A 72,089-nucleotide genomic window follows, 5' to 3' on the forward strand; every position below is an offset into this window, starting at 1 on the left:
TGTGAGAGTCTAATAAAAAGGAGGTCTTATCACTTATGATAGCCATCTAAGTTATAACAAAGAGAATCAATCTTCAATATTTTCCTTCAGCATTGTGTTGCAGGAAAACAATGAAAATCTTCTACAGATTAGTGCCAGTAAGGCCAAAACAATGAGGAGTTCAGTGCCACACAAGAGAGTGCCCTTCAGATTAAATGACAATTTGGAAGTGTTTAACAACATATGGTCTCTTGTCTTTGACATATACGATTAAGAATATATATTTTTTATATCAAAATATAAAATACCATCTGTCATAAGTACAAACTATGATACTGCCTCTATATATCCAATTAATTCACTATACTTTCTAATGTAAATATTTCTCCTATTTTCTCTTTTTTCTTCTTCTGTAACTATATTTATTTATAAGATTTCAATAAATGTATATATTAAAAAAGTCAATAGTATGATTTGAAATGTAATTAGGAATAACAATGAAAGTCTGTTTCACTTTGTATTCCAAAGGAAAAGGGCCAAAACTTCATATGCTTTGAAATCACATGGCTCACTTAAGTCAGCATGTATAGGTAAATTACAAATGTCTAAGCATGAAGCTTTTCCTTACTATACACATCAAGCCACAGAAATATTCACTTATCAGAACTGATTTTGTTTCTTTCTTTTTTTCAGAAGTGCAGAGTTTCTTAAAGACACACGATTGCAGAGGAAAAATGGAAATATGACTATTTCTCATTAAGATGTCAGAATTACAGTTAAAAAGGAGGAATATGTTTTCTCTCAAAAACATGGTACAAACCCAGAAAATACACCATGCATCACTGACTAATACTTCACTTCATTGATATAATCTCAGAAGAATGCAAACTTTCAACTACATAACTATTTTAATGACTTTTGAGAACATTAAAATATGTAAAATTCTCAAAACACAGTCTCAAGACTGTAAGATCTAAGTTTTGCCAGGTTAAAACAGGAAAGGATGTTAACAGCCTCTTTGCAGCAGAGTGTAAGTTTACTTTTGTATGAGATGAACACTTATAAACACACACACAGACACACACATATTTAGTATTTTTTTCTGAATAATCTGCCTGTGGATGCATCAATAAGCTGCACTAATACATTTTGTATTAGTAACATGAAATTGACTGACCAATAATATAAACTACATTTTAAGCCTTCAGCTTTCTAAGGATCTTTTGGAAATTTTAACTCTTGTGATTCCTTCAGCCTAGTAAAGATCTGAAAAGGGATGGAAGAGACAATTATAGCAATATTGTTTTTAAAAAAGTTGAATAGCAGTTATCATGGTCATGAACTGTCTCTTTCTTTTGATTCATTTTACACATCATGGTATAAAACCTCAACACTTCCAAGCCTCCTAGGAAGGGTCTCTCTGAGGTTATTTCAGTATAGTTTATAACATAGTACCTTTTCATCTCCTTCCATGTAGTTGTCTGATCAGAAAATCACGGCCATCTTGGTCCTTAAAGGAGCTTTGAAAAACAAACCAGAATGCTCCTCTTGGTCATGCACAGCAGAAACTTTACAAACAGTCCTGATAAATTGCTTTTATAGGTTAAGTTGTTCAATACTTTCAAATATTTCAGTGACTAGATATATATGAACTTCTAGAAAGATATCATTTTAACCACAGTAGTTCCAGAGGCAGAGTTCTGCATGTTCAACATATTATCTGATTTTGTCATCCTTATATTTCCTTTTTAACTTACAAAGGAGTTTTTGTTAGAGAGAATAGAAATTCCCATTTTCTTCTCCTCATCTTTGATCAGCATGTATGCTTTTATCTCATCTCACATTTGTCTTCTTTGAATGGCAACAATTTGCAATCTTCTGTTTCTGCTTATGTTGGGTTTACACATATGACCACTCTTTAACTTCTTGTTTTCTGTAATACCATTTCTGAAAGGAGCACATGTGTTCCTCTTACAATGATCATTATTTCATTGACAACACATTTGTTGTTTCTTCTGCCACCCTAAAGTCTAGTTATTTGAGCACTGGTATCATTCAGCTGCAGTTCGATCCTACGCTATGGAGAAAATAAACTCAGGGCATTTTACAGCAATGCAGTTTAAGTGCTGCAGTTCAGCATGTGCCACTTTCCACTCAGCATCACACAGATACCATGTCCCTCTGAGAGCCTCTGCTCCCAAAATCTCCAAGTAACTGTAACAGCTACAGACTTGTTACTGCACAAGGCAACAAGCACAGTGAACAATGAATGCTAAAGTGACTGGAGCACCCCGGTTCCTCGAGTGCTTCTCAGGCCCCTTCTCGCTACTGCTGCCAGGCCCTCCGTGGCCTCAGGCCCAGGCCGGCCAGAATTCGCTCTCGAATCTTGCCGTGCCTCAGGCTGGCCTGCACGGGCCTGCCGGGGTCTACCAGAACTGGCTGCGGCCTACGCGAACCGCGACGGCGCCGAACGCCGTCCGCCCTTGCTCCGCCTCCCACAGGACGGCCGGCGGTGGCGGCAGCGTGGGGGGTTTCAGGGCCGCAGCCGCCCCCGGGCGCGCGCGCCGTTGCCAGGCGGGCCCCGTTGCCACGGCTCCCAGCCCACTCTGCCCCGCCCCCCAGGGCTGCCGGGCCGGAAGCCCTCGCCGTGTGCCTTTTGAACCCGGAAGTCCTGGCGGAGGCCTGGGCGGACTCGGTTTGAATGAAATCCGGCTGATTCACGGCGGCCCGGGCCGAGGCGGCGTGGCTGGGGGAGCTTCTCGCGGAGGTGAGGGCCCAGCGCCACGGGCAGCCTCCTTGCAGGGACCCTCGAGAGCCCGGCACGGCTCGTGGGGCGGCGTCTGTATGGCAGCTGTGGGAGTGGGGCCCGCGGCGAGCGGGCCTGAGCGCCGGGTGGGGAGGCGGGTAGTGGGGCCGGGAGCAGTGGGCAAAAGGGGACGGGGCAGGTCTGGTGGCCCTGGAGGGCCATTTTCTCCCCGTGGGATCGGCTCTGCCAGACCGTGTTTGTGCTGGTTGCGCCCGAAGTTTGAGCGCTTTCGGGCAGCAGTGGTGCCGGAACGGCGCGGCTGTAAACAGGCAGAGCCAGGCGAACGGTGAGCGGCGCGGGGGGCGGACCCCGCCGCTGGAGCGGCCGCCTGGGCCGCGGCGCCCCACGGGCCTGGGGCAGCCCTGCCTTCTTCCAGGCCCGCGGCAGCTGCCGTGTTTTGCTTCAGCGGCGCCCGCGTTTCAGGAACTGACGAGTGTTTCGGGGAGCTTCCGAGCGCGAGTTTATTCTGCGGGGAGCAGCAGCGATCTGCTTCGCATCAGAGGGACTTCACGCACTGAAGCGCGACAGCCTGTGTTGTGAAGCCTTGCGAGGATCGTTGGCAGTCCCGCGTTCTAGCGGGAGGGGGATGCGAGGGCAAAACGCTGGCTGGGGTACGTGAAGCAGAGTTCTCTAATCCATGTCAGGAAGGATTAGTCAGAATTAATTAGAAATGGTACAACAACAAAAAGCTAACAGTGCTGTTTCTAGTATGCAGTGGACTTAAGTAGTGTTTTCAGAACAAATTTATGTGATGTAGTTGGATACTTGTAAACAACTAGTTGATAAATCTGAATATATGCTGATGTCATCTCTTAAAGTTGTACTTGCATCCAGTACACTGTAGAAAACCAGAAAAACGACAAGGATTGAGATTGACTTTTTAAAAAAAGTTTTATGAAAGTGTAGTTAAAAGTTTTGTGTAACTGAAAAGTCACTCAGGGAGCTGAAAAGTCAGACAGGTTTTCATTGAACTCACTTGTTATGAGTCTAAGAAGTACTATGTGCCTCAGATACAGGAAGTACACTTGGAAGAAGATTCTGCTGAGGAGAGCACTGTTTGTGAGCTTGTGTTATGGAAACAAGGAAAAGATCTGTGTTTTTGAAGAAATCCAGAAACTGTCTCAAATTAATTGCTTCTGAATAATTTTGTGTAACTTTGGGTAACTAGGGTTTGCCCCTAGCTTAATGGGAAGTTTATGTTCCCTAAGACATTAAAGCATCCCCCATCAGGGATATTAATTTGATATCTATGATTGAGAAAACAAGAAGTTAAAGCATACTTCAAAATTAACACCAAAAATACAAATGAGTGTCTAAAACTTTCTTGAAAGTGGTTAAATTTTGACAGACGTTACAGTCTGTGTACCAACAGTAGCTACAATTATCTCCTAACATCTAGGATTATGGGAAAGAACAGGTAATTAGTATACTTTGGATAGTAGAAAACTAGAATGATGATTACTTGCTGGAGTTGCAGGGGGCGGGGTGGGGAGGGGTGATGTGTGCTGTTCCCCTACTATTGTTTGTCCTACTCCCCCCTTGTGCAGATTTCAGAGGAGCTCATTACTTTCTATATAGCAAAAAACGAAATTCAGTTTTGTGGGTTTCTGTGGTGGTGTGGTTTGTTAATGAATCCTCATTTCCCTGTTAGTTTGATGTGAATGTACTTAAGTAGCTTTAGAGTAGTCTAGTTGGGTCCAGGTTACTTTAGGAACTCCAGCTCAGCAATGAATGTAGTAGAACTAGGTTTGCTGTGCTCCCTGAAATCAGTCTGAGAAGCTAACCTGCATACCTTCTAGTCTAGCTCAGTCTACTGAGATTCAGGTTGATATGGTCCAGAAACTTTGGTTAACATGCTGAGAACATTACAAAATCAAAATACTCTTGTAACTCTGGACTACACTACTGAGACTGCATTCATTGATGTTGTGGTTAATCTTTAGCTTTAATGGACAGATTACTGAGAACTGGTGGTAATTTTTTTTTTCTTATTTAACATAAAATGTTTAGGAAAATAGACTTCTTCCCCAATCATTGCAATATGTGAATCTCTGTTCTGGTCTGTTTCCTTCATTCGATGTTTGATATTTTTACCTGCAGTAAGTTTGTGTTGTTCTCTCCATGAACTGACATTTCTCTGCAAGATGCAATCCCTCAATATTTTGCAGTCATAGCTGTTTATCACTCTTAGTACATTTGAAATTGTTATACTCATAGCAAAAACATTAAACCACCTTTTTAGTTGCTGCTAATGAAATTGTTAATCTATTTACTATGTGGAACTTCTCAACAGGAGATCTGGAAGTACTTAGACAAAGCTTAGCATGTAGCTTCAAATGGAGAAACTGAGTTACCAAAGTTGAAATGATTTGTATGAAGTCACCCAATACACAAATCTCTAAGGGTGGAGTAAATTGCCATTGTCTAGTCTGATACTTTGTCTAGTATTAGAGGAATTTAGTAACCAGTGTTTTCTCCTCCATGTATGTTGAAGGTAATTGTAACTTTTTTTTTTCTTACTAACTCAAAAGTTATAAACCCAGGAGAACATTCTTTCATTGAGGGATTACATCATGAAGTGTTAATGCTAGATAAAAACGGTGTACCATAGTGTTGAAAGTCAGATGTCTCATGCAAAGTGATACAGTAATTTAAGAGTGTTCCAAGTAGACCTCAAAATCTGTGCTGAAAACACGCCAAGTATAAGCACAATAGCTATTGGTTTATACCTATATGTGTATATATACATTCATTATATATAATTTCATCCCTATGTTAATAAGGAAAAATGCTTTCATTATTAGAAGTCGGCATTTAAGTCAACATTTAAATAACTTAAAGTAGTAACAACAAATGATTGATGAACCAGAGCTCTCCTAAAGGTACAGTCATTACAGTTACGTAACAGTAGTACTATGAACAAGTATTAGACGTGGATTTAAATAAAAAAAATCTGTTTTCTGATCAGTTTTTAGATGCTTTGTGTATGTTTCCACTGTATTATTAGCCACAGACTTTTCCCTTTTGAGGCAAGGAGAATTAAACAAAAATTGCAATAATGGAAATTTATTTTTTTAATACCATGCTATGACCAAGGTGTTGTAGCAGAGGTGTTTCAATCACAGACACACACAAGCAGAGGAGCTGCTTAACTTTTTTTTTTTTAAGCCAACAGTGACCACGTATGATGAATACATGTCATCTAAATCCTGCAGTACATGAAAATGCAAGTTTATTGTGATCATTACTGGCCTTCCGTAATTTCTGATATGAACTATTTGACGTGTACTCCATTCTTTAAAGCTTTGTTTCACACACAGACTGTTAACTCTTCCTTGTAGACAGGGAAATATTATCAAAATACTCTTTTCTAACTTTGGAAGACAAAATTTACTCTGAACAATGTGTTTACTGCTCTGTTTTATAGAAAAGATTATATATGTGTATCTATAGGAAAAAACAACAGGTAAGTATGTAATCTAAACTAGCCTTTTCTACTTCGCAGCAGTTCTCATCTAGAGTTTACTATGTTGTGTACACACCCCAGGGAACTGACCAAGCTCACAGAGATATGGTTTTTCCCATAACCTTGCAGAAATTGGGGAAGGGAATGTAAGACCCCTGAGTGGCTAGCTGAATAAAACTGAATTGAGTTCTCTGAATCCCACTTGTGAGCTGCTTGCAGTTCCTTTGCAGCCTGTGCTAGTATAACTGTAGGCTGTTGTGGTCCTGTCTCATTTGATCCGATTCATATCTGTGTGCAAAGCTTGCAGAAATGTAGCAAGTTTTGACTTGGTAGTGGGACTCTGCTGCAGCCTGTCAGCACTGAGAAACTCTGACTTGTTCTTTCTCATCTAACTTTCCAGGAAGATCGGCACATCTTCCTTTGCTCTTTACCTTTTTGAGATAAGGTTCAGAATAATGACTGTTAAATTACCTTGATTAATAAAAAAACCCCACAAAAACCCAAACCCAAATAACCCTCAAACCCAAAGACATTCTCCAGGCAGCTTTATCTTAAAGAATGATTTGACATAAATGTCTTCTGGATTAGCAATAGAAGCCATTGGCTCTTCCAAGAGCTCTTTTTCTGTTACGCCAAGAAAACTGTTCTGGGATGCAGTGTGAATCCTCTCAATAAGTGAACAGGTTTTTTGAAAGCCATTTCTGTTAGCCTATCAGTTTACTGTAAGGCTGCATAAGTGGAAGTCCTAGCAGTACTGAGAAAGCAGCATCAAGTTGGTAAGCAGCAGCTTCCCCACTGCTCCTTATGTTAACACTGACATTGGAAAAACAAGTATATCAAATCATGGCCACAGATCATTTCACTGATCTGTTTTAAAACACTGCAAAACAAATGATTGAGTGGATACAATTAGTGAGCACCACTCTCTGAGCGGAGAATAACATGACTGTTAACTCCTCAACTGAATGTGAAGTGGCATTTCTCAACCTGAATTCTAGCAAACCTAAAGGCCATTGTGACTTTCCCAGTCAGCTGCTCTTGTAAAAATAATAAGAAAACTGTCCATACCTGCATACTGCTCTTTACACTTAGGCCATTTTAGCTATGGCAACATCTCCTAGTAATAGTTACAAACACAGTTTAAGTTTTTAACAGCACTGTAAACGATTGATTAGCTTTAACTTGTTTAAATGGGTTATTAAAATTCTTGACTCTTCCATGTAATTTTGAGAAACTTGAAAACTTCTTCCAGTGTTATGGATACTTGGGCAAGACATGACATGGACTGCTTCCAGGGGTTATATGCTACAAGCAAAAAATAAGACATTCTCTGGGTTGTTTTTTGATGGTGTTTTGTCCTTTTGTATGTTATCAATGTAGTATTTCTCTTTATATGTGCTGCTGTTTCTAAATGTTACTGTTTTTCTGCCCTTCCCCACCTTTTTATTTCCTTCTATAGGAAAGAGACCTACTCGCATCATCTTTATAGTCAAAAAGTGAGAGCTGCTGCTGAGTTTATTCTGTGAGCGCTTCTTGTTGAGTACCAGGTTAGAAATGCATAACTGAATCATTTGTAAATGCTGAACTTACCTTAATTAAGGTTTATGAAAGCATTATTTCATAAACAGAGTTTATGATTGAAATAATACTTGAGCATAGTGGATTAACAAAAATTAAAATTTGTTCTGGATTGCTATATAGAGTAAACAAATATGTTTAAATATAGTATAACCTACTAAAACATCTCTTACAAGTAAGAAAGTGAAGTATTAGTTGCTAAATAACTAGAGTAAAGCCACAGAGACAGTGAAATAACTTGCAGTATCCAGAACTGATTTGTAGATATTTTCTCTCTGCGCTGTCTCAATCTGAATATCTTTGGTTTAGCAGCTACTTACTATATGATCGTTAGGTGGAAAATGTTGCATTCCTCAAGTTCTGTAAGGCAATGAGATGACTTTGTTCTAAAACCTGGAAAGTTAGGCTGATAAATAATCAGTTTGTGTAATTAGTCTAATTAATACATCAACATATGATGTGCTATTCTGTTGGGTTAGAAACTGGAATAAATTATGTAAGTAAAATATTGATGAACTAGAAATAATTTTCTTTTTACTTGCTAAAATGAAATGTCAATAGGTATAAGATTATTTAATATTAGTTCTTAAATGTATATAGGTAATACACTTCGTCAGCTTCTGGAAAGTGCTGTAGTTGTGGGAAAGACCAGTTTTATGGATATAAGTGATAGAAACTGAGAGTTTCTTAAAATAAATGTATAACCATGATTGATTAAAATCATAAGTTTAGTAGTTTAAATCTACTTCTCAGCTACTCAGCCCTCGTTAGTGTCATGAAAGATGAATCTGTGGGTTTCAATGGAGGAGTATCTACCACAGAGGGGTAAAATGAAATGTAGTTGGCGTAAATTTGTACTCATGACTATTTTATTGAAGCCATTTACCGTGTGCTTATATAACAGCTTTAAACAGCAACTTAACCTTTCCATGGAAATCCTACAGCTTAATTTGGAATTTATTGTAGTTCAGGATAGATACACACTTTGTGTGCAGCTTTTGCCTGTAATAAAGAAGCTTGATTTAATTGACTATCTGAAAATAGAAACATAATTATTGACCCTTTAATAACCTCCTTTTTAGTTCCTATAGTGCCATGGTAGCTTTAAGAAAGTACTTATTGTTGGTTGAGGCTGTTGGGTTTGAATGTTTTACAAAATCGGGGGAATGAATCAAATGAAGCTAATAGCTTGCTAGTCCATTAAGCCCGCAAAGGGAATTTAGCACATGGAGCGAGTGTTGTTATTGGCCCATGTGTCTTAGATACTGTTGCTTGAAATGGGTGAAATTCCATACATGATTAAAGTATGAGTTAAATAATCTTGTCTAGTGGTGGATTCAAATGGCTGCCTCTTGTGTAACAAGAATCTTAAAATAGTTTTACACTTAACCTGAAATAAAGCTTCTTAGTATTTAGTCAGTAAAAATAATAGCAAATTTCAGAAGGGATAAGGAGATTGTTTAATATCAACTTAAAGCCTTTTTTAGTATATAAAGCATATTTATTTTTTATGGTAAGTTCAAAGTTCCTGAATTAGTATTCCTAATGCATTGTGAAATTATCTACACAGTTCCCTTAATGTGTAATGTAACATCCATTTGAAGGAGGAATATATTTTGAAAATATTACTTGTTGTTCTTAATTGCTATTACATCACCTGAACAAGCTTTGTTGTGTTTTATTAAAACATGTGCAATTAAAATTAAGATCATATCTGATACTTTAATTTGCATGTTCTCTTTTGCAATTAAGTCACTAAATTTTTGTAAGCCTTGGAAATGGCTTGATTTGCTGAAAGGTGTTTAAAAAGTGTTTTTCATTAGTTTAATATATCACAGAGTTGTGTTGTATAAAACTAAAAAGTTCAAAAAGCCGAGTAAGCCAGATAAAGGTTTTAAAGGTGGGATAAACCCCTTACTTAGATATCCCAAATTAAATAATAGGTTGCTTTTCAACAACAGAAACTGAATAAACTGCAAAAAAGTAAACATCGGTGTAATTTTTGTAGATGAGCAGTGTAACAGTTCTTATTCCTTCAGATCACACTTTTGAAAGTTCCAAGATAAAGGAGCTTGCTTTTTTTTTCTCAAGTGGTGAGTTAGTTGCATTGATTGGAATAATATTGTACTAAAGCAATGGCACATGCAAGACTGGAAATGTATTAAATGACTGTACTGTCACGAGTGTTCTAACTATATATACATTAAATGTTTACTTTACTGTATTTCTTTTAGTATAATGAGTTCATTAGAAAAAATCTTTTAATGCTAATTCAGAGATCCATAATCTGCTCAGTGTCTTTCACATGTAGTTTTGATGATAACTGACAAGCTGCAAGTTAATTAGCGCAGAACTTACTAATGAGGATGCTAAAATCCTTACTTTCACATTTTTATTGATGCTTTCTGAAGAAATTGGAGTAAACTTTAATAAGTTTTAGGCACTTACTGGATGTAGGTGCTGTTCTTAAGCAACAAAAATCCCACAATTAATAGAATGATAGGAAAGTTTTGAAAAGTTTGACAAGTGTGCTCATCTTCAGAAATGGGGATAACCCAAAACCAAAGCAATAAAACAAGGTCTGTTAATTAGCATGGAAGACAGCTTCTTGAATTAATATGTGGTGTTAATTAACAGGAAGTCTGATGTTGTGTTGTAATTACCACCAATATTTTTGACATACTGAGTGACTGAAGGTGAATTATATAGATAGCAATTTAGTAAACACTTCAGAGCTTGGGAACATTTTTCCTTTGTTTCTGTTTTTCTAGAAATATGGATAGACTTCTGCGACTTGGAGGAGGTATGCCTGGACTGGGACAGGTTAGTATATAGCTTGTCAATATCTTCTCTTTAATATGAATGAGTTCTGGAATATTCCTTTTACTGTATTTAAAATCAACATTAAAAAACCCTCCAAATTAATATAATAATGTCTGACTTGAGAGATGTTGTATAAGTGTATGCAAATCATTGTTACAGTCTGACTGCTTTTTTTTTTTGTCAGTATGAACTCTTGTGTTGGCACTGAATTTACAGAATGCTTATAAACCTTTTATTTGGTGTCAGAACATTTGGATTGGAAAGCATTGGAAACACAGAATAAATTTAAATCAATTTCCAATAATAAATATTTTTAGAACATGAATCTTGTTACAAATGGCTGAGCATATTCACTTGCTCCTTCATAAATGATATATTTCAGTCCATGGATCATGTTGTGATGGGTGTTATAAGATGCTGAAAGATATGTAAATTTCAGGAGGGAATTTGAGTTGAATTTCACAGAATCTTAATTTATCACTTGCATGTAGTTGTAGACACCTATATGTGTGTCTCTTTTGTGCCTTTTCTTGTTTGCTGTTGTCCTCACTCCTGTAAATCTACTCACAGCAAAAAGGCCTCCCTGGCAGCTGTTCTTGTGGGAGACCTACACACACTCTATGGCTTCTTCTATTACTAGAGCAAATCCTTGTGCTTTTCTCCTTGACCAACTGGTGTGGCCAGCAGGCTTGACAAATAAAACCAAGCTGATCTTATTACATTGTGCTGACTGCTATAGCTATGGGGAGAGTGGGGGGTAGGGGGGAAGGAAACTTTGAGACTTGTAGGAGGAATTATTTCTGTAAGAAAGGGGCTCTGATATAATTTCCTTCATAGTCTTGGATGACCATAGTAGCTGGCCTTTCTCTGCTTTCCTCATCTGCATCCGGTGTTCTGTTCTAAATTGAGCATCCAAACTCTTGTTCTTGAGCAGTCAGTTTTTTTTTGTCTTGGGCTTCTTGATGTGTGTGTATAGTGTGTTTTACGTCCAGTGTAACTAGGGAAGGAGTGGTTTAATAAGGAAACATTTGGTGAAATGTTCTAAGCTGATTTACAGCCTCTAGGTGTTTTGCCAAATAAGCTGTAACTTTTTGTGCATTTTTTTCCTTTTTATAGATTAAATTCTATTCACGCTCCCTTAGTGACTCTTCAAGCAGCTCTGTTATTTTTAGTTTCACTTTCTTAAATGGTTATTTCTCTTGTTCCTCTGAGCTGCCAGCCTGCTTCATGACTCTTCATTTTTTCTTAACATCTGCGCAGTCTAATCACTCAAGCTTTCACTTCTTAATCCTCTCTGAACTTGATGCATATTAAAGCTGTCTTTCAGTTTTACAGTTAACTCTCTCTGCTTTCTGATTTCTCAACTTTAACTTAAAGCTTTCTATAAAATTGTGGCAAACAATAGAACATAACATTCAGAAACAGCTCGCTGAGCTGCTTTGGCCTGCAAAGCTGCTCTGTTTGCTTAAATATGGAATTGTCTCTTAAATGAATTGATGTGTATGTGTTAGATTAAAAAGAAGTGGAAAACTGAGTTGCTCTTTATGCAAGTTTCTGCTTGTACTGGATATCTCGACTGCTCTTTTAGTCTTCTCATTTACTGAATCATCAGGAGGGCTTTTCAAAAAAGAGAAGTTTTATGTCCTTAACTAGAGTGTTTCAATAGACCTTCAAAGATCACTTCTGTTCTATTTGATTGATAATTGAGAGATAATCCAGAGTGAATCAGCTGGCTTGGGAGAGAGAAGTTGGATATTTCTTGGACCTACTTTGTTATCTTAGACAGTAAATAAAGTTATCACCATTAGTTTGCACTAGAGTGCTTTAAAGAAAACTATACAAAACTCTTTAGTTTTCTTATTGCTGTGTCACAGTTCTGTCTTTGGAGGTTTTGCTTTTTAAGGTTGAACATAGTGAAAACATCTGTTGAGTTAGTCACTCTTGCTAACATAAGAATAATCTATGTATATAATCTCGTAGAAAAAGAGAAGCATTTCGGAAGTAATTTTATAACATAAATTTGGGTTGGTTTTTTTTTTCCTTGTAGCTGGGGGTTTGCTTAGCAGAGGGACAGCATCACATAAGGTGTGCTGATAGTAATTTGCTTTGTAACTAATGTTCAAGTAACAGCAAATGCTTAGTCAGCACAGTTTCTATTTGATTTCTGCCAAGGAATTCTTTCTCATTGACTTAGCTTCTTCAACAGCAGATACTGAGTTATTTCCCCTTGGTTAAACCACCTCTTCTGATTATTATCTTGATTGGGTCTGTTTGTTCTTCATTTTCAAACTCAAATATGTTGTCCCAAGTGCTCTTTGGATTCACGTTTTTGCAACTTTCTGTTCAAGTGTTTTAGTGTCTTCTGTTCCAATTAGAAAATACTTTCAGTGAATTCATGGTTCTTCTCTTTTACTACTTGGTCCTTCTGTATGCTGTTGAGTACCTGATCAGCCTTCAGTGTTGATTTGTCTGGAGGTGATTGATGATAAGTTACATTGACTCTAAGCCTATATTGGTATGGCTAATAAACAAATCTTTAAGGAAGTGATCATAAAGAGACTTAGTGACTTGTGACTTAAAAATTTTGAGCCATTCCTTCTCTTTTTGTCTACAGTGGACAAAGGAGTGTCTTTACGGGTTAGCAGGTAGGAGGAAGGAAGAGAATCTGGTAGCTTTTGGTATCACATAATCCATCCCGGTTTTTTTTCCTGGCAGTGAACTTTGTCATTAACTTGGTGTTCTTTGTATAGGAAGGTACCTGGTTTTAGCTGTAAATAAGACCACCTGTTCAACATGCAGAAATTTGTCTTAGATGGCTGGTATTGTAGGTATTTGAATTTCTGTTCTCACGATATGTGCATAAGAAGGAGTGACTGAAGCTTTTCAAAAAAGATATGGGAGAATGATTAAAGTTTTAATGTGTTGTGATATCCCAGGCAAAATGTTATTACTTAAATTTCACTTCTGTGGTTCATGGGAGTTGAGAGTTTGGCAATGCTCTCATTTCTCTTCTCTTGTATGGTTTCCTGTCTTCTTCCTTCTGCCCTTTGTCATGCTGGGTTTTTTTAGTCATCTTCCCTTTCCTGGGTGATTCTTTTCTGTCTCTCTGTTCATCCACCTGGAATACTGCGTACCACAGAATTTCACTAGTGATTTAATGCTTCATTTTGCATTGTACATTTGCTGCAGACAAATTAACAGGCTTTGTGGGGTATTGTAAAAGCATTCTACTTATGTAGCAGGCAGAAATTTGGAGCAGCACTCCTCTTCATTTTGTATGCTGAACTATCGTTTGCTAGTGAAGTCAGTTCCACATATGCCTCTAGTAGGCAATCCTACTGGATACCATTTAAGAGTGTGAGAAAATTAGGTGCATTTTTAGCAGATCTCTTTCTCCCTGACACTTTCAGAACAATAATTGAAGCTATACAAGTTCTTGTCCATGCTAACACACCCTGTCTGTTTTTCTGAATGCAGATGTGATAGGCAGCAGTGAAGTAACTAATGACACTTTAAAAAAATGCTGGTGAAATAATTTTTCATTACTTGGTGGATTTTTTTTGAAAACATTAATTTACATTGCTCTGGTGCAGACAACTGTTCTACTGCAATAAATGGAAAACTGATGCTGTATTTCTGAATTAACATATTTGATGACAGAGGGGAAGGGGAAAAATCCAAATGGGAAGGGAAGGAGAGACAGAGAAGTGACCTGTGTCTGATAAGGAGTGTTTACACCTTGACGTGGAATATAGAAAATAGAAGTACAGATAGCTATTTTATTTGAATAATGGATTTGCCAATTAGCCATCAAGTGCTTCCATCTGTGAAATAGTTGATCAGATGGGTTAGCTGGGATGTTTCCAGATTAGGGCATTGTAAATGGCACTTGAAAACTGTCACTTCGATTATGAGGTTTCAAGCATTGCACTGCTTGATGCTGTGGAACCTTTTTCCCTCATATTATCCTGAGTTTTTAGAACATGCTGATCTCATTTAGTAAATCTGTGGCACCATGGGAACTTGGGAGACCTGCCACTGATCTAAAGTTCTGTTTCATCTGCTGATCTAGCTAGGATGGTTATTAGAAAAGAGCACTACTGGCTCAGTGTTCTGTGTGGCTTCAGAACAAGAGTTGGTGATCTGGGAAGTAAAGGAGGGTTAGACTTAGTGTAGACCATTCCGATAAACAGTTAAATGCAGATTTCCTTGAGTCACTTCATTAAAGATGATGTATCTCTTAAAGTAAATGACTATTCTAGCTGGCTAATCTGCACCCTAAGGTTTCATATGTAAATAAAACCCAACAACAAAAAATACCTGAAAGCCAAAACAAACCCAAACATACCACTTATATTTCCCCAAACCAACCAAGCCCCAAAAACCCAATCCAAAAAAAACCCCCAACACTTCAACATCTTATTGAAAATTGCTTTGGTTAATTGATTCTTGAAACAGGTTGAGTTTTAGCTTGAAGGGTGCAAGTGTGTTGTCTTTAAAGTAATGAAGCCCTTTGTCCTTTGGAAAGCTGTAGAATGTTTTGGTATCTCAGTATCTGTTGCACGTGTATGACTCTTTCCTTCCTATGACCCTCAGGTATATATGTTTTATGTGGTTTCAGTTGTGGTGACACATTGCTTCTCACATGTATTTAAAGCTTCAGATACTTCTTTTGAGAATACTCTGCCAAGAGAATAAGTTTGAATTATAGCTTTTTAAATTGTGCATAATTTCTATGTCTTGCATCTGAGACACTTTACAGCAAAGTTCTCAAGCGCTTTAGAAATGTTAGTATTTCTCAAATTTTTAATATACCTCCCAGTAGATGAGACGGTATACAGTTTGAGTTTCTGTTATGCCAATTCTACCTTGTTTTCGCCAGAAGCTGCCAACCCATTTAAAAAATAGAAGAATTTTCTCAGTGGCAAACGTTTTTTCATCCATTAAAAATATCCAACATCAGATCCCATGAAAAGTTCAAATGACTTGATTGCCTGTGTTAACTGCTGTAGAAAGTCTTGGTGTCAGTTTACATAGCCACAGTATATGATTTTGTTTTAAGGAAAAAAGCACATTAGATATAATAAAATGTGCTGGTTTACTTTCATTGTGTTTTACGGCATTGGTAGTGTTTTAATACAGGGCTGTTCAACCAATAGCTCCTTATCAAATTTACGGTACTGGTGTGGCCTGTATCTGCTTACGCTGGAGAGGATGATAGCTCCATGAGTGGTGGAGTTCTTAAGTTGTTGGGGACTGCTAAAGACTGGGTACATCTGAAACACAGTTGAGTGATTGTAATGTGATTTATATCCAAAAGTAGTAATGGGAGAGGGAGCGAGAAACATGCTAGAATTGGTTTAGGAACAGTTACAGGATTGTACTTGAAACATAGTCTGTACTTTGTGTTATAAATACTGCCTTAAAGTATGATGGTCTGCACTACAGTCCTCCTTACCTTAATCGCAAATAAACATAAAACTAAAAATAGCAAAGCTAATGGGTTGTGCCTGAACACTATCAGTTTCCTCTGCTCTATGATTTTCCTATAAACTCCGGAGAACATTTTTAGCTGCCTCCGCTTGGCCTCAGATCTTAAACTTCCTTATTTCTAATAATTAGGCAATTAGCTTCTTTCTCTGCAATTTAATTGCTAGTGTAGTCCATCCGACTTTCCCCAGAAGAGACAAAGGAGCTTGGACAAGGAAATGAGTGTAGCCATAATGAGAAGGAACGGAGAAGCGGGGGGAAAGACTAAACAACAGTGGATGTTTTTTGTGCCATTTGCATTACACCTGTTCACTTGTAGTATTCCTTTCTGTAAGCAGGAAACAGCCCCATCAGAGTGAATGATTTAATTTATTTATCTTAGAAATAGTTTCTTCTTTCTGAAATCTCATGATATTGAATGTGAAGTTGCAGTACTACCATGCAGCACCTTCGTAAAAGGGCTTCTGTTTTCTTCCTGCAGTCTGGAAGTTCTTCAGTTTTTCATGGAAGTTTGAAATGCTATTCTTGTATTAATGATGGTGTGGGGGTGTGTTTTTTGTTTGTTTTTTTTTTAAAGTTACAGACAGATAGAAGACTCAGTGGCAATATGTAGGAAGGCTAATTCACGTGCTTGTGTCCAGAGGACCAGCTCTTCACAACGCAGAACCTCTAGCCTCATAGAACCAGTGTATTCTTTTGTGCATTGGGAAAATAGCTTTTAACTGCTCTGCTGTACACTTTAGGGTGACCTTAGACAGCAACTGCTGATGAGAACTTTGCCTTCTTGACAGAACTGTGTTTAGAAGAAGGTAATTATAAATCTGCATTATAGCAAGACTTCTGGAGGCAGACAAAAATCTGCAAATGCTGACTCATCTGCCTTGAGTCTTCTGTAATCATGATAAGAATAGATAACATGTTAGTCCTGATGTTGTTCTGTAGTGAAACTGACCTCTTTTTTTCCTCACTAGCTTGAGGTTGTGACAAACAGTAGTTCTCAAAAACATTTACAATGTTACTGAGTATTTAGTTTGGGTCCCTAATGTTAATGGTATTTCACTAACTGTAATGTCATCATAGAATGGTTTGGGTTAGAAAGAGCCTTTAAAGATCATCTAGTCCAAGTCATCCTTAAGCTTGATAATAAAGTATATTAATTGCAGCAATGCAGCATACTGTTTCTTGCTTTTTTTTTTTTTTTTGCAAGTCTTGATTGAATTTGGAGATTGTGTGGGGTAAAGGGAGAGGAACCACTAGAACTAGAAAAAAACTTACATTTAAATGGCCATTTCATCTAACACTTGTGTTGGCAACATTGCAGGAAGTATGACTTTTGTAAATTGCACCAAGGTGATATATGTAAAAAACTTTATATCACAAATACATGTTAATGTTGGAGAATAAATACTTCTTTCTTAAAAAAATTAGACTAAGTAGAATGACGTTGTAGTAAAATTAAGCTTATCTGACCTCAAAATAAATTGAACTAGCATCATTCAGTAGCAAATTCTAGTTTAGTTGGTTCTTTTTCGTAGTAAGCCTCAGTTTTCAAGAGTATTTTCAATAGTATTATTGGAAGGGTGCTGTGTTTTAGTAAAAGACCTTTTAGAATTTTGGCCATTTAGGGCAATTAGATGACCAAAACACATTACATTCTGCAGATATATGGGAAATCCTGTATTTGCTCATGTTGGTGGATTACTATACCTGTGATATGTCCCAGTGCACTAGAGATTATTTTTGTTTGAAGTTCTGACTAATTAAAAACCAAACAAAGCTCATAAAACCCCCCAAACAAACAAAAAAACCCCAAACAAAAAATAGAGAAACAAATATTCTGAATAGGTAAGGTGAGTAGTAAAGTTTTGGCTCTGTACTGAAGAGATGTTTGCAAACTAGTGATCCCAACCCATTTAACCAGCTGTTCAAAGCTATATGAATTCTGTGGTTTGTAATTCTGGTTTTTGAAGAGACAAGGACATGGAAAATGTTGTATATTTCAAGTCTGTCTATATTGCTGTTTATAGAATTCTGTTGTAAATGTGAACCTGGATAAACTTTTTTTAGGAGACAGGATTTTGTAAAACATACTGAGGTAGTTTTTCTGTCTAGCCTGTTACAGGGTTTTTTTTCAGACTTTTTAAAATAAAAGTAGCAATTGATGCCATAATATTTCCCTAGTGTCCCTACTCCATTTTGGAGTCTATGAGACTGTCTATGAGACTAAACATATTACTACCACTTTTATTTCATCTGACATATGGTGTAAAAAGACAATGTGATCCTTTCAGAAATCTAGACTGTTTGTTGAGACTTATGGTATTTTGTGGTCTGTTATGTATGCTTGATTATAATTGGTATAAAAATGGGCCTAAACATACAAACTGTTTAGACATAATGCTAGCTTCAAAATATAATCCTGTTGATGTGGAATGAACTGTAAAATTATGTGTGTGCTAGCTTGAAAACTGCAATAAAATTTCAAATTGCTACTAATTGGTGTGTGATTCACAGTGCAAAGTGGTATATTTTCCTCTTTTTATAAGCCCTATGATTTTTACAAGTCTTTTTGTGAACTAGTTCATTTCTTTGCCATGACTGATCATGTTAACTTTGTGTACTATGGAAAATGCAATACATGGCTTGTGGTGCTTGTTGTGACAATGTTGCTGGGACCATTGAGATCTGGAAATACAGCTTTACTCCCTTCATCACTTCAGCCGATGGTATACGAGTTGATATTTTCTGTAAATGTGTTGTCTCAGTACAAGAAAAATGGCTCCACAGTCACAGTTGTGTTTAGATTTTTAGGCTTAGCAATGTGTAAAAAGCACTATGCTGATATACAAAACCTTTTGTTCTTCATGTCAGTATATCATCAGGTTACACCACTTACCGACAAAGGGTAAGTAGAGAAGAGCAGTGGTACGCTGGTGAACTTTTAAGGTCTTTTTATTATCAGTAATTCCTCTGCCACCTCTGCATGTTTGTTCAAGTTTGTGTCCTCTCTGCAGGTAGTATTGTGTAATGGTGTTTTCCCTCATACCAAGCTATATAGCCACCATTGGATTTACCTCCACAAAATGATACCTTTAGGCTCACTTTAACTACCTGATCTTTCCATGCATCTTTTAATATGATAAATAATTGTTTTACAATGGTTATCATTACATTTATACCCCAGTGGCCCTTCTCCTTCCTTCCTCACCCCCTCACCTAATAGCTGTCATGATTATCTTGTAACATTTTGAAGGAGGTAGACGAACGAAGAAAAAGAGGAGAGGGTACAAATACTTTTTGTAATTTGAAAGTAATATGAGTGTTTTCTGCAGGTTTTTTTGGTTAATCTTTCTCTATTGTCTTTACAAATAACAGCTTGAAAATATGTATTGAAAGGGTTAAGTCGACATGAAAGAATTCATTTCCACTTTAATGACCTAGCCTTGCTGGGTTAGGACGATGGGGAACATGCTTCTGACTTGTACTCCTATTGCCAATTAACACCTCCTATAACAGGTTGCCTCAGCTAGTCATTGAAGCAGAGGCAGTAGAAATAGTTTACATGCAGCTTGTTTTTCACACTAGTTGTTTAATACTCACAAAATTAAACTATTAAAAGGTTCTTTCTTACCTTACTGGGAAAGAAATAAACACTATAGTGGTCAGTATTTGCCTGTGTCCTATGTTCACATTTAAATTGCTCCAATTGCAAAAAAAAAACCAACCCATCAAAGTAGTAATGATTGTAGCAGTTCTTGTATTTTCCACAGAAATATGTTATTTGGTGCAATAGAGCTAAGATTGGTGCTCCAGCACTTCAGTTCACTGCCTTTTTTTATTAGTTGCCCCTGAAAAGCTGAGCTTCTTTATTGAAACACATAGAATGTTTTTCAAAATAAGCTTTTGTGCTGTTTATGTGACATCAGTGCAGTGTTTAAGGTTCACTTAAACAATAGAAAGTATGTCCATTTGTGGAGTATTTCTCAGTTGCTCATGTAATTAATCGAGTCCACTTTCTATATCTACTTAAATAAATGTAAAATAGTACAAATAAAGAGCAGTGCTCTGAAATGACACTTTAGATCACATTTAATCAGCAGGTATTTTAATAACATAATAAAATTGGCTAAATAATTGATACCAGTTAACACTAAGAGAAATGTGGAGTAATATACCTAAAAGTGTTAACAAATTTGCTAAAAGGCCTGAGTAGATAACACTTTAAGGCGTTAGTTTTTATCCTGTTAGAATGGCAAATGCCTTTAACACTTCATCAACAAGGCCTGCCCAAGTAAAGGGCTGCTTTTTATATTGGATTAACTGTTTGAAATAAAAATAGTATCATGCATAATGTATTACTATAATGTAATCTTCTGTTCATAACTTGAACTTAATTATTTTTGTTTTCCTACTTTTAGTGAAAAAATTAAGGAAAAAAAATGAGAAGTGGTAACTTAATTTTATCTATTAGTATTGAAATTGGGATTCTACCATTCTAAAGAAAAACAAAACGAGTTTGAGTTGTATGAGATGGTTGGCTATCGGGCAGCTCGGATCACGGATTGACAGCATGTATAGTTGATTCAGAAGAAACATTTTTGTTGTTGTTAGTGGCCCACTAACAGTATTTTTTTTAGAAGTTTTTTGCATTTTAATAATTACTGTATCCAGAATATACAGGAATGCTTGGGAAAAAGAATGTTCAATATTCCTTGCAGTTTTCAAATCCTTTTTACTCCAGTTCCCTAGTAAATTATCCAGAAAAGCTGTGAGCAGCAGAACAAGGGTAATATTTCCTGTTTCGCAGTGAGATGGACAGTGTTAGAAATCTGTGCAGTGGGAGACCTGTGTGACCTCATTTGAATACCATAATGTAACCAAAAATACCAGCAGATCTTTTGGAATGCAGATACAAATGCTTTCTTGTTTGAGTTTCTGACACCAGTTAATTTAATTTGGTACTCTGCTTCATAAGGATGGTGCTCCTTTGTTAAAGCTGGCAGCCAGTGAAGTTTATGAACAGTGATAATAGCACATGCTGTGGAGGGTCATTGTAAAATACTTCGCCTCCATGTAGAGATTAGCTAATAAAGTCTTTCTTCGTGAAACAAATGCGTAAACTTCTGTGGAAGACTAGCAGAAAGAGGCCAAAGATATCTCAAAACATATAACCTGTAACTAGCATGCAAAAGCTGCCGCTGGCACTCCAAGGCTGTGTTAGATTATCAGCCATTTATTGAAAAGGAAATGATTAGACATAGATGTAAATTGGTTCCAGTTTCCAGATGTCTGTTTTTTCAAATGACGTTGTCTAAAGCAAAGTAAACTACTTAGAAGACCTACAGTCTGTTCTGTTGGGTTTGTGTGTTAAATTTTAAAAAGTTTTAGGTAAAGACTGATGAACTTTGGTTATAATTTTCTGTAGTAAAACAAATACATGCCTGTTTTATGTGCCAATGTATTTTTTTGTGGAAAAAGAATGTGAAACTACATCTGTTGTGAAGGTAGAGTCTGGGCAGGTTTTGACCCATGGATCCTTTCCTCCTTAAAATTCCTGAACAGAATCATTTCAGAGCTCTTTTGAGCAGTTTATTGTAATCTATATTCAAAACCATTGAAGGAATATTAACATGAAAATTAATACACATAATTGGTACAGTGCAATGAGTTGTTTCCTTTTTCTCGTAACTTAGCTAGTAATTATAATCTGTAAAGAGAACAGAGCAGACTGAAAGGAAATACTGAGGTCTTCACAACAGAAGCATCTGTGACAAAGCAAATAGTATGTGCTGCTTTTTATAAGGAGACTGAGAATTAATCTGCTTGATATGTGCACTGTATACTACCATTATTTAATTTTTAAGAGTTCAGGTAAATTGCTTGAACTGCATTATAAGAGTAGAAGCTAATATTTTGATATTTTATTTACTCAGACATGTACTTAAAGTGAAACAGTCAAGTTTGCAGTTAATACCTCCCAGTGCTTAATGTTGTTATTTTTACATGCATATTTCATGTCACATTTAGTGTGCAAAATCATTTACAGTGACTACTATGGCTTTAAAAAAAAAAAAGAAAAAATATGATAAGCAAGTTGACTGACACCAATATAGCATTTCTTTATGAGTTAGCAATGTTTCCTATGCTGAAAACCAATTGTTGGCTATGGGTGCTGGCAGGAGAACTTCAACATAAACTTTGAAAACAGAAAGGACTTTATCTCACAGAATGCCTAAATGATTGATAAAGTATAACATTAAATACACCATTTTCTGGACCCTCACCAAGGTAAACAAGCATTTGAAAGCTCCAAGGAGTATAGAAATAACAAAAGATGGAAAGATAAGGAATGAGTACAGTAGTGTAATGCCCTGCTTTAGTTCTTACCTTTTATTTAAACTCTGGGCAATTTAGTTGCCTTGTTACAAAACCAAAATGTAATAATGCTTGTATCCTCCCTATAAGTGTTGAATCTACTGACTGATTTTAAATAGATTTTAAAATGGTAAAAGTTATGAAGAATAATTAAACTCTTACAAGTTGTGAACACGGGTGTCTAGATAGAGGACAGAGCTGTGATTAATGCCTTGGCTGCAGGAAGGATGTCAGTGTCATCTGACGACAGGCATTAGAGATTCTACAGAGGGAACTGCAGTCTGTGGCATAAACTTCAGTTCTAGCTTTGCAAAAATCAGGAGCTTGTCTCAAACATCTACATTAGCCTTAGAGATATCACAGAACCACTATTTGGAGGAGTTTTTGTAATGGCATTCTTTATTTTTAAAAATACTGAATGGTTTAATAGGATGTTTGATTACAGTGAAATATGAAACAAAATCTGGGACAAATGTATAGTGTGAGTAGTGATCACATCATAGATGTTAGAGTTGTCCTTAAAGCTAAAGGTTACAGTAGCTGTACTTCTGCCCTCGTTTCAGACCCTCTATGATTTAGAGCTAGTGGAAAACTGGATGAGAGCTTTATATATGAAGAAAGAGATTGCTATCAAATCGATAAGTTACTTAAACTAGAACCCAAGTTATGTGTGCTTTATTCTTAGAAGTGATTAAATTGAAATAGGAGTTTTTGTGGTTTCAAAAGTATTGAGACTTTTAAGTGAAAAGATGATCAGGTAGAAGACTTAAAGCAGGAGAGATACAGTACAAAAAGGAAAAAACTTGCATGTTTATCAAGATTAAAAGGTAGTAACAGTATCAGGAAATTAGACATTTGAAGCTTTGTCAGTCAATTAGTTGTAGTAAATTTGGAGTAAGTTATTCAGGTGCCCCGTGCATTTGGTTTTGTGCAGTGTTCTGAAGAAATGCTCAGGTTTTCATTGTAACATAAGAGGAACAGTTCTTCACTGGAGCATCACTGGACTATGGCCAGTCAGGGCAATACTTGATGAAGAGGTGGAATTGTTTGAGAATATTGTAGAACATGAAAAGTTAAACCTGTTGGAAGATTGCTGATAGAGAGGCCAAAGTGACAGAAGAATTAGCAATGAGTAGTAAGAAATGAAGGAGAGGTAATGGTTAGCAGTATCAAAGTTGGAAATGAGAGTTCGAAGGTGTTAGGAAGCCAGTTGTGGTTGACACAGATCCATGTACATGTGAGTTGTATTCAAAATATAAAGATTGGATCTGGAGTTAGTAGAGGAGTTCATTGATATGGGGGGAAGAAAAAGCCAACTGAATTTTCTTTAGCTGCATTTGTCTTTGAAGTGTTCTGAAGACTGATCTTTTTCTCTATGTGTAAAAGCAAAAGTATGCAGAAAGGAAAATTACTCTACATATATAATGTACTGGTAGCTTCAGTTCCTGGTTTTATCTTCAGGAGGTGGTGGATTGTGTCAATCGCTATTTCTTCTGTTTGATGCCACATGGATGCATGTTGTATGGATTTTTTTTAGTTTGAAAAATCAGTAAATTACTCTTTTTCTTGCCAAATTTTGCTTATAATTGTGGAACCAAAGTGCTAACTCTACAAAATTTAGTGTCAAGGTTCCTTTTTTGTTATCCTTTGAGTTAATGTGGAATATCTTCTCCACAGTTGCTTTATTGTCTTTCTAAGTTGACATCACTTACTGTAGAAGTAACCTTTTAGCTTTTCAGTGGAAATTTGTTGTACACACTTTGGTAATAAAGTAATTAATGTACTGTTAATTGGCTGTAATGAGGCACACAGGTATGGAATTCAGTGTGTATGAGTCCTCGAGAAAGGGACATTTAAACTGCTGCCTCCTGTGTTTTTCATTTTCAACAGTACACAGAACCTGTTTCTACCAATCATTCACACCTGGGACAGTTGTGCTAATTTTTGAATAACTACTCATAAGGCAAAGAGCAAAGTATTTTGTTCACAGCTTTTCCACCTAGGGATCGGAGGTCCATTTTTTCTCTCACTATACCAGTGTATCTGCAAAGTACTCCCATAGCCTTTATCTGCAAGTTCCCTTTAGCTGAAAGCTGATGAAGCAAAGGGAAATTGCTGTTTGTGTTGGTGCCAGTTAATCATGCTAGCCCAGCAGCATTTACATTCACACCACTGTAAGAAACACATAGCTAATTGGAGAACTGGCCATATCTTACAGCTGAAGAAGGTTAGCATTGCAGCAAGGCTGACTAATGGAAACTTAAACTGACTCTTAGCCTGTGTGTCTTGTAACAGGTTTGTTTGTACCCAGTGCAATACTTGCCAGTTTCTTATTTAATTGATTCTGATAAGACTGCTCTTTAGATTGGTGTTGTTTTGGGGCAGGGAGAAATGCCAATGATGATGACTGGGGAACTTGTATTAAAAAATAGGTTAGTGAGGGAAGGTACTGTAAAGAAGAATTTGAGGTTTGGGTGTGCTTTTTTTTGGTTTTGTTTATAAGAACTGCATCTAACACATGAAGTCACAATTATATGTACAGCTTTCTGTAAGTTTTGTAATATGGAAAACAAACAAACAAAATGTTTAGAAACTGCAGAATAAAAATAGTGGAAAAAATAATGATTTCTTCTTTTCATAGGGGCCACCAACAGATGCTCCTGCGGTTGATACAGCGGAACAGGTTTATATCTCTTCCCTAGCACTGCTGAAAGTAAGTGTTCTGAGTGTATTGTGTCTGTGTTTAGTGCTGGAGATAGAGCAGCTGGCACCTACCCAAAGTTTACGGACTTGTGCTCCTTAGGTGCTGATCAGACTAATTTTTAAAATCAGTACTATTTGAAACACTTAGAATAAGAAACTTAATTGCTTTGCTTTTCTTGGCTTATTTTTTACCGGTTCATAGTTCCTTACAGTTTCCAAAAGTGATACAAATTGCAAACTATCTATAGATGAACAAAACCTGAAAGAGCTATCCCAAGTGGAACTCAAATGCCTTGTCAAACATACAGTGCCATTTGATCTTAATTCCAGATGTTGAAGCATGGCCGTGCTGGTGTCCCTATGGAAGTTATGGGTCTGATGCTCGGGGAATTTGTTGATGATTACACTGTGAGAGTGATTGATGTTTTTGCAATGCCACAGTCGGGAACGGTGAGTTCTTTGCAGATAGACCTTGATAATTTTATTTGCTTTTTTTTTTTTCCTTGTGGTAAATATTTTTAAAAACTTTTCCTACTTTACCTCATTTATGAAGGTCTAACCTACTAGATCTAATGTGTCTAATGTATTTAAAGTTTTTAGTAAAAAAATTAGTTAAAACACTTCTTTTTAGGGTAGTTTTTTTTTTTTAGCAAAGACTAGTACATGTGCATATCAATATATGGAAATGTTATGTCTTTATGTATAAATTTATTAGTATAACATTACTTACATGATTTCTAGAATTGTAACTGTGAGAACTCTTAGACTGTGAGGGGAAGATTAAAAATGTAAAAAGTTTCATTAGAAGTGTGTCATTCTCCTAATTGTGGTGGTGCTGTAGATATAATTGCTCTCTTTGACAGATCTTAGTGGCATGTCTCTTAAACGATATTTTTGTGATATTAAGAAAATGAAGATGTATTTTAATTTTGAGCAAGAATCTTCACATTATGAAAAGATATTTGAAAGAGATTATGAGCTAGTGGATATAACTGGAATTTATGATGTTTTTTCTGTGTAACTTGAATGAAATGTTCTTAAAAGAAGCATGAATATTTTTAGCTGCACATCAATGACATTTTAAAATTATTTTGTCATGAGTTTATTCTAAACTTGTACATTACGTAAGTAGAATCTGCAAAGAGTCAGTATGTGGTATTTATCTTGAATGAAACCTGTAGAGCTGAACTTCTGAGAAACAACAGATAATAGATAGTTTACTATATAGTTTATCTAAGATAGATAATTGTTTACTCAAAATAGAGATGACTTAAATACCAATTTAAAATATTATTTCAGTATTTTAAAAGTACTATTGAAATACTTATATAAAAACATATTTTACATTTAAGGGTGTTTGTCAAGTATTTCTAAAGTAGCTGGATTCCCCTTTTAAAACAAAGCTTATGAATGGTGTTTAAATTTTTTTGTACAATGTAACAAGTGAAAAGATTATATTGCTTTAGGTACAGCTACTATGATTTTTGCCTGTCTTGTATATCAGGGTGTCAGTGTGGAGGCAGTTGATCCTGTATTTCAAGCAAAAATGTTGGATATGCTGAAACAGACAGGAAGGTAAGTCACCCTAAAGATGGCTGACAGTGACAAGCACTCCCTGCATTCCCTGCATGTTGTTTAGAAGAAAGAACTGACTTTCTACAAAACTAGTGATCTAGGTACTATTAATAATGTTTAAAAAGAAATAATTTGCCCAGGGATCAGGTGAGTAGTACAGCATGTAATTCAGTCCACCTTATACATTTCAATTGTTAGAAGATTGTTACTCATGTTAAACCTACAGCTTTGATTATTGCACAGAAAGGTCAGAATACTGCTCAACTTAGTTTAGCCAGTTACAAGACAGTATCTGTTTAAAACATTGATTTTTAAAATTTCTTTTAATGAAGATTTAAAACTTACGAAGTTGTGGCTTGTTTATGAGCATTTTTAATGATTTTTTTTTTTAAAGCCTAGTATTTTAAACAAGTTTTTATTTCACTCCTACCTCTCAACAGTTGTCGTCTGCTTGCTCAAATTCTTTTACTGTGGGGGAAAAACTTCAAAATTAATGTTAGCAAAAGGCTCAGCAGCTGAACAGAACAGTGCAAATTGCTTTTTGACTGAGTTCCTAGTTCTACTGCTGGTTTAATTGATATTTAATCCTTTCCCACCGTTGGTTCCTGTTGTCCATGTCTGAAATGGACTTTGTGCAGTGAAAATTCAACCCTCGAAGCCAAGGAGTTAAAGAGTAGATACTTACTCAAGTGCTGAAAGGGTAAAAACTGGTTCGGGGAAGGTGTGGTAACAGGGTGAAAAACTGAAAGCATTATCTACCACTACTAATGTGCATCCTTTAATGATAGCCCTCTTTTGTCTCATTTATTCATGTCCATGTTTTCACCATGCTATGGGGAGTAATTTAAATATTTCTAATGGTGTTTTTTTCACAGCTCATCCTAATTTATGCCCTGACAACATTACTATTTCTTCTTGCATTACGTGTTCTTGTTTTTAAGAATCTCTGTGTCCTCTTTGTTTCAGACCTGAGATGGTAGTTGGTTGGTATCACAGTCACCCTGGCTTTGGCTGTTGGTTGTCTGGTGTAGATATCAATACTCAGCAGAGCTTTGAAGCATTATCAGAAAGAGCTGTTGCTGTGGTGGTGGATCCCATTCAGAGTGTAAAAGGAAAGGTATAGTAGGCTTGCTTTTTTTAAGGTACTTTGGTATGGTTTAATATAGAGGCACTGTATATATGTTTAAGTTCTTGATTTTTGGAGGCCCATTCTACTTTAAAAAATTAATCTCATCTTAAATGAAAAGATCATTTTTAGTTTATTCTGTAGCTTACATCAGTGGTCCTCAAACAGGCTGGAAGTCAGTGATATTGTCGGTACACATAGCCAATCATAGTCCTCCCTTAATATTTTACTACTCAGGTGTCACTCAACATGTTTGCAACTAACAATCTAAGCATACATTGTTTCAGATATTCATTTTAGCCACAAAATCTAAGATCAATTACTAACAGACTGGAATAGGCTGAGCCCCTTAATGTAGGTAGTAAGGCAGCATTGATTCACAGGTGTTGCATATGGTGGCTTTTAGTATCGTTCCTATTCCAAATGTTTTAGGCAATAAAACTTTACAGAAGACTTGATATCAAGCATTTGAGTTTTTGAGAAGTGTGCAGATAAATGATTAAGTATGTTAAATGGATATGAAAAGAGATTAACTTGCAAAGCATATTGGGTTATAGTTGTCCTTTGTTGAAATCTCTTTTGTTCTTGTTTAGTTCTCTTTTTATTTCTTTCTAGCCCCATATGCCATTTTCCTATTTCCTGCCTCATGACAGCAGGGAGCAGCTCTATTATCACCTTCACAGAGCTGTCTGCAAATGTGAGAGGCAATTCGATTTTGCTCAACCACAGGGAGAGTGGATTAGAAAAACTACAGAACGTACAGAAATTGGCTAGGTGGTTTACTGCTTTAAAATACTGCTGAGGTGTTTTGTTTGAGCATGCACTCCCATTGTATTGTAGAATAATTATTGAGATGCATCATGGTATATATGGATGATATTAATGTAAATTTATAAATATTTTAAAAGTAACTGTTCATCTTCTGTAAAGCTGTAGTACCATATTTCCTGTGAGACACATCATACTAAAGCCTACTAAATGATTCCACTAAGGGTTCCCTTAATTTCATAATAGAATATACTGAAACTACAGTAGCATTTTCACTTGAGTTTTTAATTCCGATTTTTACAGCAAATCTATTTATGTAACAGGCAATTGAAATAGGTTTTGGTGGTTTGGAAGCTATTAGACATCTAAATCAATTTTGCTCCTTTTCAAATAGCATAAAGAGTTAAAGAAAAATTAAGTAGTTTTGGGGGGAAGGGAAAGGATGCAGTAGAGTTAATTACTCCTGACTTTTTTTTTTTCTTGAACTTTTAATATTTTTTTTCTTATTTTCCTACTCCAATAGAAATTTTAAAATATCTTTCTTTTTATTTTATCAAAATATTATTTTTGAGACTATACTTCTAATTAGTTTAGACCTCACTATTAAATCTGTTAAGGAGAAAAGCATTCCAGTAAGTCCCATTGCTGTTATACTACACTCACTCACTGGTTTAGTTTTGGAGAGTTTTTAAATAATTTTTTTTTTACCACTGTTGCTTGACACAGATGTCATCTTTGAGGGTCTTTGTTCTCTTCAAGAAAATAATCTTTGGCATATTTATTTTGAATGTGAATAAAATTTTGTCCCTCTAAACATTTCTCAATTACAGTTCTTCTTATGGCATTGCTGCCAGTACTTGAGATCACTGGAAATCTTGTAATGTTTGTTTTTAATATATGTCTAGCTTCTACAGTCAGATTAAATTACATTCTCAGGTTTCACATTAAAAATAAGTTTACATCTGTCATGTTTCTGGCAAGTGCATCCTTAAAAGCCTAGAAATAGAAAGAATCCCTCAAATCATGAATACCACTTCTAATTAATTTCCTGGTTTCTTTAGAGGTGAGATTGGGCAATGGAATGTATATGACTTTTATGATCCTTATTGGCAAGATCACTTACATTGAAATGTATTTTCATTTTTAGATGAACTGAGAGAACAGATACATTAGAGCTCAAGGGGATTTCTTAGGTCAAGTTTTACTGTTTCATGTGTGTGGCTGCCCTAGTATGGCATCCAGTCCCTATTCATGTGTGAGACAACTCGAGCTAGGCCTATTTCAGGACTTTTTCTACTTTTTTTTTTCTACCTGCTTTTTCTCAGCAAAAACAGAAGAATTGCTTGCAGAGGTAATTTTGCTGGTGTAGTAGCCACTGTACTTGTGGGCTTTTGCTTGTGTATGTAGCTATGTGAGTCCAAGATCATTACTTGTTACACCTTTTACTAGGATATCTATCTGGCAAAAAATTATAATGAACATGTGGCATAAAAAAATTAATATAGTGTCTTTTGAGATTAGATGTGTTATTTTGGACACTGTTTTTAAATACATTAGATGATTTTAAACCTGCCTCAGGGCAAGTCCATGGCCATACAAATTGCTGTGGCTTATAGTCAGTGAAGCAGTCATGGTTGTGTTAGTGAAGAATGACCAGGGTAGAGGTTATTTTCATGTGTCAGGAAGTTGAAGTGAATTCTGATGAGGAGCCTCAGGTTCACCTTGACTAGCTACAGCATTAACAAGCAGTTTGACCTGACACTGGTAGAAAGCAAAAACTTGTTAACTTCTTTGTTATCTGACCTCAACTGGATAAACGTGTTCCAAACACCTAGTAAGACAGGGATGTACGATTGCAATATAAAGGTAAGAATGCATACAATTCTCGAGTTTGGGGTTTTAAGTCCTTTTATATCTTACTAAAGCCTATGAGCAAGAATGAAGTCATCTAAAATCCTTATATAAAAATAAAGGTAGGTCTGTCAATTAAACGCAAACTACTTTAATGAGCGTTTTAGGACTGGTATATTATTACATAAATACAGTAGGGCACATGAAGGACAAGTAATTCTAGATATTAATCTTATTACTTTACATACAGATTCTTGCACATGCAGTATGATTTTCATGACTGTATACCATGTATTGCAATTTTTTGGGTAACAATACTCTAATAAACTCACAATAAGTCAAGGAATTTTAACTAAAGGTTGATGTTAACAGAACTCAGAGAGAAGAGGCTTTGTTTTGTTTCTGAAGTTTTTAATAAAAATGTTTTTATTATTTAAATCAAAATAAACATACTGAAATACATCCAGTGGGCAACCTGACTAGCTATTGCTTCAGCTTATACTTAACAATAAACCTTATTTTAACTCCTTCCAATTTCCCAGTCTGTGAGGTGGAAGTTGTAATATGTATTTAGAATATTCTACAGAAGCAGTAGTTTAATTAAAGATCTGGAATAAAGCTAAATATTGACATTTCATATTTATTTCTAACACATTTTGAAATATCTGTACAGAGAACCATATACCTTTACCAAATGTTAAAAATACGATTTTTTTGACCTTAACTTAGTAGCTGTTCCTCACCTCTTACAGAAAATATAACTACACTAAACCCCCTGTAACATAGTATCTTTAACTCTACAGGCATCAACTTACTGTGTTGCATTCATATACATTAAATTAAGTGATGTTTTCTTTCTTGAGCTATTCAAACTTTAAATCTTTCTTATTAAAAAGTCCCCATTTGAAATCATCTAGTTTTTGAGGCAGTTTTTTGGATTTCCCTTGATTAGTAATTGCTGACATATAAGGATCAGTGAAATGTCCAAAATTGTCAGAAGTCCATTTTGTACATCTGGGAAGTTTGTTGGCACTTGTGGTATAGAACAGGACATGTAGCAAAACCTCTTATTCATGCAGCAAAATTTCATGTCCATCATACTGCAGTTTTTCCTAGCAAGACATTGTCAGGAGTGTTTGTAGGAATCTGATTTATAGCAAAAATATTTTTTTTAATTGCTTGCTGAGGAAAAGACTTACCTTTGCTATGACTTTTTGTTAATTCTACTTTGTATGTTGATCACTTCCTGACAGATAAAAAACAAATATGGTATGCATCTTAATCTTACACTTAAAACATGTCCTGCCACTTTCCTAAAAGAGGTTTTTGCTGTGATATTTTATCCTTCATGTCATTCAGAGGGCACAAGGAGGAAAAACATAGACATTTGTGTAGCTAGATAGATCAAATTCGTTCCAGTTTTAAATGACCTCAAGAGAATATCTACTCCAACTTCATGCAGAGCACAGTGTCAGCGTTGAGATCAGACTAGCTCACTTAGGGTTTTGTCTGCTTGAGTCTTTGAATGCAATGGCCTGATGGGAATGCCTATTCCAATACTTAATTATTCTTGCAGTTTTTTTTTTTCCCTTGTGTACAGTCAGCAGCTCCCCATTTCAGTTCATTGCTACTGTCTCCTGCCATATACATCATTGACAAACCGTGTTGTGTGGTCTCTGAGTAGCTTGTTTAGGTTACTAACCTCTTCAGGAAGATTTGATACTTCAAAGAGTAGCCAGAATGGGGCTGTAGTGCTCAGTTTTGTAGTGTGCATTTTGTTCAAGCAGTTTCTTTCCAGCAGAAGTAGTAAATTACATCTCTTGTTCAATTTCAGAGATATTTAGAATTCTCTTCTAAAAGGAGTAACAAATGTGGTGAACTTTTATCATTTGTTCTTTTGCTCATTTTTAAAGTGTGAAAAAAAAAAAAATTATCATGCTCCTAGAACTCCCAAAGAGGGACAGTTATACTGTAAGCTTAAAAAAAAAACAGTGAAGTATTATTTGTCCTAAAATAGCTATTATCTGGAGAGAGAGAGAGATTAGATGCATCCTACTTAAATGAATTACTGAGAAGAGCTCAGCTGAGTTGCTGCTGAGTCCATAGCAAAGTTGTGTCTGTCCAAAGCCACAAGGTCATTTTGAGGAAGGTGAAGGTCTCAAAGTCCTTTTGAGCTATTAACAAAGAAAAATCATGTCTTCAAATATTCAAAAATCTATTTAGAATGATATTCTGTATCCTAGAAGTCTGGTGGCTAAATACTTTCAAATTTTCTAGTATTTCAGCATGCTTTTATTATCCTGCTAGTGAGATTTTGTCCAATTTTCAAAATAGACAAAATTTATGTAGACATAGGAGAAAATGCTACTGTGAAACCCGTAGATCATATGATTGAAGAGAGCTTTGTTTTTCATTTACTGGATGACTTATTCTGGCAACCTCTTCCTTAAAACCCTCCTCTTCCTCTTCTTTTTCCATTGATATTTCTAAATCTAGGTGGCAACCTGTGTGTAATTATTTATGGGCATGAACAATAAGGTTCTGTTACTACCTGATTTAAGTTTTTAACTCTTTAGAACATAGACGTTTATTTGATTGAGTGCTAAATGAGTAGCAATTTGCAAATAATTTTGAGCTCTTCTGCTACTCTTACATTACAATTACACTATATCAGCTTGGTGGCCTAATGTGGGGAAAGACAGCTGAACTGCTTATCTTGGACAGGTTTTGTGTTGCAGATCCTCCCAACTCAGCAAGACAAATATGTATGCGATGTTTTTATGATTGCTAATTACTTTATAGTCTAGAAGTGAAAACAAAAGTGGAGAGATATTTAACAATTAGTCTTCTGTATGTTAGAATTGCAATCGGTAACTTTCTTTAGCTAAACATAAGTCTTGCACCATTTTTCTGAAAGATTGTGTTTTCAGACCACCACTCTGATAAGAGTGTTACTATTTTACCTTTGAACCTGTCTTTTTCCCTTGTTTGTTTCAATTAACCTCAGGATTAGAGGAAGTCGTGACTGTGTTTTTTAAAAAGGCAGGAAAAAATACCCCAATCATTAAAATGAGTTGTGTGTAGACCCGTGTATTTCCTCAAATTTGAGATTTAAAATAGTGCAATTAGGTTTGTGAGAACTTTAAGAAGATTTGAGATACCTAACAAGGTTTTCTTTATGTACCCAAATTCCCCTCTCCACTTCATGCATTCGTCTCACTAGCCTTCACATTAATAAATCTTTCCTGGGCACAAGTGAGTTTAACAGTCATTAGAATACAGCCTGAAAGTATTAGTTAAGAACAACTAAACAAAACAGCAGTTTGACTATATTGTCACTGCTGCTTTGGAGTAATTTCTGGTTATTGTGAATTTTTTTGCAGGTAATATTTTAAAAGAAAATGTGGTTTAAAGCATGTGAAACCTACAATTCTATCAATCTTTCAGAACTGGAACCATTTTCATTATTAGAACTAGACTTTCAGGTTTTTGTTGCAAAAGAGAAAAATTCTAAAACAAGATAACTTGTTTGAAATATCAAGGGTACATTTCTTATACTTTTTACAAAGTCTGGAACATTCAGATACTCTTACAGTATTGTTGTCTTTCTTAATGTTGGCCGAACAGAACATTTGGTGCAGTAACCTGTGTATTGGAGATGGAAATGTTGGAACTCAGTTCTTGCCTAGATCAAATAAGAGACTGATTTGGAGCTTATATTTGTTCTGGATTGCATTACTGTTGGTTCAGTAAAGATTCATACCCTTTTTCCAGAAGACTCATATTTGTAAGAGATTAATTGCATCTGTGCTACAGTGTAGGCCACTAGGTGTTTCCAGTTCAGGACGTGTTTTTGCAAACCTAGGCATAAGGTACAAAGTATTGAAGTGTTTTATTGCTACCACTATACCACTGTTTTGTTACTGTTCCATTTGAAAACCAGCATTTTTTTAATAGTAGTTGCATCTCTTCAGAACAACAAATTTTGCTTCCTAACTTTTTTAATGGGGTACCAAAACTGTTAATATCAGTGTTCTGAATTTTGATACAGAGCATTCTTTGAACTTGCTATGATTTAATTAAGTGGTATATGTTTACCTACAAAACTATTTACATAGGTTACTTCAGTTCGTGCCCTTCCTTAAAACAACAAAAAAGTTCTAAGATGACTTTTTGTTGAAAAGTATTAAATGTTTAATTTGCTCTTGCCATGGTAGATGTAGAATAATCCATTTCTCTTCATTAAGGCATATAGCTTTAAAACTTGCGGCTTTGCTACTTGGGAGTTACGGATGCATGCCCTCACTTGTCAAGATAAATGTATTATACTGTAGTTTTCTCTCCTCCCAGTATGGATATTCAAGTTGTACTGTGGATTTGACCACAAGTAAGCAATTCTCTAAGGACAGAGAAGGAAAATGCACATACTCATAGGAATTTATTTGCCAGAGCTAAAATTGACATTTTATAAATAATTTCCATGTTGCAAACTTCAAACTCACAATCACAGCAATTCAGTGATATGCATTTGGCATGAGTCAGTTTCGGTTCTTAGTGCTTTTCATTGGAAATGGCATAAAAAGTAACATTTCTTTGAATTTTTCATGTTGTGGGCTTACAGAGGACGGAAGATGTTCATCACTTGTAGTTGTCTAACAGTGCATGGCAGCATAAATAACGAAATGGTCATAAACCTGAGCTGCACTTCTCAGGTCACATGTTCCATTTCATTTTTAAAGAATCTAGAAACAAACTAAGCAGTTGATAACAGGTCAGTTGCAGGTGATAAAAGAGATTTTAGATGGGACATTACTTCTTTTTCCACACCTGGCATGACCGCATTATATGCCTTGCAGAGTTGTCTTTAAGCACTGGTATGTTTGTTCATAAACACGTGGCATAAACAATACATCTCTATTTGAATACCAAGGACATGGTACATTTTTAAAGCTAGTCACCATATGTCATAGACTCTTCACTGGAAAAAAAAAATTTATGTTGAAATTGTAAAAAATTTCAACAGAAAAAGGCTGACATTGCTAACTGAAGTTTACTGTTAAAATATAGTGGGTCTTGGAAAACAGGACTGTTTCTCTCAATATTGTTTGTAGATTTGTTATTGGAAGGATGTAAGAATCAAAAGTGTTAAGTACTCTTGAAATTCTCTTCTTTTTTACATACTGCACGAAGTTATGAAGACTGTTTTAGAGGAAGGGGTAATACATAGATGGCATATACACAGAAGGTAAAAGCATCCTAAATCCTTATCAAGGCATTATTTTTAATAACTATGTCCAGACTGTGAAAGGCCAGAATTTTATCTAGTTAGCAAGTGAGGAATACAGTAATTGTCCGTAAATTGTCAAAAACTACGAATCACTGATTATAGCTGTCCTTAAATTTATTAAGTATATTGCAGATAATTATAAAATTTGTTTCTAAAAATGCAATATGTGGGCTCTGCTGTGGGTTGTTGACCCTGGGTAAATGCTTAAAAAATGCTGTATAGTTATTGTTTTTTAGATTATTATGCTTTTTGAAGCTAAGACAGATGTACAAAAAGATGCAGTTTTTATTTTGTATTGGCAGCTTCCAAATATTTAGTATCTATTTCCAAGAGCTGCAATTAGTAAAGCATCCATGGTACTGAAATCCACACATCCCACAAGCTAATTATATTTGCAAGGTCAGATTGAATACATATTTTCAGAAAAATAAAGGGTTATATAAATGTGTCTTCTACTTGGCTGTTATATCACAGTTTGTTGATCTGGAGTATAATGTGTACAATTCACAAATTTGTCTGATAACAGAAAGTGGTGTGTGATTGTGTTTATTTTACTAACCAGTATATTCACAGCAATCACTTCCAAATATCTCTCCAGTAAAGATGTGTTAATTACAAAACAGACAAGGTCTTCTATTATATTAAAGCTACTAACAAGAAGACAGCAGGAATCACACATGTAAATAGCATCATCAACCCCTATTTTAGTCCTCTGTTTTGATCTGTGAGTTGCGCATAGACCAAAGGTGCTATTAAAGACTCAGTATATGAAATAGGCAGCATTATATGAACAAAATTTATTCAACAAGAAAACAGACCTTTAACATGAATTTAACAAGCCTGAGAAATTATAAACTCTCATATGCTGCAGATTCATGCAGTGATAATAAACAAAAAAGGAAAGTAAGAGGTTTCCCTAAGCTAGCCAAACTGCTAATGGTTTTGTTATAAGCTGTCTGCTGTTGAAATGACCTCTGAAAAGTCTGAAGACACTTGTACTAGGAAAAATTAAATGGTCAGAGAGGAGAAAGAGTTACACTATGAAAGTGCATTTAGAAAACCAAAAAAATCTGCCTTCGTGTTTCTGGAAAATATCCCAATGGCATAGACTTTTAAATTATGTCTTCACAGAAAGCATGAAGCTTGGAAACTAGTTTTTACTAAAACAGTGCATGCTGTTAGGTAATTTAAATACAATGAAAGCTTAATTTTTGGATGAGAAATACTGACTTCTTACAACAAAAATCTGAGTTACCATAGTGGGGTTTTTGTGCTTTAAGTTAATCTTTAGAGATTCTTTGTTCAAAATACTGTATCTAAAGTTTACATCCTAGGATATGGTGTGATCATGTTGCTGTCATCTGATTGCATCATGCTGTACTTAAAATATAACAAATGTAGAGAGGACACTTCAACTTGTGTGTACCTTTCCAAATGCTCACCAGGGCTTTTTCTTTTTTTCTTGAATCTTACTGTGACATAATTAACACCTACTTCACCCATTGCTCATTAGTATGCTGGGCATTAATGAGTCTATTTATTTTAATATAGTCCTCTAAAGGAGGGACCGATTTTGCTCACTGTGGAAAAAAAAATCGCAATTACATTTCATAGAAATTAATATGTTGAGTTTTTTGTTGTATTTGTTTATATTGCGTATTAGATCTAAATTTAGCCTCCACGTTGTTGAGCATGTTAGTTTCTTTAAGATGGTTGCTATAGTGATAGCAGCAAATTCCTTTAATCTTAGTGTAAAGTATTTAGTTACCATTGGTTATCACAGTGCAACAGTGAGGAGAGGTACCATTCACACATTTACTTTTTGTACCTCTCGGAGATTGCAAAAATTGTGATTTATTTATTTTATTTTGTTCCTTTTAAAGCTTGATATTTGTGATTTTAATGTTTCATATCACTTTCTGTTAGACTGATACTTCTTCATTCCTTCAGAAGGACAGAGAGAGTGGGCAGCCTTTTCCCATGTGGGTACAGCCTGAAACATAATGAAAATTACTTCTGGTCAGAAATAAGATACCAGAGTAATATTCCATATCACTCAAATGTTTTAGCAGCTAGTTCTCATATTTTAATATGAAATTTCTCCAAACATAGCCTTGTGAACTGAAATGTCAAATTTCTTACCAAAGTAAAATTTAATCAGTTCTTTGTTTTTCTTTTTATTTTACATGACTCAAGTCCCAAAAGAAATCCATACTGGTCAATGCCATTGTTTTCTGATAAGCTCAACATTTTCTAGTGAACTTCTCAGTTAAATTCAAATCTAGAAGCACGGTCATTAGTAAGTTATATAGCAGCTCCTTGTGATTATAATATACTGCCAAGTTCACGTTTCTCCTTCCTCAGGGTAAATTTTTACTTGCTTGGATTTTTAGCTCTTATCTAGCTATTCCCTGGAGAACCTGTGGTGTGGAATTCTTTTGCTTTGACTTTTTTGTGTTTACTGCCTGTTTGTTACAGTTGAGCATTTCCAGGTGTTTAGAAGTTAGAACATCTGTTAAAAATAGAATATATATAAGCCCGTATATATCTAGATATATACACATGTCACAAATATGTAGATATAGTGGGAAATCTGTTAGCAATAAGAAAGGAAAAGAACACAATTATTTTCATGTCACTCCAAAGAATCTAGAGGTATATAGAAATTGTTTCAGATATTTTTGAGAATTAAGGGGGTTTTAAAATGTAATTCCTTTTTTATAGCATTAATATCAGAAAGCATGCATATACTGCATATTAAATATTAATTGTGTTTTGGTTTTATTACTGTTAAAAAAAAATCACTGTTAACTGGTTCACAAGGTAACTTTCTTAATACAGAAATTTTTTTTTTCTTCGCACACTTTCTGCTTGCAGTTTTAAGACATGGACAGATCTGGTCAGTGAGCTGGGAGTCCAGGCAATAGACCTTATGGTACTGAGTCTCTCAGTATGACTGAAGTAGTTTGATCTCAAAAGTAAATACAAGTGATAAGCTTTTTCAGTTTATATCTTTTTTTTTTGTTAGAAATACTGCCAATTAATGTTATTTCCACACAAATGACTTCAATATTGATATTGTACTCCTAATAAATTGCATATAGATTTTGTTACTAATATTCTTGTAGAGAGGAAAATGTTAGAGCAAGTTGGGAGACTTGATGTCAGTTTCTCTGCAGACTTTTAGTGGTTGATTTCATGTTGTTTCAACATAAAATATTTGGTTTAGGCCGAATTCCACAAAGTATCAAAGCAGTCATATAAACGTGTCTGTTGTTGCCCAACTTGTAGTATGCAGAGGAAGAAAGTTAAAATGATTGTAGAAGAGCTGTTAAAAGGAAATTTAAACTGTTTAGTTTAATGCAGTAGAATAACTTCAAACATATACAGACAAGATGACTGTAAAGTATGCCTGGTACTGTTTCTGTGAACATACAAGGATGTGCAATGGTCCAGTTAAAAAACTGGGGTGAGGCCTGAATGGGAAACCTTATCTTGCAATTACAAATCCATAATGACGAGTGCCCAGGAGTAGTGCATTGAGTGTATTGTAGGTATGTTCTCAGTTCTGTTCCACCTCATATTGGTACTGGATAGAAATGTGGACTTTATTGTGTGAGGCCATTAAAGCCTACTTTCATAGGCATGATAGCACAGGACAGAATAAAAATCAGTGATGGTTTTACTTTCTTCACAGTGAAATGTCACCGAATACTACCTGCCGTGTACCTTTAAATCATAAATGACCTTGATTTTCTCTTTCTTTATTTTTTTACTCCTGAGCATGACACTGACAAGGACTTTTTAATCCATCAGACAGTTTATAGACCCTTTCATAGTCACAAGAAGCAAAAAGCATCTGACTAGAAGGGAATACATGGGGCAAGTTCCTTGCTGGCTATAATTTTGTTGTCATTTCAAGTATTATGGTAGTATAATTGATGTGACAGGACTGGGCTTTAGACTTGGTCCCTTAGCTTGTGCTCACTTTCAGTTTTAGTCTCTCTCTGTCATTCATTTTGATTGGATAAGATTTAGGTGACAAACATATGCATACCTCTGAAGCTTAGAATAAGCATAGGTAAAAATTCAATGTTATATGATGATATCTTGTATCTAAAACTTTACAGCTCCATCGAGAAGGTAATAATCGGTGTCACCTTACAATACAGGGTAGTGTAGTGTGCTGAGAGCATAGCCAGCAGGAGGCTCTTTTTTATTAATATTATAATTAAATGATTTTCTGGATAAAGGCCAAAAACAGATGAGAGTTGATTGTGCCTTGTCCACTGTTGCTTGGCACTATTAGTTTCATTTTCTAAAAAGAATTGACTTGACATCTTGTTTTTACAGGTTGTTATTGATGCCTTCAGATTGATCAATGCTAATATGATGGTCTTGGGACATGAACCAAGACAAACAACTTCAAATCTGGGTCACTTAAACAAGCCATCTATCCAGGTAAACCCACTGTTGATAGTCTTGTAAATCGCAAGATTTATTCAGCAATTTTGGGGAAAGGTATCTGCACACAGTAAGCTACAAATTGTTTGTGTCTCTCTCTCTCTCTCTCTCTGTAACATTTTTCTGCATCCATTTATAATTGATGTGATTCATCAGTGGAGTTATATATGTGAAGGGTTTAAAATTGAGCCCTAAACAAGCTACCTAAGTATGAATGCATGTATAGGCACATACTGCAGAGCTTGAAGTAGAGGATTTATGGAAATGCAAGCTTTTAAAAGTGACAGTTGATGTCATAACTTGTGATGCAAGATAGATATTGTTTTCAATACTGCAATTCAAAAAATACTGCTTATTAACATCTCAGTTTTCCTAAAGGTAAATTATTTTGAAGTAAATTATGGAAAAAGTTTCTTTTTCCTTGATAATATTGTATTTCTACTGTATGCTTTTATATAAGTTGTGGCTTAATATGTAATCTGGCTTTCCCCTTCTATTGTATTGAAATTAATCTCTGATTTTTATGTAATGCAGTATTTTACTGAAAAAAAGGTAGACTAGGAGATCCAGTGGATAAATAGCATATTTGATTGGCTTCAACTAATGGGATTTTTTTTTAGTATGTTGTCTTTGTAAGCATTTGTGAAACTTAGAATATTTAAAGTTTGCTTTTGGAAGTTGACTTGCACTGGTAAGTTAAAATACTGGTCAATAACAAAGCAAACCTTTATTTTGGGAGAAATAGCTTCTGTCCTGGAACAAGTATCTTCTGGAATGCTTTTATCTGTGTCATAATTTTGCATAAATGTGTTTTCTTTGGTTTTGTCTCCAGAAAAACTTTTTCCCTTACTATGCATTCCAAAAGACATATGTATACTTACAGCCTTGAAGTGTGATTCCTGCTCTTCTGATCTATTATTTGAACAATAAAAATGTTTGCTAGATAAACATCCAAGACTGTATGCTAGTCATAGTAGAATTGAAATAACTGAATTGAAACTTCTGCTGTAAGAGAGCCCTCCTTTGGGCCTTACTAGCTCACCATCTCACCATACCCTTATCTTTCAAAAGTTGAGTTGTTTTTTATTGCATTGAAACCCTTTACTATTTATAAACAAACTAGCAAAAAAATCATACAATGAAAAGAATGTCTGCTTCAAGAAGTTGCTGTGTTTTACTTCTGATTTTTGAATCAGTAAAAACCTCCAACTCTAGTAATAAGCAGCTAATATTCTTGATTGGATATAGGCAAGTCCATGCTTGCGTTTTTCAGGGCTTTTCAAACTGGACTGTTCTGGACTATGTGTAATGACCTCCCACCGTAGTATCATTTGACTTCATTATTTTAAGATCACTGTCACTACAGCATGGCATATTTTGGTCATAGGAGCCTTGGATTTCTGTTGTTAGAGTGGATATTTTTTGTTTGTGTTGGATTTTTTGCAAGTTGACAGTCAGCTGTCGCAACACTGTTAAGCTAAAAATCGTAGTTAAAAATGATACACTGTTCTTAAAACTGAAGGGGCCCTTGCAGTGTTGTTTTGCTTTTATTCTAAGGTTGTTAAGTGAAGTTCTGGCCCAGCTGAAGTCAGCAGCAAACATAATATTGATTTCATCTGGGCTAGAAGAAGGGATTTTAAGACATTCCTCAGTCTCGGGAACAAGAACGTTATGTGGCTTGACTTCATTCCTTTTTTGTTTTTTCTTCTGTTTCTTTACCAACAGCTTTTTTACTTGCTCTTTGTGCATCTAATTCATAAGGTTTGTTGGAATAATGGTTTCCATTTGAAACAAAACATGAGAAGAAGAAGCTTTGCTTGGAAGTGCTTTATGGGTTTTAATTTAACCTGTTACAGTGTCTGAACTCCAACTACTGCTTGGGTTTGAAATGAAACAGTTGTTTACCTTTCTCCCCTCTTTTTGAAAGAGTGGATTTAGAAGGGGAGAGAAAAGAGAGAGGATAGTGGGGGAAGGCAAAGGTCTATATCAAATTTTAGCATCTTTATAAAACTCCCTAAATACCTACAACTGAGTTTAAACGTCATATGCGGTCATTTTGAGCAGGATAAGAAAATGAAAGTGGAAGCTGCCTATTGCTAAGTTTCAACCATAAATTATTTTGTTGATAAAACTGTGTTTTACAGCTTTAAGTGACACAAGTAATAGTTACCTGTAACTGGTGATTCTCGTAATTGTAACCATCCAAGTAGTTTTATCTTTTTTATATCTATTTGCAAAAGAGATCTGTTTAAAGTGTATATATGATAATATTTTCAACTTCTATACAGGTAATTTTGGAATGATTAAATATTAAGTTCCATAAGAGGCATATACACATTAATTCATTCTGCATAACACTAAAGAATATATTTAACATAAATAAGCAGAATGAATGAGTCCTCAGAAATATTTACCACTAATTCCCCACTTACCACTAATTCCCCATATTTTGTATATGATTTATTGGATCTCATTTCTGAATGTATACTTCATATGTAAGATTTTATTTGAAAAATAGACACTTTAGTTGTGATGAGGATTGGTCATTGAATTTTCTTAATCCCCAGTACTCCTCAAATTTTAATCCATCTCACCCTTAAGTCATAAATATTAAAAAAACAAAAAAACAACCCCAAAAGTAACACACATGAGCAAAATAGAAGAGACGTGCATATAGGTGTCACTTAACCTAGTCTGTCGATCAGATTATATTGTGCCAGTTTAAGAACAAACTTGCAAAGGACATAACTACAATGAGAGACCTTGGTGTTTTTTCATTTAAATAAAATTAACTTTACTATTCAAGGATAATTTGATGCATGTAATATTATCAATATCTCACATGTTTAATTGCTGCTTCAAATACTCTGTCTTCGTAATGTACCTTAGCGAATCAACTTGGGAATGTTGGCAGAGGTGATAAATAGATAGCCAACATTACAGAATCACAGAATCTTAAGGATAGGAAGGGACCTCGAGAGATCGTCTAGTCCAACCCCCTGCAGGACTTCCTTGAGTAGGTCACACAAGAACTCGTCCAGGTAGGTTTTCAACGTCTACAAGAGAACAAGACTCAACAACCCATCTGGCCAGCTTGTGCCACTGCTCCCTTACCCTCATAGTGAAGTTTTTCCTTATGTTTCTTTTGGTTTTTAACAAAAAGGGCTTTATATTTTAATGGAAGTGCTAATCAAATTTGTTGAGAGGGGAAGGATTTGAGAGAAATATGTTTGTGCTTATGTATTGTTTAAATTTTACAGGTATTTCCTTTTTCCTTTGATAGTTGTTGTGTGAAAAAAGTCTATGGTTTAGAAATAGAAAGTATAATGTCAGTTAATGAACACTGAAAGAGAAAAAAATAAGATGTATAATTATAGTCTCTGTATATATTTTTTGTGTTTTTTCTTTTATTCAAGTGATGTTTGAAGATGGCTGTGTTTTAAATGAACTCTTCTATTCTAATATTTCTTCATTTCAATGGGGCGAAATTTTTATGCAAATTTCCCCCTGAATTTTACAGGCACTAATTCATGGACTAAACAGACATTACTACTCCATCACCATCAACTACAGGAAGAATGAACTAGAACAGAAGGTAATCATTTTAGCTTTTTTTTCAGAGGAGTAGTTAGAGATTTGTGGCATAATTCTGGTTTTAACTACTGAAAGTATCAGCAGTCATTTCACTCTTCTGGAGTAGATGTCTTGTATTCCAGAAAGCCCTTAGTGTGTAGTCATGATGGTGAAACCTTCGACATTCTAATATTCATTGAAGTAGTTTGACCATATTTTTGTCCAGATGTTGCATGGAAAGTCCTCATGCTGTTCTCTGCACTTAACAGGTTTGTACAGTTTCAAGTTTCCAGTGATGAAGCTAAAAGACATAGTAGCTGCCTTAGGTTTTCACGGGCTGATATGTGTGATAATAGATAATATTTTTCAAAAATGGAATTGTATAACCAAGGAACTTCAGGTTTTTATTGGTTTTTATTTGATAGAAGGTGCTTCCAGTTGATATGAATGGATTTTCCCAAGACTTCACTGAATATCAGGAAGTAATGATGTCCTGGATTTACAGGAAAAAATATTCTTCAATTTCTGACCACAAATATTGTCTGTTACTTTTGTATCAAACTTCCTCAGTTACAAGTAAAATCTAGCTTGATCATCTCAAGCAGTAAAGCAGACAGAGAAAAGATTATTTATCACGTACAGAAGTTACTTACTGAAAAGCCAGATTCTGCCCTCAGTTATGCCTGTATGTGTTCATGACCTTGTTAGGGTTATAAATTGATCTTGGAGTTGGAGTTTATGATAAAATGTTCAGAATAATTTTCACACAGTGACTTTTAGAGGACTAGAAATTGTTAAAAATACCAATTTGGAATAATGGAAGAATATGTATGTAAATCAAGGAGCTGATTTTTGTGAAATTTGTGAAATGCATAACTGTTTTTAGGTCAGTATCATACTTTCAAGACCTCACTCTTACTGAAAAGAGTAATGCCACAAAACCAGTTCTTTCAGGAAATGGCTGTGGAGCTTCCAAAGGTTATTGTTTCTCTTCAAATACAACAGTGTGACCAATCCAGTCTTCTCTGGTGTTCCAAGGGCATATTTTCTTCAGTGGCTTTACATCTACAAGTTGTTGCCTTTGCAAGTAGGAGAATTATCTTGACCAGGTTAGGGAAACTTCAGTCTGTGAGGTACCATCTCCAGACATCTTTCATAAGGCAGGATTGTGTCTCAAACCTGCCTTGTAGCAGTGATCTGCTATCTCCATCTGTAGTAAGAGGAGTATGTCCCTCATGTATTAGATGAGGAGCCCATTACACCAAATGATACTCCAGATTAGCCCGGATGAATATGCAGTTTGCCTACAACTCTTTTTTCAGTAACTAAGATCTTAATACAAGTTATGACACAAACGTTCAACTTACAGAATCATAGACTTAGTTCATATGTTCCAAAGATAGGTTTCTTTGGAATCTGCACGGAGGATGAAATGGGCACTTTTGTACTCTTGTTTAGGTGACAGCACTTACAAGGCTTACAGGTTCTCAAAGATGTCTGTAGTAAATGTTTGCAAATTGAAGTCAAGAGGAAACTGTTTGCTGAAAGTGTCCTCAGATGTGCAGAAGATCTGTGAAATATGCATTCTTTATTCATGGAAATCAGGAATTTGCCTTTGTAGCTATTCCTTCACTCTTCCAAGAATTACATCAGAGTGTCAAAAATACTTCAGTTATTTCTAATAGTCCCCACGTTTATCACCATCAAAACTCTGTGTCACTTTATCATGTTTTTAGAGCTGTTTACATTGTACAAGGACAAACACATACAAGTCATACTTTGATTGTTTTTGAAGTTCATTACATCATGTGTGGCAGCTGCTTCCATATCATTCAAGATAATCAGTGAAGCCCAAATAACTGCTTCATATGTTTAATCCAAGCATAACAATGTCTTTCAACTTGTCAGAGATCTTATTTGGTGACTAAAGTGCCAACCTTTCTGTTAGCTCTCCTATAATGCAATTGTGCATTCTCAACATACAGCAAAACATAAAAATTACAAAAGAAAAACCTAAGTTAAAAGGTCAAAGTAAATGTGACCCTGTTTTCCATGTCTTTTTCATATTTAAGGTTCAGTAAGCTTGGTCTTTAAAAACTTAGGCAAAGTCTCTCCTTCTGTTGTAGCAAAAGGGTTGATTACTGTCTTCCCTGTATTTAAATGTAACATCAATATTTTTATTTACATGCCTACTATTAAAAATAGTTTTTCTGGTAAAGAGGTCTTCATACTATTATTAATGTATTTTATGATGAATGCTCTAAAGAGGTTTTATTTTGCAGATGTTGCTAAATTTGCATAAGAAGAGTTGGATGGAAGGCTTGACCCTTCAGGACTACAGTGAACATTGCAAACTCAATGAAACAGTAGTGAAGGAGATGTTAGAATTAGCTAAGAATTATAACAAGGTATTCATATCCATAATAGTTGTAAGTGTAGCTGTATTTGTAGAGTGAAGAAATGTATTACTTCAATTTTAGAAGAAAATTCATTATCACGAGCTTTATTCAAAATGACTTGTAAAGGACTAGACTATAAAAACAAAGCAGGTGTTTCAGGAACTCTTTTGGACCTTGGTAGTCATTTAATTTGTATAATCTATTTTCAGTAGAGTTTCTTGAGATTTGTTTAAAGTAGACACAAGTATGGCATTAATGGCCTCATGGATATTGCTTCTTATTGAAAAACTACGTATCATTTCTATGTGAAGCTGCCTATTAGTCCTTCAGGCTTTGCCGCATGACTTTTACCTAAACTAGCAAAGCGTTTAATGACATCTTTTGCTTTTAGTTATCACAGCAATTTTGTATTTTTAATTAGCAAAGAGAATGTAAGATTCTTGTAGATCAAAATAAGGAGCTGACTGTATTCATTCATTCGGTTAAGAACTACTTCACCACTGTAGCAGAATAAAGGTTATTTATTTGTGTCATTCCAGTAGATAGTATTTAGAGCACACTCTAGGGTCCCGTTCAATATTCTTTTTAAAGAAATTATTATTGGTGTTGTAAGAAAGAGGAAACACGGGTGTTTGTGCTGTTATAAGACTGGCATTTGTGCTTAGAAATATTTTTTTCATAAATGCTAGATCTCAACAAGCACCCTGAGTATATGCATGTCAGTCATTCTTGATGAGTGCTGTTTTTTTAACTTCTAAGAAGTCCTTAAAACCAAATTTCAGTATTACATTCACTAGTTAAGTTGGTGGATTTACTTTATAAAATCACTGTGTTTGAAGGCAACAGAATGTTATAAAAATGTATAAATTAGTTTAAGCAGTATAAAAAATTAATGATCTCAAACTCCAGTAGTTGAAGCAATGTAAGTAACGTTATTTTTCATTCTGCTTTGCAAGTTTAACAGTCTTCAACTAACCACTCGTTTAAGATTTTTGCTTAAAAAGTTTTGTGAATATCTGACAATAAAACCGTTCATGAGTATTTGCCATGATCTTCTGCACTAGCACTTAGTAATTAAAACCACGTCTACTGAAAAGCTGAAGCACCTTCCCTTTTGACTTTCTGAAATGTGTTGCTATTTGATTTTTATTTTTTTTTTTCTTGAGGAAGAGAATTGTATTTTGAGAATCTTGTGGCTGGGGGGAAAAGTAAATGAAATCTGAAACACTGACCTTTTCTGTGTTTCTTTCACAGGCTGTTGAAGAAGAAGATAAGATGACACCTGAACAGCTGGCAATAAAAAATGTTGGCAAGCAGGTGAGGTGTGATGAATTAAGAGTGAGGTGGAATGATATGCTTAGTTCATTCTAAATATTAATTTTTTTTTTACATGTGCATAGGTGATCTTAGTTCTACGTGCAAGATATTCTCAGTGCTCCAAATATGAGGTTTTTTTGAAGATTGTTGTGTAAGGAACAAGACTATAGCTAATAGGCAGGATATCTACATGGCTTTGTATTACATCCTGAAGAGCTGTGCTGAGATTTGGAGGTCGTTGGGGTTTTTTTTCTTCTCTTTTAACTTCTATTTAAGAGGAGATGTAAAGATGTCTTAAGGGAGACAGAGAGACTGCTCAGAGAGACTGAAACTGTTGAGACTAAAAAAAAAGAAAATAAAAGATGGGAGTGGTTTCTATAGATTATCATGTCTAAAGAGCCAGCTCAACCCCTTTCTGGTTCACAAACACGCTGTCAGTGCTTGGCTCCAATACCCATATGCAAGTAAGCTGCCTTGCCTTAGTGTTGCTGTTGAAGGAAAACAGTTTTCAGACCATAGCTGAAACTGAAAACACCCACTCAGTTCTTTCTGTCCCTTTGCAATGTCAGGATAAATGTCTTCATAGAAGACTTGATGAAAAACTATTTATGTATTTTATTTCATTGTAAAGGTTGAGGAATTGTGCTTTGGTAAGGGAGAGGAGAGCAAAACAAGTTTGTAAGAGGTTGTGTTCAAATTCAGGAAGGGCAATGGAAACAAGAAATAGTTTAAAAAATACCCAGTGTGTCCTTAAAGAACTAGTATATATTGTATTGCTAGTAGCAGTAGGAGAATTTAAAGGATTCTGGATTGCTTTTATGTATCAGCTTCTAGCAGCTATGTCATAACACATCTGCACTATTGTTCAGTCACTCATTTCTGTAGCATACAGAACAATGGAGTTTATGCACACCTACACATACATAAACATATATATAAAATAAAACATGTAAGAAGGATTGTATTTTAAGGGTTATGATGTAATCTCAAACAGAACTTGAGCTTGACTAGTTGTTTAAGTCATTATGCATACGTGGAGAATAAAAATCTTTTTGAATACAGTTCTTGAAAAAAAACCCAAACATTTTCCCAATAAAATGATTAAGTTTTCTTTAAATTAGAAAATGGTTCAATTAAGTAATTTCTGTGTGAATTTTGTAGTGCAACATATAAAAAGCTTTCTAAGCAGACGGCTCCTCACAATGAGGATATTATGTTGTTAGGTTGCATAATATGCTTAGGATCAGAGGGTATTGGAGAACGGTGTGATTTTTTTTTTTTTTTTTTTAATAAATTAAGAAGGTCATCTTGTACAGATTGTCTGTAGACTTTTATGTGAACTTAGATGAGTTCATTATGTTTTGACAATAATTCTTTTTTTTTAAAGTTAAATTTGACAACCATGTGTGACTTCCATATTTTAATTTCTTAAAGAGAGGACACACAAGAATGCTACAATAAAGTCTAGAGATTTTTTATAAATATACCTGATAATTTTGCAGTATTTGGAGATTAAATACTTAATTCTGAAACTGAAGAAGTGCATGAATATGGTTTTCAACCAGAAATAATCTTATTGTTCTATGCAGATGCCCACAAATGCCTACATCAGTTGAGTAATAGTGTGTGTGTGGATGTGTATTTTCAGAACACTGCTCAGGCTTAACATTCAGTTTTTTCAAAACATTTGAACATAGCATTGTGCTTTTTTTGTTGTTTTTTGTGGATATAAATATGCTAATTTTCTTGCAGTCAACACAACTATTGAAATACTGTGTTAGATCATGCTTGAGTCTCTACAGGATTAGAACATGCATTTCTACAAAGATCTGAAAACAAATTGCAGTGTACCAGAACTAAGATTAAAATATTGGCCTTGGTGAGATGTATAGTAAATTCCACATATTGTGTGTGGTCCTTAAAACTCAACTGGCATGATTACTTTTTTGATGCAGGATGGAAATTTACTTCCTAAACCTATCCTCAGCTTATTTGACTGGTAGCGTGGACTAATTAAATCTTATTTGTGGAAATTCAGTCATTTGTTAGAGTCTTGTTAAAATGGAAGATTTAGGAGCATCACTGACCTGTGTTTGTCAACTTAAAGTAATCTTAAATAGACCTGAAGTAAATGAAGTCCTTCAGAGCTGTATTTTTCAGTCCTTTCTCTCACAGCATCCTTTGTGTTTCAGGACCCCAAACGTCATTTAGAAGAGCATGTGGACGTGCTGATGACTTCAAACATTGTCCAGTGTTTAGCTGCTATGTTGGATACTGTTGTATTTAAATAACCAGTTTACTGTTTCTGATGCTTTCTTTGTATATTTGTTTATTGTTTCTAATACTCACAAACGGAGACTTTTGAGGCTATATTTGATTAAACAGAGACATCTGACTTCAATTGCGGTGTAAGTGCAGCACTATAACACCTTTCAGTCTCTAATTGTGCAATTGCTTCAGTTTCTTTACATCGGGGTCTTTACAGATTCCAGAGCATTCAAGAACACAATGTGGGAAAAAAATGTATTACACTTTCATTTAATATTTGGGGGGAGAAAAATCAGTAGTACATATATATTTTGATTGCTGCAACGTAATAAAAATACATTTACAAACCTGTCTTTAAGTTCTGGAAGGCCTTTTTTGAGAAAGTATGGCGGGAGTTAACAGTGTAGGAAAAGTTCTACCCACTGTAAAAAGTGCTGAGAGATTAATTGCTAGAATAGCAAAAAGTCAGTAATGAAATTTGGCTCTCATCGATTACCAGATAGTGTCTTTGAGATGAAAAATAAAATTTAAAAAAAAATGAAGTAGTAGTAGAATTCTGAGGGGGTACAAAACTGAAAATGCTGAAAATTCCCCTGCCAGTTCCCTTGCAGTATTATTCAAACCCTGATAGCCACAGAAGACAATTGACCTTAAGAAAATGAATTCAGTTATGCTGATAACTGAATCACACAACTCTCACAAGCAGTGTCATAAATAGCAGTATTCTGAGAATAAACATTAAAGTGATGGAGGCTGTTCTAGGTTATAGGAACCCTCCCTGCTGTGAAAGAGTGTGCACGAGATGTCCATATATATAAAAAAAAATACATGGGAAGAGTCCCAACTCAAATGTGACATTTAAAACTGTTTCCACTGACTAGAGGGGGAAAACATAGGTGGGTCAGCTGCTTGGTTTTAAACTAGCAAAGCCAAATTTACCTGGGTGGGGGGAGTGACTGGATTTTGGGCAGAGGGCTGGCTGGGCTTTTTTTCTTAAGTTTTTATGTATCAGATGTGCTTGGGCTGATTTGATTATTTTGGCTGGGAAGGAGCACTCTTTCAGTATCACAATATTTCTGTTTACTGGGTTTAAAAAAATAGATTGCAACAATTGTGGCAGGCAGATATTTTGAAACTAGATACATCTTTTCATGTTGAAGATATTTTTTTAATTTTCCTTTTTATTTGGATAATAAAGAAATGGCCCATAAAATTGTCTTATTTTCCACTTTGTGCCCAGCAATTTTCTGTTTACTTCTTCATTACCATTCAAAGGTTTTTCTTTTGTTTGGAACTTCTTATTTAGGCCTTTTAATTTACTATTTTAGAACAACTCTCTCTCAAAGTATATTTAGCATGCACTTGCTTCAGAGGGAAACATGCAGATTTTTGCAGCTGCCCTCCTTATGGCCTTCCCTCTGCCCCCACAATAGGCAGTAGAATATCAGACTGGGAAAATGGAGACATACCAAACAACGTTTGCCTGCATGTAGTTAGATGGAAGTGTTCTCTGCCGATTTGCGCTAAAGACCCTGAGTCAGGGGTGAGGGTGGTGTTTGGGCCTTTCCCTTGCCTGGGGTGTGCAGGGCAGGGTAAGATGGGCAGGAGGTGATGGGGGGGACCTGCCTTGGGGCTTGGGTGCCAGAGGGGCTCTGCATCCCTCCTGCTATCTACTCCCACACACACGTGTAACTCCACGAGGAAGACAGAGTTTGGCAGGTCGTGGGTAACATGGCACTGCAGCACAGGAGAGAAACTATCGCAGTGCTGCAGTGTATACATGCGCGGAAGGCCAGTGTAAGCAGGGAGACAAAACAGTCAGTCTTGCATATTCCAAATTAATTTTGACAAATGTACATCTTGCAGAGGGTAGCTGAAGGGAGTCTGGTGGAGACGCAGATCTGTAGTGTGAGCTTGTGCTGTAGTACCCTGCTTTATATCCCCTCCTCGGTTTGACTTGGAAGGATGATTTTCCATTTACTGAGATGTTTCATGAATAATCAAAAGGCTGTTTTTCGGGGCATCTTTCCTCATTTTTGTCCAGTGCTTTAGGAGCTACACAGAGGGTTTTGAAGAATGTGAGTGTGCAGTAACCTGAAAGACAGCTGTCCATATACCATCTTGGAGAAAGAGGTTTTCAAGCAGCCACCTTCTGAGCTTCCAGCCGTGGTGGAGCAGACCTTCATTAGCAGCTTGACCCTGTGTCACCTGTCAGCACGAAAGACGGGCATACCGTATTAGCAAACCTCTCTCCTCCTTTCTGTGACGATTCTATACCACCACCTGCCATTGCATATCCCGCTATTCTACCAGTTTAGGAGTTGTGCACGGAAGATTTTTGGCATATATTAGCACTTCCCTGTGATTGGCAGCATACCACTGAATTCATTGCAGCCCTGCATCTCTCTGAGTGTAGCTCCGTAATTCAGGGCAGCTCTTTCCAGGGTGTATGTGCCTTTCGACCAGGCTTCTGCCTCAGTAAGCCTGGTACCTTTCTGTTGGTTTCAAGCAGGGAAAGGTGAACACAGTTAGAGCAGATAGTAATGAAACTATTTGCCTAGCACTGAAATGAGAAGGTGTAGTTAGGGAAGTTGTCTGTGTTGTACCACCTGACTGCACATACAACATGGTGCTGCTTGCTTTTTGCCTCATAAATTGTTTTATTAGAATTAACTTCCTTGCAGGGATGGTGTGTATTAACAGCTTCTATGAAACATCAACTCAGCACACTAGTTCACAGTTAAGCGATGTGAAAATAAATGGCTGTGGGTTTTGAAAGCGTTCAGATACACATTCTGACAAGTCATCCTGGCTCTAGTCTTCTCGAGACCTGAGTTTGCAAAGTTTCAGTCTGATGATCATATGCTGGCCTTGGGTTTATTATGTGATGGTCCAGCCTCGGTGGAAATTTGAAGCCGGCTGCTGATGTCACCTGGACAGAGACGTGATCTGTAAAATACCAGAAGTCCAAACCACTAAGGGCAAAAATGAAATGGGAGAGCTCCTACCCGGACAAAAAAAAAACCAACCAAACCCAAACACCAAAACCCCAGTGCTTTTAAAAACTCACAGACTTGCCTAGGAAGGGAGATTGAGAGTGAGGCTTGGCAGAGGCGGAGTGGCCAGCTAGTTCGCCCGAACTCTTCAGGCGGAGAGTCCCGCTTTCAGTTAGTCCAGGGCTCAAACAGACCCGCTGCGGGCCCCGTCGGCCGGTCCCTCCCGCTCCCGGGGGCTCCCTGGCGGGCGCAGCCCCCTCCCCGGGCCTTGCCCCCGCCTCGCCGCCCACGGGGCCGCGCTCAGCCCCCGCGAGTGCGCGCCCCGGGGCCGCCGCCCTCCGCGGGTGCGGAGGCGCTACGGGCTGAGGGTGCCCGCTGCTCATCCTCGGCACCGCCGCGCTGTGGGGTCCGCCGCCCGAGCCCGGGCCGCGGCAGTGGCTCAGGGCAAGTGTCTTACAAAAAGATCTCTTCACTCCGAGCGCTGCCCGTGCGACTGAGTCGCTCAGAGAAAGTGGACACCGAGGGGAAAGAAACCCGGAGCCGTCTGGGTAGATTGATGCCTTCCACGCTGTTGTGCTGATGATCTCCGGCATTACGGCTCCCAGATGAAATATTTATTTACTAAAAAACCCGTAAACATCACGGCAAATACATTAGGGCACTTCGGCTGCGGGGCTTATGATTATTTCAGAACTTAAAAGAGATGATACGCGGCCGCTGGTAGCGGGGACGGAGGGTGTATTTTCCCCGCGCTGCAAGCACGGGTGGGAATGGGGGGGCATCCGCCGGGAGCTGGGGGGTCGCTCACGGGAGCCGCGGGAGGGGAGCTGTGCGCTCGCCAAGGGGAAGCGAACCGCGGAGGTGAGCGCAGGGCAGCGGCCGCGCAGCCCGGCGCTCCCCTGGCAGCCCGTCCCCGGAGCCCCTGGCCTCCTCCCTGACACACAAAGGCGGAGGACACGCGCGCAATATTTGGGGAATCGCAGAGGTTTTGGTTTCCTTTACAGCCGTTGTCCGACCCCCTCCCCCCTCCAAAAAAAAAAAAAAAAAAAAAAAAGAGCTGGAAAGGTCACACAATAATGAGTTTTTACAGCAAACATTCTTCCCTTCCCCCTTTCCCTTCTATTTCACAATAAAATCATCTCCTTCAATTTGCCATGATCGTCGCGATCAGGAGCCAGGTGATTATCCTAATTAATGTCTATCTAATTAAATTACTGTCAGCGGTTAACCAATGGCAGAAGCCGTTTCATCCTCTCCACAAGCAGCAAGATCAAAAGTGAGTCTTTCCTGATTGCTGCATAGTGTCAATTGGCCAATCTCTGCTCCCAGGGAAGGGAAAAAAAAAAAAAAAAAGAAAAAAAAAAGTAAATCAAACGTTTGGGAAGCATTTGGTGGATGAAGTGCTTTCTGTCTAGTGAGGGTCCCAGGATGTCTAGCTTCTGATACTAAGGAGCCCTTTCAGATCCAGGGACTGAAGGGTTATTACTGTGGTGCTAGAGCTATGCAGCTGGAGCATTGTCTTTCTCCCTCTATCATGCTCTCCAAGAAATTTCTCAATGTGAGCAGCAGTTACCCACATGCAGGCGGATCTGAGCTTGCCTTGCATGATCATCCCATTATCTCGACCACTGACAACCTGGAGAGAAGTTCACCTTTGAAAAAAATTACCAGGGGGATGACGAATCAGTCAGATACAGACAATTTTCCTGACTCCAAGGACACACCAGGGGACGTCCAGAGAAATAAACTCTCTCCCGTCTTGGACGGGGTCTCTGAGCTTCGTCACAGTTTCGATGGATCTGCTGCAGATCGCTATCTGCTCTCTCAGTCCAGCCAGCCCCAGTCTGCTGCTTCTGCTCCTAGTACCATGTTCCCTTACCCCAGCCAGCATGGACCTGCTCACCCAGCCTTCTCCATCGCCAGCCCCAGCCGCTACATGGCTCACCATCCTGTGATCACCAACGGAGCTTATAACAGCCTCCTGTCCAACTCTTCTCCACAAGGCTACCCCACGGCGGGCTACCCGTACCCCCAGCAGTATGGCCATTCCTACCAAGGGGCACCTTTCTACCAGTTCTCCTCCACCCAGCCGGGGCTAGTTCCCGGCAAGGCTCAGGTCTACCTGTGCAACAGGCCACTCTGGCTGAAATTCCACCGGCACCAGACGGAGATGATCATCACGAAGCAGGGGAGGTAAGTCACCGCGCGGACCTTCGCCGATTGTCGGGGCCGAGACACCGAGCTCCTCCGGGGGAGCCGCCCGGAGCCTCCGCCGCCCCGGGGGAGCCGCCCGCCCGCCCGCGGGGGCCCCTGCTCTGGGCGCCGGGAGCGCCGGTGCCGGTCGCCTCCGGGCAGCCCTCCTTGACTCCAGCAGGTCCCCGCACCTGCTCTCCGCATCCCTTCCCCGCGGAAAGCTCGCCGTTTCGGGGAGAGAGTTTCACTGGATTTTTATTTCCCGGTAGCTACCGGGAGGTTCGAGGATAAAGCACAAGGGGCTGTCTCCTCTTTCCGTGCGGGAGCTGCCGCTGGCTTGTTTGCCTTCCCCCCATTATCTTTTTTTTTTTCTTTTTTCTTTTTTTTTTTCTATAGGCGCATGTTCCCTTTCCTAAGTTTTAATATTTCTGGTCTCGACCCCACGGCTCACTACAATATTTTTGTGGATGTAATTTTGGCGGATCCCAACCACTGGAGATTTCAGGGAGGCAAATGGGTTCCTTGCGGCAAGGCGGACACCAATGTACAAGGCAAGTTCCTCCAATTAACACTTTTCCTGACACATATGTAGGTGAGAATGGTTAATTAAAGCCTTTGTGGACTGGCTCTGGCGACTGTTTAAACGACAAAGGGCCAAGGATGCTTTTTTAAAAAAGGAGGGTGAAGGAGAAAGTAAAAGATATTCGGAACATGCTGTTTTAATCTTTCTCCATTAAAATGGAGTTGAAGCAGTAAAATATCGCTAACTTTAACGAGGTCCTTCGACCTCGTGTGTCGTGCTGCAGTGGCAGAGCTGAGGTATACGCGAAAACGGTGATGTGGTTGTGTTTTTTGTTGTTCTGATTAGGAAACCGGGTGTACATGCACCCCGACTCCCCCAACACGGGAGCCCACTGGATGCGCCAGGAAATCTCCTTTGGGAAACTAAAACTTACAAACAATAAAGGAGCATCAAACAACAACGGGCAGGTCAGTGGGGAAAACGTGGACGCTCTATCAGACTGATTTTTATTGCTTCAGACAAAATCCTCCTGTTTCCGAAAGGATGTGCTTTTTTGGTTTTTTGGCTTTTTTTTTTTCTTTTTAGATCCTGTCGTTGGGTGAAAATAAAAGGAGGGTGGTGGTGGGGAACAGCCCTCCCCTTTATTTTGCCACGGGCCTCGTCGACCCCGAGCGCGTTGCCCAGACTGGCACCGCTGCCCGGCGTGGCCGGAGGAGTCCGCAACCGACCCGGGGATGCGGCGGGCATCGCTCTCCCCGTAATTCTCGGTCTAATTTCCTCGTCTTCCGCGGCCCCCTCCCTCCTTTTCCTCTGCCTAACAGATGGTGGTTTTGCAGTCCCTCCACAAGTACCAGCCCCGCTTGCATGTGGTGGAGGTGAATGAAGACGGGACGGAGGATACCAACCAGCCGGGCAGAGTGCAGACCTTCACCTTCCCCGAGACCCAGTTCATAGCAGTCACCGCCTATCAAAACACCGATGTAAAGACCTCCCCGGTTTATTCTGCTAGCGGTCGTCCGCATTCCTTGCGGGGTACCCCGCCGAGGCCCGCCCGGCCCGCTCGCTCTGCTCCCTCGCCCAGGCCTCTAGCCTCGGGAGATGGGGCTCCCTATCCGCCCCCACACACACACTTTGTGCCATTCTGCCCTTGGTCGAGGTTGGCGAGCCCCGAGCGCGGCCAGAGCCTCCCGCCCCGCCGAGCCGGGCGGAGACCCCGCCGGAGCTGGGTGGTCGTCCGTGGCGTTTAGCTTCTAGTCGGAAACAGTTCAGTTAGCTGTTAAGCTGTTATCTTAGGCTTCAAGTCTGCAAAGATCAATTAACAAACCTCGTTGATTGCGCCGGGGGTGATGGAGCAACTTCCTCAAATTAAAAGCTCGTTAAATGCCTGGCTACGTTTCGGAGTGGTCTGGCTCTGCTACAGACAGGTGTCCCCTTTCTCAAATGACATATGTTCAGTCCACGTTCTTGCTTTAATTATTTTGCTCCATGCAAATGCAAACTCTTAGCTATGGTTCTGCGCTACATTTTGCCTAATTTCGGGATTTAAATATATTCGTGCCCATGCAGCGTGAATATAGACACGTCTCAAAATATGGCGTTAAATATTAAATTTTATCGTACTTTTAATGATAAAGAAAATCTTAAAACTAGACGGCAAAATGCATGCCAGTTCTTTATTTTTCATGTTATAAAGGCAATTTGATCGACTAGAGTAAGGCTTGATACCTTTCAGAAATGTGTTGGCTGCTGCAGGGTATATTTTTCAGGCTTTCACAGCGTGCGCTCTGATCCTTTCTTTCCCCAGATCACACAGCTGAAAATAGACCACAACCCTTTCGCAAAAGGCTTCCGAGACAATTATGACACGTAAGTAAACCGGATTTTTATTACCCTTCTGCCGGCTGCACACACGCGTCAAAGGGGGAAGCTTTAGGGTACGCACTAGCTTTATTTCACAGCGAAATGTGTAACGTCAGGCTTTTCCAGAGCCCTCCGGGAGGGAGGCACCCGCAAGCTCCCCTGGAGTGGCCGCGGATGCGGAGGGGCTGTCCCTGCGGCCAAGCCCGCGGCCACCTCCGCGCCAGGAGCCGCGCTGCCCGCACCTGAGCCCGCACCTCGCTTTGGCACTTGCAGCGGTTTTGCTGTCGGCTTTTCCTGGCGCCTATCTTTGCGCCCCTTTCCAAGTTGCCGTTTCATTTGCGCCCAGCAGCTCCGAAAGAAGCACCCCGGCAACCGGGCTCAGTCGCCAGCAACGCCCCGGGCGTGCCTAACCCCGAGGTCCGCAGAGCCGGTGTCCGCAGGAGAATTTTTTCGTCTCATTTTATTATTCTCTGGGGTTAATTTTTTTTTTTTCCCCTTTGGGTGGAGCCAAAGCCTCCGAAGTTTTCATCGTGGTTTCCCTCGTGCTGCCTCTGCCCGTCCGCCCTGGGCCTGCCTGTCCCCAGGCGCAGCCGTTTGGAACCCCCGGCCGTGCCCCCCCGCGAGAGCTGCGGCTGGTGCCGCCCTGAGTGAGGCTCCAGGTGGGGCACCAGCCCCCGACTCCCCACCTCGTCGCCTTTGCCAGCCCTCGGGAGCCGAGCCACCCCGTCCCGGCAGGCGCTGGCGGCTGCGGCCGCCCCCGGCCCGGGGTACGACCCGCCTGGCACCCCCTAGCCCGGGCCTGGCCGGCGGGAGTTGGCGGGCGCAGAGCGGCCCACAAGCCCGGAGGGGCGAGCAGCTTTGGAGCTCGCCTGCCCCGCCGCAAGTTCCAGGTCTGCGGGACGAGCTTTGAGAGGGGCAACCTCCTTTTCATTCTCCAAACTGTGAAGGGGAGAGGCCTCCCTTGGAGTGCCTAAGAACGCGCGTTATCTTCAGCGCCTGCTTAAACCTCACTCAGTTCTGACAGCCGTCCAGCAATCCCCCTGCAGTGGGAATTCAGTCCAAGGGTGGAAACGGCGCCGAGGCCTGAAATAGTCTGAGAGGGGCCCCGGGCCGAGCACTGGCTCTCCTCGGGGAGCGGCTGATGTTGCCGCCGCTCTTCCCCATGGGCGGGGGTCGCTGCGGCTGTGGCGGGGGAGCGGGGTCGGCTGCAGCAGGGGAGTAGCAGTCCCTGGTGCCACAGAGGGCGGCAGCCGCGTCTGCCCGCTCTCCTGGGAGCAATGCGAGGAAGGCGCGTGGCCTTTAGAAAGGCTGTGTGGCCTTCGCCCCCCGCCGCAAGTGCCTTTCTCTTTTTAATAGAGAGAGAAAAAAAAAACTTTATAGGGCGTCACTTGAAAGGAGACGGGGGGAGGGGGATGCTTCAATGTTGTCTAGCACATTGAATTTGTTTAAGGGCCAAGTTTATTTTGGATAAGAAATTCCAGGAGGCGTGGAGGGTTAATTAAAGCACAGTTTTAGCCTGAATTAAATACAGATAGTAGTTATTCATCCATTAAAGTTTTTATAATCGCAAATTGCAGCCCAGCATGGGAGAATTATATATAGGCCATGCAGGGAACACTGGATGTGTCTGGTTTTGCATTTCCTACAGTAGGTGTTTAAAGATTAGCTTAATTTAAACTCGGTAAAATGTTGATGGTTCGTCTGTGACTCCCAATAATAAGTGTTTAACAGCCGATAGAATTCCGTAGTCTGCCATTCATGCTGTTCGCGGCAAATGACCGGGTTGCCTGTTGTGCATATGGTGGGGCCGGTCAATGTGTCACCGTGTGGGATTTCACGCCGCTGGGATGCCAGACTGGGACCTGAGCGAGAGATTTTGGCCCTGTCAATGAACGGCCAACTGGTTCCGAAAGATTTGCTCTCCGTGAACCCCTCTCCGCCTATCCTCCCCTGTCAAGGCTCTCGACGCTTCTGGCGCCGGAGGCCGAGCTCGGCGAGGAGCCGTGACACCCTGCGGTGTCAGGGCCGCAGAGTGCTGTCCCATCCCTCTCCCGAGAGCTGCGGCCAGGCGGGGGCCGCGCCGAGTAGGGCGCCGGGCTGCGGCGGACACCCAGCTCTCTCCCCTTCTCTTGGGCAGGATCTACACGGGCTGCGACATGGACCGGCTGACGCCTTCCCCCAACGACTCGCCCCGCTCGCAGATCGTGCCCGGGGCCCGCTACGCCATGGCCGGCTCCTTCCTCCAGGACCAGTTCGTGAGTAACTACGCCAAGTCCCGCTTCCACCCCGGGGCAGGAGCCGGCCCGGGGCCCGGCGCCGACCGCAGCGTGCCCCACACCAACGGGCTGCTCTCCCCACAGCAAGCCGAGGACCCGGGGGCCCCCTCGCCGCAGCGCTGGTTCGTCGCCCCCGCCAACAACCGCCTCGACTTTGCAGCCTCCGCCTACGACACGGCCACCGACTTCGCCGGCAACGCGGCCACGCTGCTTTCCTACGCGGCCGCCGGCGTCAAGGCGCTGCCGCTGCAGGCGGCCGGTTGCGCCGGGCGGCCGCTGGGCTACTACGCCGACCCGTCGGGTTGGGGGGCCCGCAGCCCCCCGCAGTACTGCAGCAAGTCGGGCTCCGTCCTCTCGTGCTGGCCCAACAGTGCGGCGGCGGCGCGCATGGCCGCCGGCAACCCCTACCTGGGGGAGGAGGCGGAGAGCCTGGCCCCCGAGCGCTCCCCCTTGCCGGGCGCCGAGGACTCCAAGCCCAAAGATTTGTCCGACTCCAGCTGGATCGAGACGCCGTCGTCCATTAAGTCCATCGACTCCACCGATTCTGGGATTTACGAGCAGGCCAAAAGGAGGCGGATCTCCCCCTCGGACACTCCGGTGTCCGAGAGCTCCTCGCCCCTCAAGAGCGAGGTGCTCACCCAGCGGGACTGCGAAAAGACCTGCGCCAAGGACATCGGCTACTACGGCTTCTACTCGCACAGCTAGGCTCGGCTCGCCCGGCCCCGCCGTCCTTTTGCACAATAACTCCTCCGCGCCCGCGCACTGACCCCTGCCCCCAGCTGTCCCACCGCACCCGAGGCCCGGCCCGGCCCGGCCTGGCAAGCAGGCAGACAGGCACGGGGGGAGGGAGGCAGAGACGCTGCTGCTGCCGCCGCCCCCCGCCCCGCTCCATTCCCGGCCCGGCCCGGCCCGGCCCGGCGGCGCTCCGGGGGCGCGGGGTGCACCGCCGCTCCGAAACCCACTGATCAGTAGGATGATTAGACTCTCTCAAACCGTACAGCGCTTCCTTCCTTTTACCACGGATGGATACCAGGGGACAGCAGTAATAGTGGGGGAAAAGAGCCTGTGAAATGCCTGTACATAGTATTTAATTTATTGTATCCAGTTACTTTTCTTTGGTTCTGTTTTTTTCTTCTTTGTTTGGATTTTTTTTCTTTTTTTTGGTTTTCATTGTTAAGTCACAAAACTTAGATCTTGTTTAAATTTCTTTACACCCGCCTTCCTCCCTTTGGCTCCCTCTTCCCCCTGCCCCTCCCCAGGTAAATACTCTCTCTAAATGCCTCTGGAAATGCAGAGTGGTCCCTGGCTGTAGCAGCAAGTAATGGGTTTCTCACTTTCTCTGCAATTCCTCGCATGAAATAATTACGCTGTGCCCTGGGCTAACACAGCTAAGAAATAGCTCAGCTTCCCCTTCAGAAGAACAGAAATACTCCTCGTAGGAAAGTCGATTAAAGTAGCATGACGCCTTCCAAAAGCAAAATTAACTGCCTCTGTATTTTTCTTTAAAAGGAATAGCTCTACATCAGCAATATTATTATTTTTGTGGTATTCCCCCCCCTTCCCCCCCGCCCCCAAGTGCCAAATCCATTACTGGTCCCTGCAGGTGCCAAATATGCTGACAAACTCTTTTCAAATTTCTTTGCAGTTTCCCCCTCTTTCTTTATATTGCTGTAAATCTTTGTAATGAATAATCTAAAAAAAAAAAAAAGAAAAAAAAGATATAGACGACTGACTTGTTGGTAACCATAGTGTAGTCCAGTGAAGATGAATTGTGAGTTGTATATTTTACTGCATTTAGTTTTGGAATTGACTTTTTCATAAAGTAGCTAACCGAGATCTGACTTCCTGGGGAATCGAATGCACATCGAAAGTAAGAGCGATCTTTCCTGTAAACCTCTTATTAACGAAGGAGAACTAATATCCCTCCAGGTCTCTCCCCCCACCCCGGCGAAGCAGGATAGTAAGTCTTCGAATTTTGAGTAGCAGATCTATACAATTAACGCATTTTTATATGGAAACAAAACAAAAGCCAACAAACAATTGCAACCTGAAATATGCATCAGGCTAAGTATTCAGTCTAGATTACACTCGACGGGGAAATTTCCTAATAGAAATTCAGGGTCATAAACGTGTGTATATTTTTGACTCTTCTGTAAATCGAATGTTGTGATTTTTATATTTGTTCTGTTACGTCTGTGGAACTGAATAATTTATACCAGTACATGCTCCATGGAGAAATGTTTCAGTTTTTGCCCGTTTGTATCGTCTGTGTATAACAAGTAAAATAAACCTGGCGAAACGTTAACACGTAGTGTCGGAGAGCACTTTGCCGTTTTGCAGATACCAAGTCGGGCGAGGCCGAAGGGAAGAGGCCGGCGAGCGCTTGCCCTCCTCCCGGGCATAGCTCCCGGGGCCCGCCGCTGCCCCTCCCGACGGAATGGCCCCTGTCGCACAGCCTTTTGTCTTTTTTTTTTCTGGGAGAGGAGGGTTGGTGGTCGTGTGAGTGTAGAGAAGAGTGCGTCCACCGCGTGAAGGCTTGCGGTCGCAGAAAGAAGGAGTTGAAACCCCATCGGGTTTATCCCCGTCTTTGACACTTAAAAACCTCGACAGGGTTTTGCAGGGGAGAGAGGTGCTTGGTATGAGGCGAGGAAAGGCGAGGGCCGCGGCCCGCCCGCAGCCTCCTCTCATCGGCGCCCAGGTGAATGCCCTTTCTTAGGAGCGGCAGAGAGGCTCCCGCGGCATCACCTCTTCCTCTATCCCGCTTTAAAAACCACCGACCTATAGCTCCTTTAGGCAAGGCGCCGGCAATCGGGTGGGTGAGCTGCGCAGGTGATTGCTGTAGTACGCCACTTTTATTCCTGGTTCCTCGGCGGGGCAAGCGCGGGCGTGGAGCCGTCGCGGAGATTTTGTCCTGTGGCAGTACTGACGGGGATGACCTGAGTAGCACGACTGCACTCCTCATCCCCCCGCCCTCCCGGCTGCGGGGCTCTACTTGAGCAGGACTCCTGAGCCCCCAGTGCCTCGGCTGGCGCGGGAGGCGGGTAGCACGGGCCGCTCGCCTTTGGCTCTGGCGGCGGCCTCTGAGGGCGCTGAGAAGCATCTGTCCTACCCCCGCTGTTGCCCTCAGGCGCACGGCGGTGCCCCCGGGGCGGCGGTGGGCGCTGCGCGGCCGCCGGGGGGCCTGGGCCCTCGTGCAGCGGGACCCTCGTTCCTGGAGAGGGGCTGCGAGGACCAGTGGCTCTCGGGCCGGCCGAGTGACCCGAGCCCTCGGACGGGAGAGAGCCCCAGGCAGAAATGCGGGCGGCCCCGGCGGTGAGGGCTCTGCGCCCTTCCACGGCCGCCTCGCACCCAGCAGCGGAGGCCGTCGCGCCACCCGCGTCCTCTCACGCATCGCCCACGCCTCTCCGCCTCCGCGGTCTCCGGCTGCCCCCTCAGCGGCGCGGCGAGGGGCTGTCCCGTTGCCCTCCCCCGGGCTTCCCGTACTCGGGGCAGCACAGCTCCCAACCATTGACAGTGTTTGCATCCCTCCTTTCCAGCTCATGGCCAGCAAAAGCCTCCCTTTCAGCCCCTCCTGTCACCTCCTGCCCTTCTACCTCGACCCCCGCCCCCGCTCCGAGCCTCAGCGGCGTTCCCAGATGGGAAGCCCCGCCGGCCGCGCCGAGGGACACTCGCTGCCGGTCGCCTGCCCACTCCTGCCGGTGCAGCAGCAGGGCAGGCACGTCGGGCACACTGCCTGTCAAAAATGAAGCTGCTAAGTTTTGTTTAGTGGGGGTTCTCCAGCGGGTCTGGAGTAAATACGTAATGTGTGACAGGTCTGGACAAAATCCTTCCCTGTGCGTGAGTGGTTAATGTTATTCCATAACTATTTCGACAGGGTAATTCCATAACTATTTCTGCAAGAGATTGGAAGAGATAAGGGCTGGAGAAGTAAAAAGAGCTATTTCCTGTCGGTAGGTCACGTTATTACTATTATGATTTTTTTAGACTATTATTATTAGAGGTGCACCTGTGTATCTGCTAAATAAATGTTTGCTGATACATTGAAATGTTTGCATTCACCTAGCATCCAACATGCAGGTTTTGACCCTGTGTATGTGAAGGATAACATACTTGCTCAATTGTGTGCTCAATTTAGTTGAAACAAAACCCCGTGTGTACAAATTTGTTAGACTAGCAATTAATTTTAAAATTAATTTAACATGAAATATAATTTGTATTATTATTCCAGGCATGCTGAACAATCTTTTAATTTAATTATTGTGTAATCTATTCAATTGCCCTTTCTTTGCTTTATTTGATACAACATGAAATCAAGCTCTGGTCCGCAGAAGGTAAATCAAAGTTCTTATTGGTAATACTTTTTGCTATGTTTCCCATTAATACTATATCAAATGTAATACGGTGATTTACGCTCTGCAGATTTTGCACGGGTACGCTATGCATATTTGATGACACATTGCATATTTTAACAAGGTTTTTAATGACTGATTGAAATGTTTGCTAAGATATTTTTTAAGAGCTGGAGGAGAAATGGTTGTGGAAAATGTGTGTAATAGAATAGTGATAAGGATGGGAGAGTTTTGATTGACAGTATGAGGAAGCAGATGGATGACTAGGTAGGTCAGAGGTAAAGATGCCTTGACAGCTTTTTAAGTTCCTTTGGCCATTTTGGTCCAATGAATCATGCAAAACATGTGTACATTACCAAACTGATGTCTCTGCATCGTTTACTGTTGGAATCCTCATCTTTTCAAACCCACCCTAACCTTCTTTCATCACCACTTGACGTGCTATGTCTAAACTAGATTGCAAGATCCTAAGAAGGCAAGAATCTGTCTTGTATTACTTGTCAGAAAAAAAAAAGAAAGAAAAAAAATAATGTAAACCTATGGAGCTAGAAGAACAACCACGACAGATTGGCAGAATAGGCGTAAGGTGGGACACGTTCTTCTTAATTTTCGCTGTCTGGTCATCACTCCCCTCCCCTAGGTAGTACTCAAGGGAGATGTAGTGAACAATGATTTTTCTTCCCCCCCCCCCCCACTTTCCCCCCAACTGGCATAAATCTGAATTTTCATAAGTCTGATAAGAGACCTAATTGCATAATTTTCCTTATGACATTATGCAGTGAGTGCTGTTGCTATAGTTAAAATGGTATTCTTTGCAGTCTGTGTTTTCAGGTGCTTTGTATGTCCCTCGCAAATTACTTTGTCAACTGGAAATGCTCTGATTTATCCCTGTAAAAGCTTGCTGGTTTTGGAAATCTTCTTTAAATTACAAAGGAAAATTTAAAAATTGCTGCAATACCAAAAAAAAAAAAAGAAGAATGTATGTATTGGAAAAGCAGAAAAAGGATTTTTCATGAGCATGTGCTTTCCAGGTACTGTTTCTGGGCAGAATAGACACAAGTTTTTGTTCTAAGTATTAACATTTGCCATGAATATGGTCTCCAGTGGGGAATGTGTCACTTGCTAAGATGAAGGGGCAAAGTAAAAAAAAAAAATTGAAATAGAGGAGTGATAAGTAGATGGAAAGCGGCAGACTGTTTGCCTTCAGTACCCCGTTCTTTTCAGCTAAATAGATGTAATATATTTGTGGTAGGTCTAGAGAGCCACACTGCAGTGATAATATTTCATGCGTTTATGAGAATGCGTATTAATCTGGGAATGCACAAACAAAAGCACTGCTTATTTCAGAGTGTGAGCACTTGAAAGCTGTCCATTTGTTCCAGTATGTATATCTGCAAAAGATACATATTGGTTGAGATATGTATATATATATTACTCTTGATTTTTTGAGCATATGTAATATTTTCCTTCTTGCAGATGTAGAATAATCATTAATTCATAAAGATCCAAGGCTGACACTGCTGATTAGATGTTACTTTTGGCCTTATAAAACACATTGCATGATAAAATCTGTGATGTTTTATTCATGCTATCACTGCAATTTCTCATAGTTGAAGTGTTTCTAATGCTTAGGGGCCGATCTAAGTACGAATGATCCTGTTGGCCTAAAGGTCATTTTCTAGGTCAATATTATTATTATTATTATTCTTTTTATAACTGAAAGCAGAATGGATGACAACTTCAGGGACATTATTTCTTTGTAAAACTGTCTATTCTATTACATTGATATTAACAAGCATTTATTTCTTAAGCTTTAAATAAGAAACAGCTGTTAATGACTTTGAATCTGTTTTAAGAGACATTTTAGGTAAAACGCTGATAGCTTGTAAATGTGTATTCCTGCCTTAGTCTCTGATCGTGCATGCAAGTTCATATGTGTGAACAACGTAAAGTAAGAGGTCAGTCCTACAAAGACTGTTCACTTGTCTAAAAATTCACAGACATAAATGTTTTCAGGATCAAGGCCTTTTTCAATAATTGTGATAGTCGTGTACCTTGAAGTGACTGACTGATTTAGAATACACTTAATAATTTGATTTTTTGCTATAGTAGAAACACTGCATTGATGAGTTACCAAAGCACATCATACAAGCTTCCACTTCAATCATTTGTAATACATTTTTTTGCCTTGTTGAAGTAGTTTTCTTTTAATTCTTTTGGGTTTTTTTTTTTTTTAGCAATGGCACTGACACGTCATTTAAACTTTCTAAAAGGCATGGGCCATGCTATGGAATTAATTTTTATAAGTAGGCTTTTTCCTTGAACTATATTTAGTTACACATTGACTGCTTTTGTTTATCCAAGAAGTAGATAATATTGGTCTGGGACTGAAGGTGAGAGAACACCACCAATATTTTGAGTTGAGAGAAATTTTAGGTTGCTGAAAGGTGTCCTAATTTAGACAGTCACCCACACACTGAGAATTAAGCTGAAATTGTAAATGCGAGCTAACAAATGCTTTTGGTGATTGATCAACACACTGGTTACAGCTTATTTACCTCTGTGAAAATGTTTGCTGAAGGGGAAGTGTTATTTATCGGGAGTCGACTGCAACTAGACTGTCACATCTCTGTTTTCCATAGAGCTCCTGCTGGAGACACTGAGGAAATATGGTGGTTGCTCTCTGGCTCTGGGGAAAGTCAAGACTCATCTTGTGTTGTCTGGGTAGCTCACCTGGCAGCAGCACCTTCCTTCGTGCCTGTTGCTCTCTGATCAGTGCTTATACTTTATTAAATTACACCTGTGGTGCAATTATACTGCAAAAGAACCTCTCCCCATGCTACATTCCCTTTACAGCAAACCCTTAAAGCATCTATCCCCCTTCCCTGTGTTACCACTGCTGTGCCACTCTACTTTTAAAAGACGATGGTTTTGTACATAGGTATACTTGAAGCTCAGCGTAAACTCTCTTCTGGCATCTCAGTTTACTTCTGTATTAGAAGAAAAGAGCATTTCACTTGAATTAGACGTAAGGTATTGAATAAGAGGTAAAAGATTTTGCTTTCTATTGACAGTTTCTGAATCTCCTATGGAAACCACTGTGCATAAGTGATGAGGGGTAGGGGTGTTTTTCAAAAGTCTCTAAGTGATTTAATAGCCCAAATTTAGGAATGATGAAAATTTAACCAAAAAAATTCTGATGCTTGTGGTTCTAAATGAGTTCCACAGTTTTTACAATTTTATTCTTGGGTGCATTATCGAGCAGTTATTTCAGATATCCATTGAGAACTGGTGTTTGTTGCAGAGTTGGAGTCAAAACAGTGTGGGTAAATCCTCAACTATTGTACAATAATGTAATTTCAATGGCTTCAGTGGTTTAATACTGATTTGTATCATTGGATTGTTTCCTCATGTAGCTTTGATACTACCCAAAGCAGGTGCTGTTTGATGGAATGAAGAGGGTCAAGTATTATTTTGATATTAATATTTGTTTCTCCTTTGTTAAAATAATTATAAAATCATCAATTGCTATATTATTGTACTTATGTTTTTATTCCTCCCTGTTTAGATTGTAAGAATAATTTAAGCTTCATTTCTGCTTATTGTCAAAGTTGGTTTTGATGCTTTAATTGTCTTCATAATTGAATCAAAACCAGTTTGCTTGGGGTGTGTTATACAAGAATTTGTCGCCTTTTAGGGCAAGGTGTAGGCCAACTATATTCTTCTAATATAAAAGAAATAATCAGAAGTTTAATGAAAGAAAATCAATCAGCTATTTTCAGTCCTTCTTATATGTGTCTGAGATTTCGTATTGCTCAAGTATTTTTCACATTCTTTGCCATCTTATATACCGTAGCTCTTTTCCCTTTGTGTTAATTACTATAAAACTCCTCTGTTGTTAACAGTCAGTATTGTATTTTTAATCATTTCACTGTTTCAGTTGTTTCCATATATTGTTCACTTGCAGCTTCTCTCTGATTATTGATTAAATGAAAATTCTTTTACTTTTTTTTTAAATTGCAAATGGATTCCTTTGTATAAGTAAATGTAAAATAACCTGATATGTAATGACAGAAATGAAAAACAGGCCTTTAAAAACTAACATTAAAATTTACTGTAAAACATGTGGATGTAAGAATGCTTCAGGGATGTATTTCCCTGTGTGTCGTTTAGACAGATGTAACTCAAAAGGCCAAAGCCCATGGTAGTCTGTTAGTGGTATATGCTTATTTTCCAAACATGTTGTAACTGGTGAAACAATGCTAATAATTGTCCCGTGAGAGTGTAAAGTTTAGCATACATATTCGTGTAAGTCTTTGCAGGATCAGGGCCTAAGCCTGTTTTGCTTTAGCAGTGTCATCTCTTGTGAGGTCTGGGATGTTTTTTTCTTCTCTTGGTAATCAAAATACAGTTCTGCCACTGTGGTCACATTTCCCAGCTATGGAGAGACTAAAGTAATAATGCCTATGCTAAACACACACTGCTAAACAGTAATTAATGTTTACTTTATTTTGACAACCACAGCTGCCTCGGAAGGATCCGGGAGATTTTAAATGTAGTTCTTTGTACCTAGCCCTTTTCATGAGGGTTTTTTTTTGCTGTCAGTTCAGCTCTCTGAAGTCACTTGAATGGTGGTGGTACTATCATATGGGAAAGCTGCCAGGCTGGTGGATGCAAGGGCATGACAGCAGGAAGATGATGGTCCCTTTCACAGGCGGATAGGTATGAGATGTGCTTACCAGGATAACACGTGCATCCCTGTATTCCTGGGTGATGAAGCAGTAGAGCTCCAAGCTGATGCAAATAGACCAGCAGTCCCCAGGTAGCCTTTGGTCTCTTCCCCTGGTAGATCTCCAAAGCTTGCCATGAGCTCTAGCCTCTCCCTTGCTGTCCTCCATCCCTTTCCTTACTGGAGGGACACTTCACTGGCTACTTCTGTGGAGGATGCTTAAACAAGGAAAGCCTTGGAAGAGGACAAGATCCATGGAAGGCTGCTCATTTTTGTAGTCAAACTTTAAAATTGACATTTAAATAGAGTTTCTTGGAATTGAAAACAATTTAACTCATATTAAACATTGTATAAGACTTTACAATGTATATATTTTTAGCAGTTATATGACCAGGGTGTCCATTTCTGAGTTCCTTATTAAGTAATGTGTACCTAGTGTAAAACTCCTAGTTTTATGGGTGTGGTGTTATCATTTATGAGGCCTTTGCTGATCTAGGATGGATTCTTTATAGCTTTTAAAATTTATTTTCTTTTTACAATTTTAACATCATTTTCCAATAGGCCAGAGGTTATCACAAAATAATCTGCTTAAAAATTATTCTCTTACAAAAATATTTAAACCTGTAACAAATTCTAGTCTATTCTGTAGTTGCAAGAATAAGAGTGTCACATCTAACCAATATAAATTTAATCTATAGGATTAAATGTTGTATCAAACAATGTTATTCCTGAATGATGGTAGAATATTCTAGAACCAATATGCTTTTTTTCCTGGGTTACACAAACACATTGTTTTACCTGAGAAATCCTGAGTTTTCTGCATTTATTTATTTATTTTTGACTCTGTTTTTCATGGAAGAGTAGCCAGCACAATGCAGCTTTAGTCCACCTTCTGTATTTTTCCGCATCTTGGTGTCCCTCTATTTTCCTCAGAGATTTAGAACCAACTCAGCTAGTGCATTTATTCTATGCCACCACATTTTTCTTCCTCTTTTTGTGTGTGTGTGTGTGTAAGATTAGATTATTATTATATTTGCAATATCCTTTGCAAAGTTTCATCTTGTATTACAGTGTCTGCAGTGACAAACTACAGCTCATCTGAGACTGCGAAGATTTTTCTTGAGCGTTTCCACCATCAGACCGGTGTGTGGATGTCAGTTTTACTGAAAGCTTGGATAGGGGATCAGCTGTCATTGAATCTTGTCTAGATTTATATTCTAGCTGTAAACCACACAACTGTGTGAAGACTAGCCTCTGCAATCTAGGAGATGCATCTTCTAAATTCTTCCTCACGGCTGTTACTAGTGGCTTTGTTTCTGACAGTTTCTAATTTTCTGTACATAATAAAATCAATTATTTTGCACGTATATGCTAAAGCTAGAGGCTGTTTTTTGACTGTGCATGCTACAATTAGTTATGTAAATAGCAGCATATGCTACAAGTTTCCAGTGCTCACCCTGCCTTCATAGAAGTGTTGGCTCAGGCTCTGCTTCAAAGTTAGTTGGCAGAGGTGTTTGGTGCTCTGTGGCTCAGACTCTAAAGACAATGCTTTCTTCATCAGTTCTCTCCCTCTCGTGTTTGGTGTTGTGGTCTGTAGTACATGTTTGTATACCAAAGCAAATGCATGACTTGAATGCACTAAGGATCTTGGTAGTCAGATTTTTAAGCTTCCCTACATTTTTCTTGATTCATATATGGAGGTATACCGGTGACTGTAGGTGTGCTACTGGACACGTCCTGTGTGCACACATCAGCCACTCAGATTATTTCTTTAAGTTTGAACTTGTGCTTATGCCTAACGATTTCTAAACCAGCTCTTCATAGAGATTTTGAGAGTATGTAATTAAGTACCATTGTCATTTATTACCATATGAAAACCTTATTGTTGTGATCTCTTCAACATCATCAAAAATTTCTGTGTCTTTTTTACAAAATATTTCAGCTGCAGAGTGTAATCCAAAAGGTAGGTTGGTAAAGCATCAAATTCTGAGTGGTGTTTTAAAAGTGCTCACATGCAAATTATTTTGGTTTTCATCTTTTCCATGAGGATCCTGCTGGAGCCCTGATCAGCAACCAGTGCAGAGAAGCTTTAGGTACTTTGTTTTTCAGCAGGACTTCTGAATCTTAAATCACAAGCTGCCGTAGTCTGAGTCAGAGAAACCAGACAGGTTTGTTAAAGCTTATTATCTATTATTTTTGTGTCGGGTCCCTGTATAGGGAGGGACATTCTTTAAAAATTTTTTATGTTGTGGAACCTACTAGCACAGGGTATTTGTTGAATATGGAAGCTCCTCCAGAATTCACTAGTAAAGTTAACTTATCTCTTAAGTTGACTGTGTTCTATTACTTTTGAGAATCAAGTATTATTTGTATTCATGTGATAACGTCTTTCTGCCAAGGGCATATGATAGTAAAGCCACAGTGTAATCGTAAACAGGAGATTAATGGCTGGCATGAGATTGAGGTGAGATGCTGTGAAAAGCCTCTGAAAAAAAAAACAAAACTCAAGTGAGAATCCAAGACCCTATTGTGGACTGACCAAATATTGGGTATTTTGAAAAACTGGGTATTTTGCAGAGCAGCTAATACACTAATTTCTAAGGAGTAATTTGTTCGGAGTCTGCTGGGTGCATAAGACTAAAAATAAAATATGCTGACTGAAAAATATGCTGTCTTCATAGATGAGGAAAGTTCCTAAATCTAAGACAGAAAAATAATGAAGTTATATTTTAAAAACAAGAGCTGGCACAGTCAGAAAGGTGGGAAAAAAATCCTATAGCACAATGTAATTGATGTGCTGGGTTGGTAGAAACACAACTGCAAAAGGAGAGACCAATCATAAGAAGTACAAGCAACAGTCTTCCACCAAAATCCTTCATCTGTTGTCTCCCACTAGGACGATTAACAAGTAATTACATGTGTGGGACCTTTTATTTTAGAGAAGGACAAGGTCTAGTCTTTGAGCTGGAAGATTTCAATTCCTGCATATTGGTAAAGAGTGCATGCATTAGGGTCTTCTTTGGATACAGAAGTTTGTCAGCTCACACCTTCTATTTCATCATACATAAAGTAGTCATGTGTATGGAGGCTGATGAAAGGGTAAATTCCTATGGCAGAATGGTCTAATAGCAGCTGCTTTCACTAAGATCTTGGCAACTGTACTCAAAATGATTTTTTTACCACTTTGTTCAACTTAGATTTATCAATTAAAACCTATTCCATTAAGCATGTGTAATGTCTATGCATAGGCAAATACTTAGAAACCAGCTATAATTACGCTAATCATATTATTGAAAAGGTAAATGATAAATGTAG

General features: G+C 38.9%; 2 protein-coding genes across 4 annotated transcripts; both read left to right on the forward strand.

The window, feature by feature from the left end:
• Nucleotides 1-2,646: 2,646 nt before the first annotated feature.
• On the forward strand, nt 2,647-50,201 carry PSMD14 (proteasome 26S subunit, non-ATPase 14). 3 transcript variants are annotated; one of them, XM_062005052.1, is made up of 12 exons: nt 2,647-2,746; nt 7,711-7,798; nt 10,601-10,652; nt 25,159-25,230; nt 25,551-25,670; nt 26,725-26,795; nt 27,762-27,912; nt 40,181-40,288; nt 43,812-43,886; nt 46,147-46,272; nt 47,518-47,580; nt 49,773-50,201. In XM_062005052.1, the coding sequence occupies exons 3-12, from the start codon at nt 10,605-10,607 to the stop codon at nt 49,869-49,871; spliced, it is 933 nt and encodes a 310-aa protein (XP_061861036.1). In that variant the 5' UTR covers nt 2,647-2,746; nt 7,711-7,798; nt 10,601-10,604; the 3' UTR covers nt 49,872-50,201. The 3 variants fall into 3 exon arrangements, with proteins under 3 accessions (XP_061861036.1, XP_061861038.1, XP_061861037.1); XM_062005053.1 differs by lacking the exon at nt 2,647-2,746 and adding an exon at nt 3,148-3,396; XM_062005054.1 differs by lacking the exon at nt 7,711-7,798.
• Nucleotides 50,202-54,345: 4,144 nt separating this feature from the next.
• TBR1 (T-box brain transcription factor 1) lies at nt 54,346-60,401 on the forward strand. The gene is made up of 6 exons (XM_062005009.1): nt 54,346-55,037; nt 55,434-55,588; nt 55,906-56,027; nt 56,382-56,540; nt 57,365-57,426; nt 59,558-60,401. The coding sequence occupies exons 1-6, from the start codon at nt 54,346-54,348 to the stop codon at nt 60,399-60,401; spliced, it is 2,034 nt and encodes a 677-aa protein (XP_061860993.1).
• Nucleotides 60,402-72,089: the final 11,688 nt, after the last annotated feature.

Source organism: Colius striatus, chromosome 11 (assembly GCF_028858725.1).
Source record: "Colius striatus isolate bColStr4 chromosome 11, bColStr4.1.hap1, whole genome shotgun sequence".
Classification (NCBI taxonomy): Eukaryota; Metazoa; Chordata; class Aves; order Coliiformes; family Coliidae; genus Colius; species Colius striatus.

Bases quoted from the DNA above. Each gene is read 5' to 3' on its own strand.
- PSMD14 (XM_062005052.1), top strand. From the start codon at position 10,605: ATGGATAGACTTCTGCGACTTGGAGGAGGTATGCCTGGACTGGGACAG. The intron at 27,913-40,180 runs GTATAGTAGGCT...TTGTTTTTACAG, and splicing joins TTCAGAGTGTAAAAGGAAAG to GTTGTTATTGATGCCTTCAG. The intron at 40,289-43,811 runs GTAAACCCACTG...TGAATTTTACAG, and splicing joins TAAACAAGCCATCTATCCAG to GCACTAATTCATGGACTAAA.
- TBR1 (XM_062005009.1), top strand. From the start codon at position 54,346: ATGCAGCTGGAGCATTGTCTTTCTCCCTCTATCATGCTCTCCAAGAAA. The intron at 55,038-55,433 runs GTAAGTCACCGC...TTTTTTCTATAG, and splicing joins ATCATCACGAAGCAGGGGAG to GCGCATGTTCCCTTTCCTAA. The intron at 57,427-59,557 runs GTAAGTAAACCG...TCTCTTGGGCAG, and splicing joins TTCCGAGACAATTATGACAC to GATCTACACGGGCTGCGACA.